Below are 72089 nucleotides of genomic sequence, written 5' to 3'. Positions count from 1 at the left end.
GGCAAGATGGGTTTTGGCCCGAACTTCCTAGCCTTCACTCAATTATTTTACTCCAACCCGGTGGCTTCAGTAGTAGTCAATGGTATGGCTTCACCTTCTTTTACACTTTTGCGAGGGACGAGACACGGGTGCCCCCTATCCCCATTCTTATTTGCGATTGCTATTGAACCTCTGGCAGCTATTATTAGAGCAGACCCTGAAATAATTGGTTGGAATGTAGGAACTCTTCAGGAGAAAATTCAGCTATACGCTAACAACTCCTTAATATACTTGTCAGATTATAAAAACTCATTGGATAAACTGGTAATTCATCTTCAAAAATTTGGAGACCATTCAGGTTTGAAGGTGAATATGTCTAAATCAACCCTTTGCCTGATAGACGGCCAGGAGGTGACCGCGATCCCCAACCGACACTCACTGGAGTTAGCCTCAGAGTTTAAATATTTAGGAATTAAAATATCTAGCCAATATCTGCTTTCTGGTCTTTCAATGTACTACCTCTACTAGACATGGTGGAAACTAAGTTTAGGCAATGGTCCGGGCTGCCTCTCAGTCCACAGGGACGTATTAGTTTAATCAAAATGACAATCCTCCCTAAAATCTTATATGTACTTACACAGGCACCAATAGTGCTCTCCAAGGCTTTTTTCCAAAAACTGGACAGGCTGTTGTGCCCTTTCATATGGGGGTCTGGTAGAACTAGGCTAAAACTTGACTCTCTTAAAAAAGCGACGGATAGTGGAGGAGCGGCTTTGCCAGACTTTGAGTTAAATTATTTAGCTGCCCAATTAGCCCATGTCAAACCTTGGGCTCGTTTAGATGTGCAGTGCCCCTCATCCCTATTGCTGATGGCTATCCACAATCTCGTGAATCCATTGCTACATGTGCTTTTGAGACCCTCACCAGATAGGATGATGCACTCATCGATTAAAACATCCAGATACTCCTATTTGGCATAACCCACAACTTCAGGAATTTGCTTTACTACCGATGGGTCGGGCATGGGAAAGTAAAGGCATAAAGTTATTGCACCATCTGTTTCACAATAATGCTATTAAACCGTTTGAGCACCTCCAAAGGGACTTTGATATCCCAGCCTCTCACTGGTTACATTATAGGCAGATTCAACATGCATATTCTAAGGACCCATTTAAAATTGGGAAACCCCCTTTTTGCAGAATACTGGAACTGCAGGACAACCAGCATCTTATTTCAAATATATATAAAGTTTTGCGATCCAGTAAATTTGATAAAACCAATGCTAGCTTATTCAGGACCTGGCAAATAGACATCCCTTCACTCACTGATGAGGAATGGTTAGATGCCCTGGAGGCACCTGGATTTGTGTCCCCCAACGCCAACCATAAAATGATCCAGAGGTACTTTCTGCATAGGGCCTATTTCACCCCGGTGAGATTGCATAGAATGAACTCCCAGAACCCCCCTACCTGTACTAGATGTACCTCAGAGATGGGAACGCTCAAACATATGTTTTGGGATTGTAGGAAAATACAGCAGTACTGGGAGGAAGTGTTTGCTACGTTAACAAATGTACTGGGAACCCCTCTAGTCCCAACCCCTGAATTAGCCATATTGGGTGCTTGTGATGAATCCCAATTCAATAAGGATCAATTAGTTAGTATACGTCAGAGCCTATTCCATGCACGCAAATGCCTAACTCAACAATGGAAAAATGTCGATCCCCCAACCCACCAGATGTGGATGGAACAAATGCTTTATTTCATTAACTGTATGTCTTACCTTTACACTAAAAGGGGATCATCTAACAAATTTGATTTGGGGATCGTGGCCAGCCCCTTAGGCACGGTAAATGGATTGATCTACTGTGTATAAGGTATATACTTGCAAATGGACAGTATCAATCACCACACTCGGCAATCCTCTCCACATATACTATTGCTAACAAATCATCGTATTGTTGTTTTCTAGACAATGTTGGCTATATGTGCTTTCTCTTGTTTTTTTTTCTTTTTATTTCCCTTGCTGTTTTCTTTTCTTTTAATTACCACATTGTATAACTTTGTATGACTGGTATGAAGATGTAATGAGATTTGTCATTTGCTGCAATGTCAATTTACCCACATGTGTTGCACTCTCAAATACATGTCATGCCTATTATCTTTTAATAAAGGTTATGATGTTAAAAAAAATGATGGAAAGACTCCTTATCCGGAAAACCCCAGGTCTCGAGCACAGGTCCCATACCTGTATGACTATAAATATATTTATATATATATTTATATAAAATGTTATATAAATGCACAGGGGCAATTGCTGAGTTTGAAAAAATCCTTTAGGAAACAACAGACATGTATGCATCACCAGAACATAATTTCCTGATGATTCTTACCTGAAACACACATTTTTACATATTCTGGGGCCAAGAGGGTCTCCTAAAATTTCTTATGCTAGCCTTTTGTTATATATGTGGTTTAGCATGGAACACACTGGTTGACATTTATAAAGAATGTGCACATTTGCAACACAAAGATCACCTCCAAAGACCTGCAAGAACATCTTGCTGGATATGGTGTATCTGTACATCGTTCTACAATTCAGCTCAATTTTCACAAAGAACATCTGTATGGCAGGGTCATGAGAAAGAAGCCCTTTCTGCACTCACCCCAGAAACAGAATCGCTTGTTTTATGCAAAAGCTCATTTAGACAAGCCACAGTCATTTTGGAGACAAAAATTTAGTTATTTGGTCATAACAAAAAGAGCATTGCATGGCATAACGAGAACACAGCATTCCAAGAAAAACACCTGCTACCTACTGTCAAATTTGGTGGAGGTTCCATCATGCTGTGGGGCTGTGTGGTTAGTTCAGGGACTGGGACCCTTGTTAAAGTCGAGGGTTGGATGAATTCAACCCAATATCAACAAATTCTTCAAGATAATGTTCAAGCATCAGTCACAAAGTTTAAGTTTAAGTACAATATTCTGAAATGGCCGCCTCAGTCACTCAACTTAAATATCATGGAAAATCTATGGGATGATTTGAAGCAGGCTGTCCATGCTCAGCAGCCATAACTTTTAATTGAACTGGAGAGATTTTGTATGGACGAATGGTCAAAAATACCGCCATCCAGAATCCAGACACTAGTCAAAGGCTATAGGAAGCGTCTAGAGGCTTTTTCATATGACTGTAAAAGAATAAATTGATCAAATGTATATTAAAACTTCAAGATAGAAATATTCCTTTTAAAAAAAACAAGTTTTTTCAGTGCATCTGTTACACCATAACATACAGTATAATAAATTGTTTAAAGCTACTTGTTATTTTACAACACAAATATTAGATGGCAAGTAATTAGTTTTTTTAGTAAAATAACAAGAAAACCTTTTCCTTTGAATGAACACATTACCCAAACACAAATATACATTAATCTAAAATATTCACATCTACGTGTGAGATGATCATTAAGTTGAACTGACGGTGTAGGGTCTTTTTTTTCCTTGTGGCACAAACAAAATATAGGACAGGTTTAATGAGTGGATAATTAGCCTAGCCAGAAAAGGAAAGAACAGCAACTGAAAGAAAATTCAAGGCCACAAGGGTACTATTAAAATCTTTAGAGAGCTTTTTGTCATGATCATGCTTGCAAGCAATAAAACTTTCCAATGACTTTCATGCAAAATGTAAGGCTATTTATGCAATGTGTTAGTTTAATAAATATAAATCACATTTATCATTGATTGTTTTCAATAATGTTACAATAAAATCATTGCATAGAATAAAGTCATAAAAATGTTCTTTTGTTCTTGAAAACAATGAGTAATATTTGAATCAACAGTGGTAGCACACAATAGCTGCTGAATAGACTAGGAGTTCTGACTGATGAGCAGTCCTAATATATGTGTGCAAAACAGACCATCTTCCCTAAGGATTATGTTTTATGTTAGAAATACAGTAATATTGTATGTAAAGGGTAATTGTAAATTTTGTGTATAGTTTTTTTTGTAACTTATGTTTTATTTGCAATTTTTCAGTAAATAAAGCACTTTGTTGTACATACAAACGTAAAAGTAATGCATATGTCACAGGTTAGTGCAAAACAACATAAAAAGAAAACAAAAAGTTACAAAATAGGAGCAAAAGACATTGTAGTGCAACAGGCATGTGCATCGGTTGTATGGAAGGCAGACATAATCTTGGAAATTTTGTGTATAGTTTTGACCCATTATTTTCTAAACATGGTTGTGCTTGCAAAGGGTGGTGTATAACCTGATACTCATATACATACACACACATGCATAGCTTCACGCTTATACGTTTGCTTACACATACCTATATGCATATGCTAAACTAACTATAGTCCTTGAGATTACTGTAGTCCTGCATAATATGGTTGGCTAAGGCATCATCGAAGACCCTCTAATGGAATCAATTACAATATTATGTGTCTCTTTCCAACTCATTATAATATCCTCCTTAAGGACTATGTCATAAAATGACTCATCAATGCCCTTTTCCTTGGAAGGGAGTACTTTAACTGCTTTAGTAACCACTGACACTGCTTAAAGTAATGATATTTATTTTCCACAAAACCTGCCTGCCTGCCCTATGTTCCCTGTGTGTGCCATACCCTGCCTGCCCTATACTCCTTGTGTGTGCCATACTCTGCCTGTCCTATGCTCCTTGGGTGTGTCATACTCTGCTCGCCCTATGCTTCCAGTGTGTGCCATACTCTGCCCGCTCTATTCTCATTGGGTGTACCATATTCTGCCTGCCCTTTTCTACTTGGGTGTGCCATATTTTCCCTGTGTGTGCCATACTCTGCCTTTCCTATGCTCCCTGTGTGTACCATACTCTGCCTGTGGAACAGAAGCCTGGTATTTGTTCTAGGGGTTTGTTAGCATTTGAAAATTATTGTTAGGGGCCCCTAAGGTGTTTAATCATGTGCTGCGTGTTATCCACAGGGGAGAAGGTGTCTTTATATGACTTATCTTTTTTCACATATGAGTGATGAGTGATGAGTGATAACCCTGCAGTGAGCACCAACCATTTGGTTGTTTTGGTGTGCTATCAACACTGGCTTCCATTATTGAACCATGTAGGCAAGATGGTACCACAGACATTGGACAGCACTGTTTTAGTGTATAACTGGGATTCATGTTATTTTTGTCAAAGTGCATAACCTTGCATTTGTTGGCATTGTACATCATTTGCCAGTTTGTTGCAGAGTTCTCTAATTTATTGAAATTTTTCTGCAAAATGGCAACATTCTGCATGGATAGTATATCTTTGAACAATTTGATTAGCAAAGCAAAAAAACAATTATAATTACTATGCCCACCCTTTAAGTGCCACAGAACGCAGAATCTACATTCTGTGGATAAAAGGACCGAAGTGCCACAGAACGTAGATGCTATGCTCTGCAGAACTTCTATGTTTCAGATCGGAGGAGTGGCTTCTAGAGCCGATCGCTCCTTTCCACCTCGATCCCCCTCCAGTAGACAACGAGCACTGTGCAATACCTTTTGTACGTTATTTCGTGATTATATTGCAATTTCAGTGATTTTTGTATGTTATTTCGGTGATTATATTGCAATTTCAGTGATTTGGTGCATTTTTAGACATTTAATTGCTTGTTTAGCCATTTTATTGCATTTTCAGCTTTGTGTAGGTGTTGTTCACTTATTTCTGTCTGTAAAACCTATTTGGCCATGCTAAAATATTCAAACTTTGATTCTGACTGCTGATTACACTAGGTAAAAAAAAAAGCATTGAGTTTTGTGGTTTTGTTGGATTTTAGTGATTTTATACTATATCACTCTGTTCTTTGTTACTTCATTTTTCATTTTGGTGATTTTGTCTGCTCTATATCCATTTGGGGGTCTCTGTGTGCTATATAGTTTGGTAAATCTATGCATATTGGGCATCAACTTCTTTAGTAGACCACCGGCATTCATATTTAGAATGGCTTTTTCTGGTACATTACAAAATGTGGGGTATATACCGGGGTAAAATGCAAGCTTTGTGACTATTTTCAGAAATTTCATAAAAAGGTTTGCCGTTTGGTAGTTTGAAGTAAAAAGACATAGTTACCAGTTTTAGATTTGTCAGAATGTGTACCTTCATAAAATATATGGTTTTCTAGGGTTTCCATACTGTAAGAGGTCTCATGGCACATACTAAACATACCGGGTGCTTATATTGTAGTAAATTATTGTCCATTCATGTAGGGAGTCCATGTCTCTTATTCCTGTAAATTCAAGCTGAACCAGAGGGACTTGCCCCAGTTTCAAAGGCACCCACAATATGCTATATATATATATGTATCCAAGATATATGTCCCAAGGCTCAATAATAGTTAAAATTTGAAATTTTATTACAGTTCACATAAGAAAGGCACATTATGTACATTTTTAATGTGAACTGTTATAAAATTGAAATTTGTAACTATTATTGAGCCTTGGGACATATATCTTGGATATATATATATATATATAGCTTATATTGTAGTAGCTAGAGTGTCATACGTGAAAATTCACATGCACTATTTGGACTATTTGGGGGTCTCTGTATACCTCATTGTGGTGTTAATACAAATGGCCTGTAGATGTCACTGTGCTCAAGACTTATACTGTGCATACTTTCTATACAGCTTGTGATGTTAGAGTTGCTTACTGTTGTGTAATGGCTGCATGGACCTGCTAATAAAGCACTGTTATACTCTACTCATCCTCGGCTACCAAAACATAACACATAGTTTGGTAAATCTATGCATATTGGTCATCAAACTGTTTAGGAGATCCCTGGCATTCATATTTAGGATGCTTTATGCTGGTAGGCTTTGCAGTTTGGTAGTTTACCGTAGAAAGACATATTTACCCTTTTTAGATTAGTCGGAATGTGTATTTTCAGAAAATATAAGGTTTTCTTGGGTCTCCATACTGTTAGGGGGTCTCATGGCACATAATACACATACTGGGTGCTTATATTGTAGTAGCCAGAGTTTCATACATGAGAATTCATATGCACTATTTGGATTTGGGGGTCTCCGTTTGCCACATTTGGTAAATCTATGCATATTGGGTATCAAACTGTTTAGTAGACCCCGGCATTCATACTTAGGATGTTTTATGCTGGTAATGATACATGGACATACAATGCTGGAAAGTTGAAGCTTTGAGGCAATTTTCAGGAATTTCACCAAAACCACTAATTTTGGGAAAGCCTTGCGACTCAGTAGTTTGTAGCCAAAAGGCTTGGGTACCAATTTCAGATTTGGTACAATGTATACTTTCCAATAATATTTGGTTTGGGGGGGTAAACATATATTCCTGTGTTTTTACTGCACAAAAAATGCAGTCAATGTGTTGATTTTTCATTAGCTGAAGTTACCCACGGGACTATTTGTATGTGCTAACATCATATAACTTCTCTAAATGCCAGATACTTTGGTAAACTTATGCACAATGGGCATCAAACTGTTCAGTGGAGCCCTGGCAATCATATTCAGGGTGCTTTTTCTTGGTACTTAATACAGTGTGGGATATGCAAAGTTTAAAATTTAGGGGCATATTTATGGTTCAATGGGCAAAGCAATAGCAGACAAAGCAAGTGAGTTCCTTGCTTTGGGGGGGGGGCTGTATTTTTTTAGGATATAATAAATATCTTGCCAGATTTTAGATTGCAGTCTTTTTAAAACAGGATCATAAAAAAAGCAAACAATTGCATAAAATGTGTCTTCAAGAACTCACATGTGTTTTCTGCACTTGTTTTATCTGAACAAGATTGTTGAGGTATTATAAATATGCCCCTTAGTGTTCTAGTCACACCATTATATATTTGTCTCTGCAACATAAATCTCAAAGAATACCATGTTATTATTAGAGATGAGCAAAACGGGTCTGTTTCACTGACAAATGTGCAAAACTTTGGTAAAATATTCTCATAAATTTCACTGAATGCATTGCAGACAATGGACTTTTTTTCTTGTGCCAAATGCACTGGATTCAATTGGTGTATTTTTCAATTTTTTTCTTAAACTCAATGCGTTGGAGTTGTTAGTTTTGCAGAGGGCTATTTGTTAATAAAGTTATTTGTTTGTTTTCTGTTCAACACACAATGAGCATTTCCTGATATGTTTTATGATTCCAAGCCAACTATATGTATTGCCCCAGAATAGACCTAGGAGTAGCATAACTGAAAATGCATGTACTGTATAATAACAGGACAGCTTGATAAAGGGGGTTACCCCGAAACGTTGCACGCTGCAAACCATTTAATAAATTAGCAAGGGTTTACCCTGCTAGCTGTACCTGTGTGCCAGTGAATTTTCTTTGGATCCGTAATAACAGGACAGCGCCACTTAAAACTTAACTGTTTCTTGGTGAAAATCAAAATCAATCCATAGCTGAGGGTAATGTGCTATAGGTGGCGTGAGAGTGGCAAACAAAGTAAATACGAAGAAATTATTTTCCTTAATATGTAGGGGGGAAGTAAAACTAAGTAATTAATGTTGGATCCACACAGTTCCATCAGATGATACTAGATTTTATATTTAGACCAAAAATGGGAAGTAAACTCAAATTTGAACATTTTTTCTTTTAATAATTGATTTCCATAGCTAATACTTCAAGGTTTGAAGGTAGGCACTCAACACCAGAAACAGTAACACCAATAAAGTGTTTTAAACTAATTCAATTATAATGTACTGTTGCCTTGCACTGGTAAACAATTTTTTGTTTGCTTCAGAAACTCTACTATAGTTTATATAAAAAAGCTGCTGTGTAGTTGTGGGGGTAGTCATTTAATGTTGAAAAAAGGAGAAACGCCACAAGTTTACATAGCAGATAACAGATGAACTCTGTAGTATACAATGGGATTCTTCAGAATATTTTGTGATCTAGAATGTATCCTATAATTGTCCTTTTTTCAAGCTGAATGGCTGCTCCCATGGCTACACAGCAGCTTTTTTTTTTATAAACCTTTAGCAGTTTTTCTTGAAGCAATGAAACACTTGAACAGATTATAAGAGGTTAATTAGTAATGTTTAAGCATTAAAACCTCAACATTTAACAGCATCTTTGGCATGAACTTTATTTTTTTTTTTTTTTTAACTTTTAAGCACATATCAGCTAAAGTTGCAAAAACCGCTTTTTATAGCTGTGTTAAATGTCACTCTCAATTGGCAGAAACCATCAAGGCTACAACAAAAGGCAGACTTCTAAAATGGTGTTGCAGTTTTATCTGATGGCCTATCTGCACATTCTCCATTCCTATCAATACTGGGGATGGCAGGTGGAAAGATAAATTTAGATAACTATCCTCCAGTGGTTGATAACAAGTCCCTCAAATGTCAGTAAGCACAAAGAGCAGCATTGATTCTTCACACATTTCAGTATGTGCCTTTCTTCTCTGCTTATGTTTTTAGCCTTTATTTTATAGCAAAGCCTATGAGGAGGATAATCTGACTACAAAAAGCCATTGTGTACCTTGCCATTTTACTAAGCAGAATTTCTCAGACCATTACAAATCTCCTTGCTCATTAATCTTAGCTCTAAATACTTTCAGTATCACTTTGTACATTTCAAGAACATGTCAGTTCAACAATTTAGGCTTTAAACGAGATATAAGAACACTCGTTGCATGCATTTTATCAAATATGCAAAAACTCATCTAATTAAAGGGAATGCTTGAAACAAAGAATCATTTAAATAAACGGTTCTGTTTGACCCTAGGTATTCAAGGTAAAGGTTATTAGTAATTATGGCAGGCAGAAAATGTTTAAAATGCATATAACATATGACAGTTAGGGACCAATATAAGAATGCTCCAGCCTTCAGCTACTAAAATCTTGTGCAAGTTCCTGAACTCTCGCGTCGTTCCTGCATTTGAATACCTCAACTTCCTGTAATTTTTTTTTCCCCAAGCAGGTCTTTCAAAATAAATAATTAGGTCAGCAGGTTTGAGGTGCAGAACTTTTTATTTTTTTGCTGGAAAAAAAAATACTGACAGGAAGCCATGGTATTCGAATGCAGAAACCACCCAAAACTTTAGGAACTCGAGCATGGTTTTAGTAGGTTTTAGTAGCCAAATGCTTACAGGAACAGTAACATCAAAAAATGAAATGTTTTTTAGTAATGAATAAATAAGACAAACAGTAGAAAGCAGATGAGCTGTGTAGAATCACATTGTATACTACAGGGCTTATCTGTTATCACCTGTGTAACCTATGCCTTTTCTCCGTTTTCAGGTTTGAGTGGCTGCCCTGACAGTTACCCAGCAGCTTGTTTATATATACTATAGTAGTTGCTAAAGAAAACAAACCACTTTTACCAGTGCACGCCAACAGTGCATTATATTTTCATTCATTTAATAAACTTTCATTTGTTGGTGTAACTGTTCCTTTAAGTTCCTAAAATCTAAAATAGAATAAGGCTAGAAATGCTGTATTTTGTATACTAAATATAAACATGAACTTACTGCACCACAAGCCTAATCAAACAAATAATTTATGCTTTCAAAGTTGTCTACAGGGGGTCACCATCTTGTAACTTTGTTAAACATCTTTGCAAGACTAAAACTGTGCATATGCTCAGTGTGGTCTGGGCTGCTTAGGGATCGTCATAAACAAAGCTGCTTGAGTTCTGCATGGCTGGGAAGTAAGGCGGGGGCTCCCCCTGCTGTTCATAAGTATGATTGTTTCCCTAGGGACTATCTGTCAACTCCTATCCACAGCAGTAAATGAAGGGAGAATTTCACTGTATACAGTCAAGTTTCTTATAAAAACAGTACACATTTTTTCATTAAAGTATATTGAAGATAGGTTTCTTTTTCATTAAAGAAAGTAAAAATTTAATTTTTTTTTGCCTTTACATGCCCTTTAAGGCTTGAGCATTCATAAATATCAACAATGGTGTATCTCAGTGTAAATGTAAGCAGACACTTCAAAATGCTTGAAAATATGGCATTCATCCATTTCATTTCTTTTTCTATTTTTTCCACATTTTTTTACAGGTGTGACTTCTGCCAAAATGTAATTGCGTCTTGAATTTTTGCCATTGACTGTGATGGATTAATGGGGCAAAGTAAAACAGAACACATACCTTGATAAATTCACTTACAGCAAAGTTTCACCACATGACGTTTGGAGCTCACCAATAAATTATAATAAGATGTGGCACCTCTCCATCCACCCCATGAAAAGATTAGCATATGAGGGCCCAGACAGCTCCCCCATCACATAGAAACGTCTTTCAAACATAAAATAATTGTACAGATTCCAAAATAAATTAATTTTGCTCCCTAAAATGGTAAAAATGTAAAGCTTGAAGTCCTAAATGATGTTTAATAGATGAAAATAATGCAGTGACATCCATTGTCACCTACAATAATTCAATGTATAACATAAAATATGAAGGCAATTTCACAGTTATAGACTGAAGCAGTTTGACCACACCACATATAACATAACATATGAAGGCAATTTCACAGCTATAGACTGAAACAGTTTGACCACATACTCACCAAGCATATGAACATGCATTAGGTAGTGATCAGAGAGAACTATTGGAACAGATGATAGAGGGGAGGGGAGATAAAGGAAAGTATAGGAGAACAGAAAAATAAGAAAAAAGGAAAAAGAATAGGAGACACTACTATGATCATGGGCGTCCACAGAGGGGGGCAAGAGGGGGCAGTGCCCCCCCCCGGGACTGTGCGCGGTTTTTCCAAGTCCAAACCCACCAATGGCTAGTTTTGGGCTAGTTTTAATAGGTGCCGCAGGTTTGGACTTGGAAAAACCGACCAATGCCCAAATAGTAGCACGCAATGCTGGCTGCACCTGCCTGCACGCCGCCAGCCAGCCGGCAGCCGCAGGATAATTACGAACGATACGTTCTTAAAAGGGGCGGAGCCGGAGACTTGGGATTATCAGACTCAGACTAGAGAGGGCTCAGGGGCAGGCTGTAAGAACACGCAGCGAGCGTCCCTCAGGAGGAGGGCGGCCGCGTGACGTCATGATGCAGGGCGCGCAAAGCGCGGTGCCACCACGCCCGGCACGCCGACGCCTGGGCCTGTCTCTCTGGGTCCTCCTGGCGGGAATTGGTTGGAGACTGGAGTTGGACACGACGACGACGACGACACAGACAGTGCCGCTCTGCGGGACTTGTGAGTAGCTGTCTGCGACTGTGCATTGTGTTTGTGTCTCTCTTATTTGTATGTAGGGCTGTTGGGCAGTATTGGGATCCTGTCATTGCCGGTCCCCAATAAAACAATATTCGGTTGGGTGTGTCACAAGAGGACTCAAATGCTCCTTTATGTTGTACAGGGAACAGTAGATTTCTGATTGTAAGCCCACATTCAGTAAGATGTTCTGAAGCTCTTCTGTTGCTCTTCTGGATATATTATGTCTTGACTGGCACAGTTTTTATGAACACACATTTATAAGCGCTCAATGTATTCGCAGTACTGTCAGTACAGTTATGGGACCTGTTATCCAGACTGCTTGGGAGTTTTCCAGATATGGGATCTTTCTCTAATTTGGATCTCCATTCCTTAAGTCTACTAAAAAAATCATTTATTATTTAAACCCATTAGGATTGTTTTGCCTCCAATAAGGATTAATGATATTTAAGTGGAGATTGAGTACGGTTTTATTATTTCACGGAAAAAGAAAATGAAATTTAAAAATATGGATTATTTGGAAAAAAAATGGAATCTATAGGAGACAGCCTTTCTGTAATTCAGAGGTTTCTGGATAACGGATCCCATAGCTGTATCCTTTGATAACATAAACTTTTTGACGTGTACAGGTTACCTGCCCATTGTTCTGTTGCACATGCGAGTCATCTGTGGTTGTGCGCACGTAATTCATTTGGCTACGACCTCCTACTTAGGGGGTTACAGTATTAAAGGGGAATCCAACCCCCTGGCGCTAACACCTCACCTCCCTCCTCCCCCCCACCTACCTCTCACCCCAGGCTATTGCCCCTAAGTTGCTACTTACCCCTCTGTCCCCTCCAGCGACGTTCACAGGGGCCATCTTCTCTTCCAACCGCTTCTTCCTGTATGCTGCTCTGTCGGCGGCGAATGCGCAGTAGGATGCCGGTACTACTGCGCATGCGCACAAAGTTTCCGAAGTTCAATCGCCGAACTTCGTGAACTTTGTACGCATGTGCAGTAGTACCGGCATCCTACTGCGCATGCGCCACCTAGCGCCGCCGGATCCCGAAAGAAGAGGTTTGAAGAGAAGATGGCCCTGTGATCGTCGCTGGAGGGGACTTACACAGAGGGGTAAAACAGGTGAACAGTAAATGTTATCTAATTGGTTGTGTTATTGTTTCTTAGCAAACTTAATGCCTTGTGTTACCCCTTTTATTTACAGTGCCAACCAGGCAGTACCCAAAAGAACCCAATATTATTTGCAGTACCAGTCAGCCATCAGTCTGGGAAAAGTACAGACACTTAATTGATCTGATAACCATATTATTTTACTTTATTTTATTACGATTTTTCAATTTATGAATTGGGCTACTTTTGGGCTACTTTTAAAATGGCTTTTGGCTACTTTTTGGCTAGTTTTTTTATGGTCTTTGGCTGGTTTTGAAATGAAAACCTGGCAACCCTGATTGCAGTCTGCAGCCTTGTACTTGTGAGTTCTGGGGGTATTTATACATGTACTTGCCCCTGTGCCATCTGTTTGTGAGTTCTGGGGGTATTTATACATGTGCTTGCCCCTGTGCCATCTGTTTGTGAGTTCTGGGGGTATTTATACATGTACTTGCCCCTGTGCCATCTGTTTGTGAGTTCTGGGGGTATTTATACATGTACTTGCCCCTGTGCCATCTGTTTGTGAGTTCTGGGGGTATTTATACATGTACGTGCCCCTGTGCCATCTGTTTGTGAGTTCTGGGGGTATTTATGCATGTACTTGCCACTCTGCCATCTTTGCGTGAACTAGGGTTGCCACTTGTCAGACAACCGGTATTTTGAAGGGTTGCCCGGGTCAAAACTTCCTGGATGGTTTTTCAAATTAGGGAAACTGTGCAGGATTCCCTTGATTGACCCGGCGATCGGCTGATCACCGTGGCATAGCTCCACCCCCTGATGGCAGTGACACACCCACCTATCTCACAGGCCCGCCCACAGATGCCTCCTTGCCCCACCCTGGAAAATTTTCTGCGGACACCCATGACTATGATGATACTAAAGGAGAATTAAGTAAAGTATATTTTGTGACAGATTATAGTAGTGAGGCCTCTGATATTAAGAAAATAATTTGGAAACATTGGGGCTTGATACAATCAGACCCACTGATGGAAGTGGACAGGCCATGGTTTACATTTATGAAAAATAGAACAATTGCAAACTATATTTTTCCTAATATGCTCAGAGAGAAGCAAGTACCAGGGAACTGGTTGAGGGGTTTTGGAACATATAAATGGGGAGCAAGGATATGTAAAGCATGTACATATATTAAAGTATCCAAAGAGTTTAGGAGTACGGTTATGGGTAAAGAATATGAATGTAGATCATATGTGAATTGTCGCATTAAGAATGTGATCTATTTAGCCACTTGTAAATGTGGATGTCCGTATGTTGGGAGAACCAAACAGATGATAAATGATAGGATTCTAGAACATATAGCCCGTATAGGGAGAAAAGATACTTTGTCTGCTATAGCGGTACACATTTTAAATGAACCTAAAGGCCATTATGGCTATGTCTCCTTTCAAGGTGTAGAACAATTGCGATTATGAAAAAGGAAAGGAGATATAGAGAAGCTTTTGATTAGAAGGAAAGTGTGGTGAATGTTCACACTGGAAACAGAGAAACCAGCAGGTCTAAATAAGGAGTGGGAAATCAAGTATTATAGTATAGGGGAGGTATAGAGTATAAGAGGATAAAGTGGAGTGAAAATATACAAAATTGAAAACTAATTTATGAATAAGACGTTATATAAGTAAATATATATTTTAGTGCTCCTCACAATGATGAAATACACATGTTTCTAGTGTCTTTATAGATACGATGTGATATTGGTTTTAATTTATGTAAATATATGTTCTTAACTATAGAAGGAGAGTGGAGAAAATAAAGTAGTGATGCATGTTTAAGAAATCCCTTTAAGTAAACCCTTTACTTTTTAGTTTGAGGGTAGGGGTATCTATAAAGTTGGTAATGTTGAATGTGATGTCATACTCTGAGGAAGTGCCAGTAAATGGGGCACGAAACATGTCAGTAGTTTATATACTGTATCAGTCTAGATGGCATTGAATGTAATTAATTACTAAATAAAGGAATGAAGATTTTTATGATCTTGAGGATAACATGTTTCAATTAGAGTCTCTACATATATGACTTGATAAATGTATCATTTATTTTACACAGCTTTTTACGCAGTTTTTCTGGCATTAATAATTTTACACAGTATGATAAATTGGTCCCATAATGTCACCCGAAAACTAGAAAGTTTATAAATTATAATTAGTTTCAAGGTTAAGTGTTATCATAAAAATGCCAATATATAGTACATGATTCAATCCACTGTCGTAATAATAATAATCACAGTTCAGGAAAAAAATGCCGAATTTTTTTTTCCAGCTGCAGTTAACCAGAGGAATAAAAGTTAAAAAAGTTTCAGTAAAGGAGCAGCACTTTCATGCTATGCTGAGAGACTAAAGCTGGGCATAAACATAACAAATGGAATCATAATACAGGCCTATGCAGACCCACCAAGAGAGGACCACATATTGATTGATACAAGGGCCAAAAAGATGCAAACTTTATGTCTGCAGGGACGAAATCTGTAGCATATATTCACCTCTGTATGTGCTGGGAGAAGGCAAGAGAAGAAATGTGGATATTAAAAGGAAAACCAAAAATTACAAAAAGAGAGAAATTTTGGAAAAGCTGTTGCAGGGAGATGTGATGAAGTAAAAATGGGGAACATCAGGAGAAAAAAGGGAGGGAGGGAGGAAGAAGGGATAATGGGAGGGGGGAAAATATGGTCTAAAATCCAATAATAAGATTGCCCCTGGAAAGTGGGAACAGGACGTTTGATTCAAAATATACCTTAATGATCTTAAATTGTAACTTAGCTTGTGCTTTAAAAATGTACCACTCTTACTGCTCATGATATTAGTTTTTCTGGTACAGCTTTTAGAAACAATTGATAAACATGTATTATGTCATATAACTTTGTGGTTCACTGCAAAAATATTAATATTTGACCACTGCAAAAACAATTACATTTCCTGCAGATACTTCTGAAGTTGGAAACAAACACAGGCCTCCAGAGTTGCAAGGCAGTAGTGTTATAACCAGAGCTATTCTGTGCATGGCAAACCAAAGAGTTAATTTTAATAAACTGCCTGCATTACTCAGTAAAACTAAAGCTGAATGTATGTTCTTATTCTTAGAATCACCATTTTAAACTGTACCACTGCACTAAACCATTGGATCATATTTGTTGTACTACACTGAATACAACTAAATTAGGGGCAAAGTTTATTCTTTGTTGCAACTTTCTCAGTACATTGCATTGCCTTTACCTGGTAGCACTTTATACTTAAGGGATGGCCCATAGGCATCACCTACAATACCCTTACCATGAGTTCCTGCTCCAGGGCCGGCTGACCTCCAGCACATTTTTCTGGTAGGTCCTCTGGTGGCTTGGTCCTTTGCCAGCATTCCCACAGCTTGGGCCCCTACCTGCTCTCAAGCAGCCCAATTCTGAACATGTACCTTCCCAGTCAGTACTTGCTCCCGTTCCGGCTCCCCTAAAGGAGCTTGTTCCCGTGCCAGCTTTTCAAAAGCTGCCTGTCCCAAAAGTGTCCTTCTGAAATCTAATATAACACGATATCCGGAAAGCTACAAATTAAGAGAAGGCAGAGTCCACTTTTAGCAAATTATTTTAAAAACGTTTTCTCTGTAATATTAAAACAGTGCCTTGTACTCACTCCTAAGTTGCATACATCGATATTTGTGACACAACAATCCTATTGGGTTTATTCAATGTTAACATGTTTTAACAATGCAAAAAAAATGAATTATTTAGTTATGCAGTTTGCTAGATTATATTAAAATCTGTTTCTCACGTATAAAAATATTTTATTTTGCATAAATGGCTTTATCTCTATGAAATGGCAACACTGAGAATACAGTCTAGCAGGAAAACATTCCTATTAATTTGAATAAACTGTTACAATATCTGGAGGCTAACAAATTGGTTCTTGCAGAAGTGTAATGAGTGAATAAATTGTCTCAAATATGTTTTTTGATCCTTAAAATAATTAGGCAAAATTAAAGAAAATTATGTGATGCCATATTTTACACACCCACTTTAAATTATATCATTATATTTAAATTATATCAAAATAACCACATTTATTTTTCAGTATTAAGACATAAGAGCATATTTACGGGCTGATTTAAAAACATTAGGGCATGACTTGGACTGCACTTTATGTGGTCGTAGATTCTCTTTGTTTGGTTAGACCAGGGTGTGAACTCTAGAGGAGGAAACTAAAATGGCTGATATGGAGGATAGACCCTGCAGGAACATGTTCATATCAGGGGAATTTCTGAGGACATATCAGCAGAGCCATTGGCCCTTTATCTTCAAACATTGATCATAACATTTTCTCTGAATATTCCAGATCACAAACCTGTAATAGACAGGATCTACCACATTTTCAAACAAATGGGGTTAATAGCCACCTTCCACTGGAACGCTTTTGCTAACTAGAACACTTTTGCTAATATCTATTTTTTCCATGTTAAGGAGTTATTACTGACATTTTTCAGAAATCAATACCATATCCTGGAAAAATATATAAAAAAAAATCTTTTCTATGTTGACCTGGCAGTCTCTGCGCTAGCCAAGTGCAAGTTTAATGCCCCAGCCACTAAGATTCTGAAAGATGCATCTATACTTTATCAGCTTAATTGGAAATGCCCACTTATTGATTAATAAAAATGAATCACAAAATATTACACTATAATGTTGATGAAGCTTGTTGTCTATTTTACTCGTGGTACTTATCTAGCAGTCTATCTAGTAGTCAAGCATCTAGTTTAAAGGGATACTGTCATAGGTAGTGATGGGCGAATTTATTCGCCAGGCACAAATTCGCGGTGAATTTGCGCGATTCGCCGCGGTTGAATAAATTCGCGAATAGCCCGTGAAAATTCGCTGACGAAAGTTCACCAGCCTCAAAAAAAATTGACGCCGGCGTCCAAAAAAACGGACACCGGAGCAGTTTCGCGAATTTTTCGCCTTTACGGGAAATTTTTCTGTGAAGCGAAACTGTGCAAAGGGATACTGTCATAGGTAGTGATGGGCGAATTTATTCGCCAGGCACAAATTCGCGGTGAATTTGCGCGATTCGCTGCGGTTGAATAAATTCGCGAATAGCCCGTGAAAATTCGCTGACGAAAGTTCACCAGCCTCAAAAAAAAATTGACGCCGGCGTCCAAAAAAACGGACACAGGAGCAGTTTCGCGAATTTTTCGCCTTTACGGGAAATTTTTCAGTGAAGCGAAACTGTGCAAATTCGCCCATCACTAGTCATGGTAAAAAATTTTTTTTTCAAAATGAATCAGTTAATAGTGCTGCTCCAGCAGAATTCTGCACTGAAATCCATTTCTCAAAAGAGCAAACAGATTTTTTTATATTCAATTTTGAAATCTGACATGGGGCTAGACATTTTGTCAATTTCCCAGCTGCCCCTGGTCATGTGACTTGTGCCTGTTTTTCCTTCTCAATGTAACTGAATGTGTCTCAGTGGGACATGTGTTTTTACTATTGAGTGTTGTTCTTAGATCTACCAGGCAGCTGTTATCTTGTGTTAGGGAGCTACCTGGTTACCTTCCCATTGTTCTTTTGTTTGGCTGATGGGGGGGAAAAGTGAGGGGGGTGGTATCACTCCAACTTGCAGTACAGCAGTAAAGAGTGATTGAAGTTTATCAGAGCACAAGTCACATGACTTGGGGCAGCTGGGAAATTGACAATATGTCTAGCCCCATGTCAGATTTCAAAATTGAATATAAAAAAATCTGTTTGTTCTTTTGAGAAATGGATTTCAGTGAAGAATTCTGCTGGAGCAGCACTATCAACTGATTCATTTTGAAAAAAAAATTTTTCCCATGACAATATCCCTTTAAGATGACTGGATTAATACTCTTGTAAATAATGTGGTTCTGATGATTGCCCCTGTAAGAATTGTGCCTTGCAGAGAACTACGAACTTTACCCTGGGTTATACTATATTTTTTTTCTTATTAAAGTGATTCTGTTATGGAAAACCAAATTTTTTTAACTTCTGCACTGAAATCCATTTTTCAGACAAATTAAATTATATATTTTAATTATATATTAATATATTTAATTTTGAAATCTGACATGGGGCTAGTATGTTATAAGTTTCCCAGGTACCCTCAGTCATGTGACTTGTAATAAACTTCAGTCACACTTTACTTCTGCACTGTTGGAGTGATCTCAACCCCCTCCCTCCCCCCCAGCAGCCTAACAACAGGTAAGGTAACTAGATAACAGCTCCCGCTGCAGCTCAGTTACATTGTTACATTGAGTAAGGCCCAGGACACACATGCGGATATTTACAGCATTTTCGGTGAAAAAACAGCCACTGCATAAATACGCTAGCGGTTTCAACCTTCGGCAATGGCACGATATGCTGGCATAGTTATGTGGTGGTTAGCTTGCAGTGCAGAGCATGCCAAAAACGCTGCAAATATCCGCATGTGTGTCTGGGGCCTAAAAGACACAAAAGTCTGTCTGAAAACAGGTCCATCATGAAGTGCTTTCTGAAAGCACATGACCAGATGGCTGCCTACACATAAATATTACAACTAATAAAATACACTTGTTGGTTCAGGAATTCAATTCTGTATGGTAGATTGATTTTAGAAATTTGTAAATAGTGTAATTTAGAAATAAAAACGACACCGTAAAAATCATGACAGAATACCTTTAACTTTTTATCTCATACTTTTGTTTTAGTTGTTAAGTCAATATATAATAAGTTTATTATAAAATTAAGAATTGGTTACATTGGTATTTCATGCACATTATATTGCTTGCAGCTACTGAACAACCAAAAATAAGAGAAATGAAAAGTTGGATGTATTACCTATTTGTTAATTTTCAGATCACTTGGGATGAGGTAGTATTAGTCTGTTTAGCGCTTAAAAAAACAAATGATTTTACTATGCATCTGGTCTATGACCTTCACATGCTATTTGGGTTATTATCACTAAATGCAAAATGACTGAATAGTTCATTCAAGAATTTCTTGTTACGGAAAGAAGCACTGAACTCTTGTGCTGATAAAAGGAGATTTACTTACCTGGTAAAGCTCTTTTGCAGAGGCCCGTACTGTCAGTGCAGGACGACTGGGGTTAAGTTCTCCTCTCTGGAGGCAGGACAAACAAATAATGAATCTTAAACTCCTCCTCTTCCTGTGTCTCCTTCTATCCTCAGTTTGTTGTAAAGCCTGTGAATGGAGACACACAGAACACGGAACTAACTCCCTAGCTAGCTAAGGATCGGCAGCAACCGGCACCCACACCAAAAAAGGGCGGGATGCTGCACTGACAGTACGGGCCTATGCAAAAGAGCTTTACCAGGTAAGTAAATCTCCTTTTATGCATACGGCCCTACCTGTCAGTGCAGGACGACTGGGGATGTCCCAAAGAACTGGAAAAAATGTTTTGAACTAAAGGTAACTACGTGCTACTGCTGCTCGTAGCACCTTCCTTCCAAAGTCCAACTGTTCGGAACTATACAAATCAAACTTGTAAAACATAGAAAAAGTGTTAGGAGAAGACCAGGTGGCGGCCTGACAAATTGATTCCAATGAAGCGTTATTGTGGAAAGCCAGGGAAGTGCTGATCTTTCCAGTATAATGGGCCCTCAACTGAATAGGAGGGGGCAATGCTGACTGCGAATAAGCAGTGGAAATGGTGTCCACTATCCACCTAGCAATAGTTCTTTTAGAAGCTGGTGAACCAGATTTGTGACCCCAGAAAAGGATGAATAATGCATCGGTCTGTCTAAGATCCTGAGTTCTCTGAACATAAATCTTTAAAGCTCGAACAGGGTCTAAAGAAATAGTACTCTCAGAATCTTGGTCCCCTTCCGGAGACCGAAATGCTGGAATGACAATGTCCTGTTTCACGTGAAATGCAGATACCATCTTCGGTAAAAAGAGAGGATTAGTACGGAGTACTGCTTTGTCTTGATGAAATTTGAGCCATGGTGGTTTGCAAGATAAGGCAGCCAATTCTGAAACTCTTCGTGCTGAAGCTATGGCCAAAAGAAAAATCATCTTGAGAGAGCTAGCATTGCTATCACTTCTGCAAACCAGCTGCGAGCTGGCCATTGTGGTGCCACTAAAATGATTGGTACCTTTTCCTGGCGGATTTTCAAGAGCGTTCTGTGAAGTATTGGTAATGGTGGGAATGCATAACCCAACTGGAAGCTCCAAGGAGTAGCTAACGCGTCTACAGCCTCTGCCATTGGGTCCCTGATCCTTGAGAAGAATCTGGGTACCTGACAGTTGTGTCTGGAGGCCATGACGTCGACACAGGGAGTTCCCCACCTTGTGGTGATGAGTTGGAACACTGACTGCTTGAGTTGTCATTCGCCCGGATCTAGGGTGTTGCGACTGAGGTAATCCGCCTGCCAATTTTGTAGCCCTGGTATGTAAATGGCAGTGAGTGTCGTCGCATGTGACTCTGACCAATTGATGATTTTGGATATTTCCAGCATTGCTGTTGCACTCCGGGTACCTCCCTGTTTGTTGAGGTACGCAACTGCAGTGCTGTTGTCGGATTGAATTCGAACATGAGAAGATTTGAGAAGTGGCGACCAATGCATGAGGGCATTGAATATAGCTCTGATTTCTAGGATATTTATGTGGAGTTTCCTTTCCTGTAGACTCCAAAGACCCTGACACAATCTGTGTTGCCATGCTGCTCCCCAGCCTGAGAGACTGGCATCCGTAGAAATCACTGCTGGAGTCGGGAGATGCCAAGGCTTGCCTCTGGTAAGGTTGTCCTCTCTGGACCACCAACGGAGACTGGCTTGAACTGTCGAGGAGAGATCTATCCTCTGTGAGAGGTTCTGGTGATCTTTGTTCCACTGCTTGAGGAATTCTCTTTGCAGAGGTCTCATGTGGAATTTTGCAAATGGTACTGCATCTATGGTTGAGGCCATGAGACCTAAAAGTTGGAGAACAGAGTAAGCTGTTGCTGTCTTGGATTGCAAGGATCGGATGATTGATTGGATATGTAGGACCTTTTCCGTTGGTAGGAAAAGTGTTTGTAGGGTAGAGTTTACTACCATGCCTAGAAATGGAAGAATCTGGGTCGGAGTTAGCAAACTCTTCTGATGGTTTATTATCCAGCCGTGTCGGGTAAGGTGATGAATGCATAATTGCGTTGCTAGATGAGCCTCTGGGTTTGATTCCGCAAAAATGAGAATGTCGTCCAAGTATGGGTAGATATGTATTCCCAATGAGCGAATCATTGCCACCAGTGCCCCCAGAATCTTCGTAAACACCCTCGGAGCTGAGGTCAAACCGAAAGGCATTGCCTGGAATTGGAAGTGTTGTTGGTTTATAAAAAATCTGAGGTATTTTTGGTGATCCGGGTGTATTGGGATGTGAAGATACGCATCCTTCAGGTCCACCTTTGTCATGAATGCGCCTGGTGGTATGGCTGTTGTTATGGAGCGAATTGTCTCCATTTTGAACCTCTGGTATTTCACCGCCTTGTTGAGCGGATGCAGGTTTAAAACTGGGCGGAAGCCTCCATCTTTTTTTGGTACCAAAAATAGATTGGAGTAAAAACCATGGAAATGCTCCTCGGCTGGAACTAAAGAAATTACTCCTTTGTCTTGGAGGTCTCTGAGGATTGATTTGGTGACTTCTGCCTTGACAGGGTCTGAAGGTTGTTTTGAAGGAACAAACCTGAATGTTGGTGGGAATCTTGTGAAATATATTTTGAGGCCAGATGTAACAATATTGAGTACCCAGGGGTCCGAAATGGAGGTTTGCCAGATGTTTGCGAAATGTTGTAGTCTGCCTCCCACCTTTAAATCTACGTTTCCTACTGAGTCAGGAATCCTGACTCTTGGAAGGTCCCCCTTTCCTAGTATTCTTGAGTTGGGATTGCCATGGCTTGAACTTCTTGTTCGTGTTGGTAGAGGTGGGATGACTTCTATTGGATTGTCGTGAGTAGGAGCCCCAAGATCGATGATGGTAGTTAAGTTTATGAACCACCTTGTGAGGTCTCTTACCCTGAGGTAGGAATGCCCCTTTCCCACCTGTAACCTCGGCAATGATTTGTTTGAGCTCTGAGCCAAACAATTGTGTCCCTTCAGATTTTAGTGACACTAATCTCTGCTTGGAAGCCGTATCTCCAGACCATTGTCTTAGCCAAAGTGCATGCCTTGCTGTAATGGCAGCTGCAGACACTCTGGTGGCTAATTTGGTAACATCCAATGAGGCTTCACTGAGGAAGGATAGAGCTAGAGATAATTTGTCTAGCTTAGCAGCAGTGTCTGACTGTTTGACAAGAGGTGATTTCTTTAGTTCTTGGCACCAAAATTTAGCTGTGCGTGCCACGCTGATAGAAGCGGACGCTGAGCGTAAAACTGCCGCTGAGTGAATAAAATCCCTTTTGAGAGCTGATTCCATCTTTTTGTCCATGGGATCGCGGAAAGAGCCTGCATCTTCCGCTGGTAGAGTGGTGTTCCTAGAGAAACGAACTATAGCCGAATCAACTTTAGGTGATTTGTCTACAAATTGTTTGATTTCATTTGTAACTGGATATTTCGGATAAAACTTTTGAGGAACAGTGTTAAGTCTGTCTGGTTCAGACCATTCATTGGATATAATTTGAGTAACAGATTTGCTAGTGGGAAATGCTCTAGATTTCTTGTGGGTGTTCCCCAAAACCTTGTCTATTTTGGAGACAGGCAATGGAGCCTCTTTAATTTCTAGGGTATCACACAGGTACTTAAGTAGTAATTTGATATCATCAGGTTGTTTTGAAGAGATAGCTTCATCAGAAACTGAAGAATCTGAATCAGAGGAACCACTGTCATTAGATTCAGAGTCTGAACCCGAATTAGAATTTGATAGTGAAGAATCAGAATGGGTATGCCGTGGAAGCTTAGTTTTAGGTCTAGACCTAGTAGGAATTTGTACGTGGTTAGCAACAGCCTGCTGGACTGATGAATTGATATGTGTTTGTAACCAGCCAAAGAATTGAGAAAATTGCTGATTTGCAGAATTAGAAGATGGAGAAAAATCCTGTGGTACAGACTGTGATTGAGAAGTATGAGCAGGGCTGGCTGGGCCTGGTGAATTTTGTGGTGTAGGAGGGTCCTGAATAGCATGGACAGTGGCAATTGTAGATATAGGCACTGGTAGATCTAAACCATCATCAGAATCTGCTGAATGGGTAGGCTTTGCCATCTTATGTAGGATAGGAGGAGAGGGAGAGGCATTGTTCTTTCCCCTCTTTTTAGACGGTCTGGTAGGCTTTTTTTGGGTTTCAGAGAAATCCTCAATTAAATCAAAAAGTTCTTTAGAATGTGCCATGATGTATCAGGCTAATTCAGATCGCCTCCTTGTGTGTATAAAAGAATAGATAAATTCAGCATGAAAAACGATAGCACTTACAGTATCTGTGCTGCGCGCATGCAGCCTGTCTCACTCCCTGATGACGTCACCACCCTGCGCGGCAATCACTTGGCGCGCTTAGAGCAGTCAGCGGTAGGCGGAAGTGACGTAGGGCGGGGGATGTGGCCGAGGACTGGCGCCCACGGACAACATGCGCCTTTAGCAACTGCCGTTACTGGGACGCAGAGATTAAAACAGGCGGCAGGATGGTAGATGCGGTATGGGAGAAACCGCCGGTCATCCTGAATGTGCCAAAAATGCAATGTGTCAGAGTGGAGCTTCACAAATCTCAGCCAGACTGGGTGAGAGAGGGCTCACAATAATTAGACAAACGCTGCTCAAAAGGAGCGGAGCACACAATTGGGGCTCATTCATGAAATTCAGTGAAAACAGGAGCACACTACATAGATAAGGAAAGAGGGCTCACCTGATTAGAAGTGCAGAGTAAGGGCTCATTACACTGAAAAGCACACAACCATATAAGGGGGCTCCATTACAGTGAAGAGCACACAAATAAAATAAAAAATAAAATAAGAAATAAAAAAAATAAATAAATAAACGTGGAGAGGAAGAATGATGTGTCCACCTCCGAGCAGGACAAACAAAAAAACTGGGGATAGAAGGAGACACAGAAAGAGGAGGAGTTTAAGATTCATTATTTGTTTGTCCTGCCTCCAGAGAGGAGAACTTAACCCCAGTCGTCCTGCACTGACAGGTAGGGCCGTATGCATAAAGCATGTATACAAAAAATGTCACTTTTATAAACAAACTCCCAAATGTAGCCATTCTAAGTTGTTTAAACATGCTGCAACAGATGCAAAAAAAGCAGGGGTTTAGGGGCCAGGTACTGTAGGGATGTCCTCTTATCTATGGCAGGCTTTAACTACAGGACTGCCTTCAAGGCATCAGTAAGGTGCTCTACACCTTGGGCAAACATATTAACCAAGCTTAGGACAAAACAAATGCCCCAAATGCAAAGGTTATGTGCATGATCATTATCGGACACACTTTTGCACCCCTTACTGCTTTTGTGTCAGGGGGAATAATAAACAAGCCCCACAAACAATATATTATGATTATTTTTACATGCTAGGGAATAATGTTATTTTCAGATTAATCTGAAAATGTACAATAAGAGTTTTTGTTCCGAGGATGCAGCTATTTCTAGCATCTGAACTAGTTAAATTTATATCATTGATGGGGTTGATCACGTATGCTTTATGCTCATGTTACATATAAGATTAATGCAGTAGCCCAAGAAACAGCTGGTGCCTCTTTTTGCATCAGTGACTTGCTATTTCTCAGCAGTAGATGCGGTAGTATAACACAGGAAATAAAAAAGTAAAGCTTACATCTATCTGACTGTATTTTGCGAAATGAATCTATCAGATTTACTTTTTTTTTCCTGTGTTAAGCTCCCCATAGACGCGACAATTCTTCTTGCCGAACGACCGATTTTAGGGAAGCCCGACCAATCCTTCGAAATTATCGTGCGGTTAGTGGGATTCGAACGATCGTACATCTTACGATTTTTCGGCCATCTGTCAGGAAATTGATCAGCCAGGTCAAAAAATCTTTGTCGGTCCCAGTGCAATCTATTTATGTTTGCAGGGCCAAGCAGGCAGCTCCCCTTTGTTTTCCTGGCAAATTGGTCTTTTTAGTTGATGGTAAATTCGTATGATCGCTCTGAGAAGATCGTGGTCTCACAATCAGGATCTGATCTTTTAAAAATCTCAACATCTATGGCCAGCTTTATACTACTGATTGGTGCATGTCTAGATGCTGCTTCCGTGATTGTTTTTCATTGGTAGAAATTCCCATACTTACAATTTATGTTGTTGTTCATGGCGTGGCAATAATCCAGTCCAGATTAGGGGTAATTCTGTTAAGCAACAACTTTTTTTTAAATGCATCAGTTAATGTCTTTAAGCAGAATCCTGCAACTGTTTTTCAAATAAGCATAGATTTTTTATATATATTGATTTTATATATTCTTGAAATTTAATGTGGGGTTAGACATGTTGTTAGTTTCCCAGGTGCACCCAGCCACATGACTTGCACTTTGTTAAAACTTAGTCACCCTTTACTGCTGCACTGCAAATTGGAGTGATATCACCCCCCTTCCTTCCCTCCCCCCAAGCAGCCTATCAACAGAATAATGAGATGGTAACAAGATAACAGCTCTCTGACATCTGCAGTGCTAAAATGCTCACACAGTGGCAGATATGAGAATAGCACTTAATAGTAAAACACAAATCTTACTGCATATCCTTCTGTTACATTGAGTAAGAGTAGCAATAGCTTATCTGAAAGCAGTTCCATTGTGAAGTGATGGCTGTTTCTGAAAGGATCAGGCACAATAGCCTGGAATGGCTGCCTACACCTCAATATTACAACTAAAAAAACCCTTGTTAGTTCAAGAATAACTTTTTAAACAGTAGAATGAATTACGTGTAATTTAGTGATAAACACTACACCATAAAAATGATGGCAGCATCCCTTTAAAGAAAACTAATTTAATAAATAAAGCATCTGCACACATTCAAGCTTGTTGAAGTTGAAATGCTAATTATTTGGAGACACAAACTCATCTTGCCAAACTATACAGTGACAAAGCAACAAGGTGGTGTGTATGCTACCTCCTGAATGCAGCCATTCAGTGTGTAGCATTTCTGCCTTGCATCAGCAACACTGCGTTCAAAGTTTGATTGCAGCTTAGGCACTTTCTGCAAAATGTTTTTAAATTCTCCCTATATTTTTGTGAGTTTCTTCTGGATACACTAGTTTCTCCAACACTCCAAAAAAAGAGAGGCAGTTTAACTGGCTCCTAATAAAATTGATTTTAATGTGTTTGTTTTTTTTACAATTCTTTATTTTATTAATTTTAACAATTAAAATGGAGTACAGAAAGAAAAAATGATCAAAAAATTGTAGGGAGGTAGTGCAGGGAGGTAGACACAGAGCCAGATTGGCACAGGGAAGCCAGATACTGTGCCTGGAGAGACAGAGAGTGTGACAGGAGTCCAGACTTTCTTTTAGTCATACAATTTGCGCCTACCTAGTTAGTTAGTGAGGCCCCTATTGCCACCTTGTTAGGAGTGCTGCTTGTATTACTTGGCCATTTCCTTTTTGATAAAAAGTTATTTAGTTTACCAAATACAGTGTGTGAATTATTACTGTTTTCCTAGTGGGGCCATCTGTAGGTGCATTCCCGGGATCCCACTAGGCGGAGGCACTGCAATAGTAAGTACAGGTACCCAGTCTCTCCCAATACCACTGCGGAGTGGCTCAGGTTTGTCCAGTACCATCAAGTAAGCACCACATGTGGAGTGTAAGTGACAGAAAGGTTGTCGAAAGATTTACAAAATGTTTATGTGTGTAAGCTCCACTGGAGCAGGGACTGAATTATGTAAAATATCTATAAAGCACTGTGTAAATAAAGGCTCACATTCAGCCCTTGACAAGATGGGAAGATGGCTGTCGGATTTCAGTGGTGATAAAATAGGTTATAAATAAGGGAACAGACTGAGATCAGGTAATTCACTTAGTGCTGGAGGTCGCTATGGGCAACATCATCGGTGATGATTTTCTCCAATGTTTTACACAGCAGTATGAATAGGCCTCTTTGTGTATACAGCTAACAAAACATTCTCTCCCCTGTAAACAAAACATTGTGCAAACTAAGAACACTTGTATTCTTACAAGCTTTGGGTACTATGCAAACTGTTTGTTGTTAACCTTACTCAAAACTTCTCCTTTGTCCCTTTAACTTTTATTTTGTTTATATGAATATATAGAAAAATCTGTATGTTGCTTGAGTAGAAAAGTTTGAGTCCACCTTATTCTCTGGTTTGGAAAGGTTTCACTTCAGCAGACTGAAATTATTTTCTTTCTTTTGTGCTTCTAGTTTCCAGGTGTAAACCTGTGCAGTTTGATTGGTCATTGGTGAAATTCCAGAGTAATTGGTCAACTTCCAATACAGTTTTCTGAAGGCAACAAAACAAATGGACTCACTCCACACAGGAAAGATGCAAATAGGGCCGGATTTCCGTTTTTGCCACCCCTAGGCTGCCTTGGTCCTAGCGCCCGCTTGTGCACACCCTTCAGTCGCATTCTTGCGTACATCCTCCCTCCACGAGCGTTATTCTGTGGTGCTGTCATTTGTCATTTAATTCAGTGAGAAACTAAAGCCTTTTTTTAACACAATTTTTTCGTTCAACCCACTAACTTAAAGGAACAGTAACATCAAAAATTTTTACAAAAAAATTTGTTAGAATACAACGAAATAAAAATACCAAGACAAATAAAAATTTAAAATAGCAAAGTCTTTATTAAGAAATAACTTACAGAAACTCCACTTCCTGCCCTCTTCAGAAAAGGTGACATAGCGACCATCCATCCTGCAGCCCTCGATTTCTCCTTCCTGGCTATTCACTGACAGCGTGTGGATCTCCTTCTCCAGCTCTTCTTCATCCTCCTCCCAGGATCAGCAGTAGGAAGGCGATGTTCGGCGGCTCCCCCTCCCTCAGTGCGGGGAAGAAGCTCTCAGCAACTTCTGTGTTGTATTCATTTTCCTCTCTGTGTAAAATGTCGCTGCAACTGCATCAGACGGCTCCCGGCTGCTTTGTAGCACACACAGTGACATCAGGGAGGGAGCCTGCAAATAAATTTGTGAAATTGCATTGAAAATTCACTGGCGTCAAAATATTTTCGACGTCAGTGACAATTCTGACGCTGGCGACAATTCCGACGCCGGCTTCAATTCTAGGCACCCTTTGACTTTAATGGCGTCAGAATTGTCGCCAGCGTCGAATTGTAGAAATTCACGGTTCGTTTATTTTTCACTGTTTCGCAAATTTTGTGGGAAATTCGCAAATTTTTCAGCGAAGTGAAACAGGAGAAATTCGCCCATCACTATTTATTAGAATGGTGCAGGAAGTTGCGATTGATTCCCATGAACGATATAGTAAAGGCAATGTTACCTTAAAGGCCACTTACTACAGCCCCTGTCACATTGGACTTGCAGCAGGGTCAGTATTACATAATGCGGCTTGTGAGATTCGCTGCCCCTCATGAATACAGTGCTGCTGAACACAGACACTTTAAAGGGTGAACAGAGGGCTCAGTTGCTCCATTTTAAAATGAAGAGTTTTTCAGAAATTTAGAAAAATGCAGGACAGTGTGCAAATTACAAAAACATAGTGGATTGTGCCTGATTTTTTACATTCTGCACCCTGCTTTGCACTTAGTAAACAACTCTGTTTTGGGAAATGTAATATTTAATTAGCGCAAAAAATGTCCACAAAGACCATTGCGAATGTTAGTGACCCTGTTTGTGTCCTTTTTGACCAATTACAGACCTCAAAGGTTTACTTGCAAAGATTGCGACCAAATGGCTTTTGCAAACATTCGCAGTGTATGTAATTATAAGTAACTCCCATGCACAATACATAAAATCATATTGTTATGTTGTTTCCTTGTTCTCTGCATATTTTGATTTTATGGCATTGAGAATCAATACTTTTTATATGCACTTTACACAGCCACTGCTGCTTCCATTTTTTTTGTCTGAAAAAAAAAAAGACATATAATATAACAGTATACTCTAAATAAGAATGTTATTTGAAGCATACATAATGTTAAATGAATTCTTAATTAAGTATAAATAATTATAATTATTTAAGTTTTGGCTCAAGTTATTTTCAGGCTACGTTGAATAATTTCTTAAATGTTAGTGAGTATAGATTTGGATGATTTAGTAACATTGTCTTTAAAATATCTGGCTTTGCTGGAAGTCAGATGTAAAAAGAACCTGTTCAGAATACAATTTGTTTGAAATAATACTACTAAAGAGGACTGTTATTATTTCAACACTGTCATTAGTATTAATATAGGCTAAAAGTCATCACCAATATGTAAATCCACACCAGCATCAGTTTCACCTACATTTTTATTTTCTCTCCCACTGTAGTTTCAAGATGTAAAAACACTGATTTATTTCCTTTATCAGCATATTCTAGCACTAATATATTATCAGAGATTTCTTTTTTCTTTCATTCCATTACATCACTGCTACACATCCATCTTCAGTTGTACCTTGTTCCTTAATAACAGGACTAACTGGAATGACAGATATGTGATTGTATATTGAGTTATTAATACATTATATAATATCCATGACAATTCTAAACTACTTTTAATGGAAAACAAAAATATGGAAGTATTATTTCTAGCAGCTGTCACTGTGTAATCATATTTTTCATAGTCCAATTTGACTTTGCCACCTCAGACCAGGCAAAGTGCTTAAAAGAAGCTACATCTTCCTTACTCTTCTGTCACTTACATCATATCCTGTGTATTGAAAATGCATTAAAATTCAAAAAATGCTGGCGACTTTTCCTTTTTTTAAGCGGGATTGCCTGCAAATCCTAACAAACTTTTTTTTGGGAAACTGGTTTTCTCCAGACATTTCAAAACACATGGAACATTCATTTTACAGTGGGCTCATGTGTAAGGCATTATATAAATTGTCTTGTCTTTATTAAAGTTCCCTGGACATTGTTAATAAAAAGTGGTAACTTCAAGCATTTGCACCAACATTTATAATAAAGACCTCCATACAACTTTAAATTTATGTAAATTGACCTAAGCAGGGCCGGAACTAGTGGTAGGCAGAGTAGACAAGTGCCTAGGGCGCAAAGCTTGGGGGGCGTCAGGCACGTACCTACTCTGTCGCCTACCCCATGTCTGGTCCCGTTTCTCCCCGACTGGCACTGGTACTTTTCGTGTAAATGTGCTCCTGTACATGCGTGGACGCTGTTTCGCGCATGCACGCTGGAGCACAGTTTCGCACATGCGTGCTGGAGCGTAGTTTTGCGCATGCGCAATCAAGCGCACAATCAGCCGGTGCCGTGGCTGGCCAGGTTGTCTAGGGCACCTGCCCGGGTTGACCTGGCTTTGAACCTAAGTGCAAGATCACTAGCGAATTTTCGCTAGGCACAGAGAATGCTAGCGCATCTTCGCTAAGAAATGCTCACACTGCCGAAGCAATGATAACTCTTCCTGGGGGTGCCAAATAAGGGCTGTGATTGGCTTTTTTGGTAGCCCCTATGTGCACTGGCAGTCTAATGGAGGCTCTGTTTGGCAGTACATCTGGTTTTATGCATCTAAAAGTTGCCTCCAAGCAAAGAATTAAAAAATGAGCACCTGCTTTGAGGCCACTGGGAGCAACATCCAAGGGGTTGGTGGCCAACATGTTGGGGACCAGTGACTGACAGTTTTGCCCTGCATTTGCTTTACTTTCCTTGTCATTCTGCATGTTTTTTCTTTAACACTCTCTTATCAACTCTTGTTCATTTTAGCCTACTTTTCTCCATGGTTCCATTCCCCTTGCCAATGTCTCTCTCGACTTGTAGCAACAATGGAAAAACAGCAAACCATGTTTTATACAACCATTTATGGTCCAGAAACGATCTCAATTTGTAGTAATGATGGAAACCAAATAAACCATATTTTGTATAACCATTTATGGTCCAAAAACTCCTATAAGAAATCTATATTACAGAATTAGACTATAATTTGCACAGGCATGTATCTATCAAAATTGACACCTGGTGGCAAATACTTTGGATACAAATGAAAAAAACCCCTTAAAGAAATATTTACACCTAAAGATCTTGTAATCAAATACCTGTCTGTCACCTATGAAAACAACTAAACAACTGAAATAAAGCTACTATCATCTGTTATTTATATAGTGCCAACCTCTTTATGGGCTCTATGGGGTGCAATTTCCCACCTCTAAGTACTTTAGCATTTGCACACCTGTCCATATTAAATGAGCCCTATAATGCCTGCATACTGTAGAGAGGCATCATATAAGGCAGGGATCCCCAACCATTTTAACCTGTGAGCAACATTCAAGTACAAGGAGTTGGGAAGCAACAGTAGCATGAAAACTGTTCTTGGGGTGTCAAATAAGTGCTGTGATTGGCCATTTTGCAGTTCCTATGTGGATTGTCAACCTACATTGAGACTCTGTTTGGCAGTACACCTGGATTTTATGCAACCAGAACTTGTCTCCAAGCCTGGAATTTTAAAATGAGCACCTGCTTTGAGGCCACTGGAAGCAACATAAAAAGGGGTTGGAGAGCAACATGTTGCTCACGAGCTACTGGTTCAGGATCACTGATATAAGGTATATATATGTGTAAGTGTGAATACAGTACCCAATGTGTTTGTGTCTTTGCATGTGATGTATAGAGCTCACTTAAGTATAAACATATTACTTTTTCTGGACTACTTCCTTCACAAATGTAAGAAAAACGTATATTCAGTGAGGCAAACTTACCTTTTGCCTTCCCTTTAGATCCCTTTTAATGTAAACCAATGTTAATTAACACAACACAATGGGTCTGTTCTATACTCAATCCAGACTGCTCATTTGACTCTAGATCTGACCTCATTTTAGTCCTGCCAGGTCTTGGAGATACCTACTGTATATTCCCTCAAGGGAAGGCATGGGTGCCAATAATCTGTTGAATGTGATAATGATTTTTGTGGCTTGCAAATACACTTTTGCTAAAGGTGCCCTAGTGAACATAATTTATTCTTTTGCCAGCAAAAATGAGACAAAGGGAACCTCAACTGTGACACTGAACCAAATCAATTTGTGGTGCATTATTTAACATATAACGTTTTGTGATAACATGCAGATTGTTTGCCTTGACTGGCACCTTTCCACACATCAGTCTGATCTATACTATTTAAAAAGGATAATTTAAATAATTTGAAAATACAGTTTCTCATTCACAGTGACTTACAGTAACATGTGTGTCTTCAAAATAAACTTTATGGAAGAAATGTAACAAAGATTTGCAGGACATTCAAAAATAATCAATCTCTTTACAACAGCATTTTTTTCAAATACTTTTCTGCAATATTCATTTTCTCCAGATGCATTCCACAAATGTTCACAAATCAGCACTCAGCAAAAATCAACAACCTGATTACTCTCAAACAGTTAAATCATATTAAAGTTTCCTTATTATTTATATAGGATGTAAACTTCATCAAATTATTAGCAAGATTGGTATCAATATAAACTAAAATGTTATTGGATATTGTGTTTTTAGAGCAAACATATTTTTTCTTGGATTACAATTTTAGTTTCCTTGTACTTCAATTGGTCCTATTATTAGTGTTTCACTTGACCCATGGGAAGCCTCTGCAGCCCTCCTCCTTCTGGTGATGCAGCCACGAGTGCAACGAGAGTAATAATCATATCTCCTGCATACAGTCAATTTACACTGTAGATAAACTGAAGAATAACGGCTGGCAAACCCAAAGGTGCTGAATCCAAAGCGGACAATGTTGTAAGAGGGCCTTGGATAGACTGCATATGTAGAATCTTTAATACATCTATAAAAGGAATAAAAAAAATTAAAAACACTTTACTGTAATAATAACAATAAACTATTTCTATAACATTACAGTATCTTACAGTATGTTTAGGATTGCATTTGTTAAAGGAGTGGGTTCATCTTTAAGTTGACTTTTAGTATGTTATAAATTGGCCAGTTCTAAGCAACTTATTAACTGGTCTTCATTAGTCATGGGCGAATTTGCGTCTCGTTTTTGACGCCGGCGCCCGTTTTTCCGATGCCGGTGCCCGTTTTTGACTCCGGCGCCCGTTTTTTCGGAAATTTTTTTTTTGACGCCGGCGATTTTTTTCCGCAAATTTTCGCGGGCGTTTCACGAATTTATTCGCTGGCAGCGAATCGCGCAAATTCGCCGCAAATTCGCCCATCACTAGTCTTCATAATTTTTTTGAATAGTTTTTGAATTTTTGTTGCCTTCTTCTAAATAGGTCAGCATATCATTCTCTGCATTATACTAAAAGTTATCTCAAACTTGAAAAACCCCTTTAAAAAAGGTTTTGTTTAATATAAACCATATAAACAAACTTGAATTAAAAATGTGTTTTTATTACAATGCACTTATGGATCACCCTAGGATATACTGTAGAATACTGTATAACAAGCCCCTCCCTCTCTGGCTTATATAAAAATAATTCTTTACGTATGTAGTTAACTTGGAATAGAAAGCTTATTAAATTAGTGCTTACACAATAGTTCTGAAGAATAAGAAATTGGCTGTGTGTGAAAGTAATATATATACTGTACTTTCCTGCAATATTTTCAATTAACAGAACCTTAATGAAGAATTACATATATCTTTCAAAATTAGATATATAAACCTTTTTTCAGTTTCCCATTTTGGTGAGGTGCATCTACATCAGGGGTCCCCAACCTTTTTTACTCGTGAGCCACATTTAAATGTAAAAAAGAGTTGGAGAGCAACACAAGCATGAAAAAGTCCATGGGGATGTCAAATAAGGGCTGTTATTGGCTGTTTGGTAGCCCCTATCTGGACTGGTAGCCCTCAGGAGTCTCTGTTTGGTAGTACACCTGGTTTTTATGCAACCAAAACTTGCCTCCAAGCCAGGAATTTAAAAATAAGCACCTGCTTTGAGGCCACTGAGAGCAACAGCCAAAGGGTTGGAGAGCAACATGTTGCTCGCGAGCTACTGGTTGGGGACCACTGATCTACAGCCTCCATCCCACCCCCTTCCCATGTAGGTGGCTTTGGCATGTGCTTTGGCACCTCCTTCTATCTGCAGCATCCAATACAATTGGTTGTCTCTGTATACACAAAATTTGATATAGGAGGTGCATCACATGGCTGGAACTTGGTTGTCCCTTCGAATGCCCTATCCATGCGTGTCAAAATAAGCATTAAATATGGGCTCTCTTGCACTCTGTGCTTGCTCTGCAAAACTAAAGAGAAGGATACTGAGACGAGACACAGTAGAAACATTAAAAGGCCCACAAGCACAAAAGTTGAAATTAGGAAATAATAAAGGAAATAGTAATTGCATACATGTGAAATTATGAGGAAGACACAGCAGAACCACAGATAAGTGAAGGGAAAAATTATTTTGTACAATGAATTTATATTGGAGTGATGCATTTCTGTGGCATCTGGCCATTGTAAGTAAAATACTGCAAACTGCACGTACAAACAGAAAAGTCTGTTAATGGTAAACTATTCAATATCTTTTTTCCATGAAACATTGATCATGAAACCTGATAAGCAACCATAATATACTGTTTACTTTACTTATAAAACTGCAAGCTACTAGCATTTCTTCACCCTTCTCCTCTGTCACATCATTAAGTGAACTGTGTGTTGTTGCCGATACAGCAAACCAAACCATTAAATAAATCACCTGACTGTTTAGCTCTTAAACTGGTTGATTGCAGACATTTCTAGTGTTTTCCACCATAGTCACAACAGTCAAACTTTTCCTCTTTGCACGCAATACAGTCATTGCAAAAATGGTTTGCTTTCCAAACTGCTTACTGCATGTACAGGTATAGGACCTTTTATCCAGAATGCTCGGGACCTGGGGTTTTCTATATAAGGGATCTTTCCCTTTATCTCCCTCTTTATGGGAATTGTGTTGATATATAATGGCTAACAATAGTTAAACTTAAAAACTTAATGTAGTATTTAAGCTATAAGCATATAATTACCCATTGCGAATAAGGTCATAGGTCTGGCTTACAAAATCCATTTGGTTAGGTGATGCCACGCAAGTATCAACAAATAAAGTGAGATCAGGGTCAGAGCTGTGCAAAGTTGCCTGGAAATACAAGTTCTGATTAAGCCTTGCATAGTATGGCCACTGGTATACTGGGTAGTAGTAATTTGGTGATGAGTATAAGGACAGACTAGCAGAGTAGAGGCCATATTGGTTCACATTCCTCTGTAGGGTATCATCAACTTCATACATAATTTCCACCATGGTGTTCTGATACAGCAAGCATTGCAGGTTCAACTTAAGCTTTTTGCTTCTTTGAATTACTTGACCAGAATGGAATCCATACACAGTGTTTATATAGTTGATTGTATCTCCTCCACCCTAATGGGAAAAAAATATATTACCTTACTTTAATTTAAGCCCACATTTTTTTTTGCACAAAATAAAATTACAAGTTGGTTCTGAATTAAGATTTGACATAACTATCATAGAAGTGTTATATGTTAGAAGTGAGCAACTCAACATTTAAAGGGGTTATTTACTAAACTCCGAATGCAAAAATCACCATAAATTTGTGATTTTTTTTATCAAATCGGACTTTAAAAAAAATCACTTATTTTTCAGAATTTATTAAACCCTGACATTTCAGACCTGTCGAGGTTGCATATAAGTCAATGGGAGAAGTCCCAATAATTTTTTGATGTGTGCTGGGTTTTGTGCAATACCCTGAAGTATTTGGGCAAAAATTTTTTCAGGTGAAAAATCCGAAAAAAACTTGAAAATCTGATTTTATTCCTCAAAGTAATTTTTGGGAAAATGTAATAATAAATGCAAAAAACCGAGTGGATTTAATCGGAGTTTGTAGCAGAAAATATTGAGATAAATTCGGACTTTGATAAATAACCCCTACAATAGTATTACCATTCTTACCCAATGAATCATAATGTTAATAATGCAAGATTTTCTTTCAGTTGCATTTAAGGGTTGTAGGATAATGTAGGAGTTGAAAATTTAAAAAAAAAATTCAAATAAAAAATAGTGAGCTATGCTGCTGTTGTGCACTTTTTCATTCATTTTTAAATACCCTTGAAGAATTATACTAAATAATCATGAGAGATTTATTAAAGCATCACATTTGCTCAGTTGACACTTTCTTAGCTTTAGACAGGACTGTTTTAGTAACAACTAGAAATGGCTGCACCTCCACAGTATCTGTACTGCAGCAGTAGCATCATTTTTAAAGACTACTACAACTATCTGTGAACAGAATGAGTGTCAAGAGTATTAACAAGATGCTTATACCTGTAGTGTTTGTCTGTTAACTGTATTGTTAAAGACTAAAATACCTGTGTCATAGTGCCACACTGGTTGTAGAAAATCTCGAAAACAAGCCAATCTCCATAGTTTGTAGGACGACATTGAGGGTCATTCAAAGATAGCTCATAAGGTGAATAACCAATCGATTGAAGGTACGAAACTGAGATGCGAGCTGTCATGTAGTCTGTTGAACATGAGAGCGTCACTGAAATGAAAGAAATGAAAAAGATGATACCAAGAACACTGTAGTCTTCATTTCTGAATCCTGTCACTTGCACTTGCATATTTACTTGAATTACTTAGACAGGGCTTTAGATATTTTGAAATTGGCCTCTGGTGTGCACCCACAATCCCCCTTTTTTGTAAAAAAATTAAAGTAACACTGGAATTGGGTCCCTTTGACTGAAGCATAACTAAAAGTGGTGATATTGACCTACTCATTACCCTGCATTGGTTAGGGTAGTGGGTAAACTATAGTGTGGGGATCTTCTGGACATTTTATACCGCCCTCTAGAGAGATAGTAGGTGAAACTCAACTGATGGTTCTATTTAACCACAGCTTCCTTTTAGGCTATGGTTGAGACTAGGCCCCTGTCCAATAAACCCTATCATGTAGGAGAGGAGTAAGTGGTCACAGAGATTATGCATTGGTGCCACAAAATCCCCAAATCCTAACTAACTGGAATGGATATATAGGTAAATAAAACTTATGCCTAAGCCTTTTCTATATTACTAAATATAAAAAATAATACCCATGTTCCTAGTAAAAGGTCCTAGTTTATGTATAAATGGCATCTATTTATAATGTAGTTGTCATCAAATACATACTTCCCAGTGAAGGGTTGTATGTAAGACCCTTAATTCCCAAGCTCTGGTCAGTCAGTCAGTAGCTTCCCTGCACCCTTGCCATAACAGATAAAATGCTTGAAGTTACAGGACTGCACCTGCTCATTTTAGCATTTCACACCCATCACTATGTCAGACTGTATACACTGAAAAAAATACCGTATTGTTATGTTGCTGCCTCCCCTCCCCCCAAGTCGGTCCTCTATGATTGCTGACAGTTAAGAACCGATACATATTTCTTTGTTATTTACATCCTGCTTCTACAAGCTGGTTTCATATTTCCTTCAGTTATGAAGGACAAAGGCACAGGGACCATCCCAGTTGCATACTACTGCCAGGCTTTTCTTAAACAAGTCCATACACTTGGGGACACTGCAATATTTCACTTTTATGTCACTGCTTGAAATAAATAAAATGTTAATTCTACATACGAATACACTAACCACACCATGTCATCGCCTAACATAGCAGATTTACCGTTTTTTTTTTTTTGTAACGTTTGATGACCATGAACTGAATACATACCATTTTGGCTGCTCTGATATTGAGCATAATAATACGCGTGGAATCCTCTTACAAAACTATTATTACTACCATTGCTGGTGTAGATTACACTCAGACTGTTGGATGAAGAAAGGAAAGACTGTGTGGTTGAGCCACAAAAACTCCCAAGTAATGGAGAATTATATGGTGTTCCATCATACACAGATACATATCCCATCCCACAGTTTCCAAGTCTAGGGAAACAGAATTGAGGAAGGTTATTATTGTTGTTTAAAGAATATAAAATCCTATTTACATCTACTAACATGCCTTATAATAAGGGTAATTTAGGTCCCATCCGTGGTCTGCCGAAATCACACTCCGCTACATTTAAACACTAAACCCAGTCATATATATATATATATACTGTATATATTTATACTGTATATGATTATTATTATTTAGCAAAATGTATTTTACTTACGCTGAATCAGTAAAGTAGAGCTGGATTACATGATCACTGCTAACTTGTATATGCCAAGAACAATGTGCACGTCTGTGCGAATATGGGTAGAATGGGCTTTCAATGGTGCCCCAATAATTTGTCAGAATCCCTCCACAGTTAACTGAAAATAAACAGTGATAATAAATAAAACATCATCATTTTTGTAAGCTCATATATAAACAAGTAAAAATAAAGGTGTCTACAAAAATTTGCCTAGCTTGAAATTAGTCCTAAATGTCACTATACTGTAGGTGCTCCATACAGTAAATTAATGAAGGAAATATGAAAAAGAATATCAGCCTTAACATAAAATATAGTGGTAAAGTAGTACCAATGTTGCTCATAAATTGAGTATACAGATATGATTGTTGTGCTCACTTCAGAAAAACCATGCAGGCAGAGCAATAGGTGACTAAGCTAGTACTTCTTTATTATTGGGGACACAATACATGTGTTTGCACTGGCCCCCAACTTAGTCCAGGGCTATTTGGCAAATTCAGTCCGACGGATATCTAATTAGAGCTGAATCCAAAAGAAATCGAACTGTGACTAGGTCCAACCTGTCTGATACCAATATTTAGACAGTACAGTGCTATTGCTGTTTGCAGCTCTGGGATCTTTGACTTAAAAAAGGCCAAAGACCATTTGCATAGAGTTGGTATGTTCTGCCTTGAGTGAATTCAAAAATGTGAAATCTGACCAAAATTTTTCTAAATGGAGTAACGTTAATTCATGCTGGAATGACACCACCCTACTCCACATGCTTAACTTAGCTTTTGCATATTGGTAGTATCTATACAAACATGTTCTGTATATTTGAACTAATTACTTTTTAGCTGTGTGGAATTCTGATTTTATGTGAATTGTATTTTTAGAAGGGATCGTTTTAAACCAAATATATACAATCCATTGAATTTTTTGCTAGGTTGCAGTTACAATAAAGAGCTGAATCATTATAAAATAAGGGTTGTCAAATCACTCCTTTAAGGGCTTTTACGCTTGGTTGTTTACTCTTGTGGGAGGCATAAAAGGGGGGAGGATGCAGGAGAACCCAAGAATAAAAGCTTGTGTGTAAGGGTCAATGCGCTGGCAACCTTGACATTGAACAAAATCATTTTGGATTAAAGTGGTAAATACAAAAGTGAAGTAAAGTGACATTGGAGAAAGAACCATTATTTGAGTTAAACTAAAGTTAAAGGAAGATTAAATTCATAAAGCATTAATCCATTTCATGAATATGGAGGTTTTTTGCATTTTGGAGTTAAATTGTTGTGTCAGAAAGACACTTTAGTAAGTACCTACTTTCTCCATACAAATCTGGAGTGTAATTTGCCTAAATTAAAGTTGTTAAAAAAGTTGCACTAAAATCAAGCCCCATATTCTCCCAAATGTAATATTTACTGTATATAAGGCTGCAAATCAAGTAAGTCGTTTAATTTTTATATTCATTTTATTTTACTGTGGAGATGAAAATCCTCCTTCACATAAAAGGAGCACAAGATCTGTATAAATATATAAATAGTTACCTTCTTGACTGTTCCTGTCGACAGTTGTATATGCAATTTGGAAGCCAGAACGCTGTACACTGTAATCACTTGTGAATACAATTCCCATGACGTTTGTAGAAGAGGTAAAAGTTTCATTGACTGGTGTACAGACTTTCCTCATTGTCTGGGAGCTCAGTGGGATCCCATCATATATCGTTACAGAGTCATATACACAATTTGTTGCAATCTCCAAGCTGTTTATAAGAAATATATAAAGTTCGTATATATACAGTATATATATATATATATATTGTTTATAAAGTATTTTTCACAAGGATTTTATTGAGGTGATATGTGTTGTATATAAATGTAGGTTTAACTGCACTTTTTTTTTTTTAATTTAAAAGTATGAGAATATGGGACTCATGTAGCCAAAATAGACTGAGGTACAATTGACCCATTGAAATTCCCTGGTCGGGTAAGAGACAAAAGTCCTTGTACTCCTACAGTGGTGCACAAATTTCTGACCTCTATTATTCTGAATGTGCTTCTTTTCTGTTATCATTGTCCTTATTTGAGCTCTTTGCTCCCCCATGTCTGACTATTCTTTGGTCTCCAAACTCCCTATTACTTATATCTTGTCTATTATATTAGACAGCCTGTCACTCCAGCCTTTATAGATTACATTTTTGCCTAATTAACTATATTAGAAACATTTTTTTTATTTTGCACAGCCTATCTATTTATCCAGTTTTCATGTTTTCACTGAACTGTTCCTATAAGGAACTATATACTATATATGTATATATGTATTGTACAGCATGTGGGAATAAAATAAAATATTCACAGCAAATGTAGTATTTAAAAATGGAGCAATGCAGATGTATGTTTTATACAGCAAAGTAGACTTACTCTATATGTAGAAATGTTAGCTCCACTTGTTTGTTGGGAGGAACCCGGATTTCCCAGCTGCAAAATGCATTATTTGGATAGAGTTGTGGAAAATTCGGACTGGAAATAACTCCTGTTCTGCCTGTTAAGAACCCCCCACAACCATATGACGGTGCTGTAAAGACATCATTTATTGAGCAGGTGTTCTTAAAAAAAATATGGATAAATTCAATTTACTCAAAGATCATTAAAGAGCATTACTTACTCCCAGTTACCCATGGATATGTGGAGTTAGGATAACCTTGGGGAATGTAAAAACAACAAATTAAGTTGGTTTTATTTATTGATGACCATTGTGATTTTGCACTGATTACAAACATACTTTGTCTTACCCAAAATGCAAATAACAAACCCCTTTTGTGCATAAAGAAATGCATAAGGTTCTGTATAATGATTATCAATGATTCTGGAGGAAATTATTTTTGTTATTAGCAGGCAAATTTTACAAATTCTCTTTCATAAAGAAAGTTAATAGCGGTTTACTTCTTCAAAATAAAATAAAAGGACACTGTTGCGAGGCTAACACACTTGCTGTTTAGGGAACAATTTAATCTACTGTTTTTATTTTCAAAGATGTCCATAGTGTTTTCCCCTTATTACATTTGTTAACTGAGTGTTTTTTAAGGAAGCTTTTAATGAAAAAGGTATCAAACAATACTGTTTTGGGTCCTCCAATGTACATTGATGGTTTACTTAGATGCTCACTATATGAGAGAAGTGAAATTTACAACAGAATGCAGAACTTTCTATTGTAAATCGGTAGATACAATTTATTCTACTAAAAAGTATGGTTCTGAATGGTTTGCAAATGCCCCCCACCCATTTGCAACCCCTAAAACTGTTATTGAAATTGTAAAGTCACCTATTGTTCATGTAATCTTCCATGGGAGACCAAGCCGGCAGCTTATTGGCCTGTGTCCGCTGGGCTTCCCTGATTGATATCTGTCCGAAAATCCCGTCGGATCGTGGCCACATCTGTTTGTTGATGCGGTCCCGTGATCCGACTGCTCGTTTCGCCTTCATTCTGATCTGATTGTTGGGCCCTAGGGCCCACAATCGGATCAGGCCAATATTACCATGTCGCAAAGTCTTCCTGAGGATGGCTCAAGTTTAGGAGATGAAACGTTGAAATAAAGTTTTTAATATTTTTTGTTTATAAAAGACCTGTGAGTGCGGTTCATTTGCTGCTTTGGATATGTATTTCTATGACCAGCACCAGGCATTCATTATAGTGGATTTTGAGTGCACCAGCCTGGACTTTATTGTATGTATGGCAATGCATTTTGACAAAGGCTCTAGACCATGAGCCAAAAACGTTAATGCTTTGATATGAGTTAAATTAATTAAGTGAAGTAAAAACTGGAGTGCGTGAGTCTACCTCATTTTTCTATGATTCAACCTCTACACAGCACCCAGAAGTGGGGTATACTGGTACAGAGTGGGCAGACGGAATGGGCAAGGATATAGATATATATATATATATATATATATATACACGTAAAAGCCATGAATATCCTGTAAATGATATCCTTATAAATGGCTCTTAGTGATATCATCAGTTGTAAAAGGAGCTTAGTGATGTCATTTTTGTCATATGACTCACTAAAATTTGTGTGTTATAATGAATACAGTGAGCATATTAGAAGTAACGTCGGAGATCCATGACCTGTATATGTTCATGGAACTCAATGGTGACTTATAATATCCTTATATTTTACAATAGGGGGTACTTTATTCACTACATTATGCCATTATATAGAGATGACTATGGGGAAGGTGTTTTAATTTGATAATTGTTATTACTGAAATTACCTGGGTCAGCTGTTGTATTTGTCCCATCTGAAAAAGCAACGATTAAATATTTTTATTATAGTATACATGTTATATTTGAATATAAAATACACTTGCATGTTTAAATAGTAATTCAAAACCATGACAAGCTACATTATTGTAGTTCTGTATTTTGTAGTATAATGACCAGTGCAAGTGACCATTGGTATATCTGCGTGTTATACATGCCTGTGGGGGAATGTGGTGGTTTTGCATAAAGGAAAACCACACCCTTTTATAGGTTGAATAAATTGGTGTGCCTATATTATCTTGACCAGATTCATCCCTTTCTTCTTGGGTTTCAATATCCATAGTGTTGCCCCTCGATACATCCAGTAACTGTGATCTAGGTTTTCTTCTAATTACAGATTCAACAAGCACTCCCAGTATGCCCAGACTCTCTAGCTTCCAAGTAAGCTTGTATGGCATGTTTCACTAACTGGGAATGGTTTACTAGTCTTTCAGATGGCACCAGTGTACTACCTACTTTATTGCCAATGTACACATTTGTAATTTTTTTATAGTTTCCTGGGGGAATACTGTTCCTGGCCTGTTCAAAATAGAATAGGGTTTTTATACTTTGCTTGTATAGGGGACAAGAGGAATCATTCCCCTGTTTTTCTGCCTGTGACATCATCCAGCCCAGTTACAGGCTGGAGAGCGATCCGATTGGCTGGGCACCCCAGTGCATCCTTGGGAGAGAGGGTATGCCTGACTTTGGAGCCAAATGTACTGGGTCTCCCAGAGAGCTGAACAGAGCCAGCACGAGTAGCTGTAAGTACAGACAAGCAGTAAAATCTGTGTATCTGTGGAGGTACAGATTGAGCCCAGCCTGTCCCCTGCCAAGCTGCTAGAAACTCAGAAGGAGAAAGGTGCCACTGTTTTGATCCTGTTGCAGAGCTGCCTATAATCTCCAGTGTGATTGCCTCTGAGAGCACCACGGTGAGTGAGCCACCCAAGGGAGGATACTGGCACGGATACAAGGGTGGGGCCCCAAAATGAAGACAAGTCTTGTGTATTTACCTGCAATGTGGCAGCTGCTGCTAAATTCCAAAGGAAGAGGTACTTTTCGGAAATGGTAGCTCTACCTGGGGAATAAGAGCTCTGGGGAAGGGACATTTTATTTGAACTGTGTGGTTATTAACCCCTTCCGGAGGATTGGGACCTTGATATTAAAAATGACTGTGTTGGAGCAACAGTTAAGTATCTTATAGTGATTTAGGTAGTGTCCCACGTGTCGCCAATGTAGGAGTGCATGGTTTATTAGTTTGCCCAAGTTTTACTGCAGTTTATATAAAGTTTATATTTGTAAAAACCTTTGCAAAAGGTGTGTGTTTTATTATTCCTAGTGGAATCCCCCTGAGGTGTGTTCCTCAGTGTTCTCTAGGTGGAGACACTGCACTGTAATTCCCAGTTCCCGGTACTTTTCACACGCAAAAGGGACTCAGGGCCCCTGAATTGCCAAGGGTACGTTGCTATTTAAAGAGACAGTAACCAAATTAGGGTTATACTTGTAAATAAATTATTGCCATTGGGTCCCACTTCTTGTGTAGTTGAGTCCACACAACAGAAACTTGCACAACTCAAGCAATCTTAGAGGCCTCTAAAACTGATACTCAGTGTGTGAGTTCTGCTTAATGTTCTTTTTCCACAGAGGGCACTATAGCTATATCTCAGAGACCAAGCAAATACTGTTGTCAATTATGCTTTCAGTGAAAATATACCGGGACAAAACCTGATACAGTAGTAATATGCTCACCGGGCCGAAGGCCGCGGGTTGGGCAGGTTCGAGCCGACTTCCACAGTATGTCCTCGGACTGCGAGGGGTTCGGGCTGAACTTTAGCCTCCATTCTCCCTGCCCGCAGCCTTCTTCTGACCCACTTCCGCCTCTCTGCATGCCTTTTTATATACTTGTGCAGGCCCTGCCCCTTTCTTGATATCACAGATGGGAGAGTGTGGGTATATAAAGAGGGGAGCATGCCAGGTAAGGTTCGGGTTGCGGACTGGGTCGCAGCCGGTTAGGGTCGGGTGCAGGTCCAGTTTTTCTCAACCTGCACATCACTATTATATAGGTATAGGATTTATTATCCATAATGCTTGAGAACATGTTTTTTTTTTTTTGAGAAGGGGTCTTTCTATAATTTGAATAACCATACATTGTCTGCTTAAAAAAAACATTTCAACATTAAAGAAAGCCTCTAAAATAATTTTGCTACCAATATAGAGTTACTGTATGCTAGCTAAGTTAGGATCAAGTACAAGGTACTTTAATTTCAGAGACAAAAGGAGTAAAAAAAGAAAGTAATAATTTGCTTGCAATGGACTCTATGGGAGATGTCCTTCCCATAATTTGGAGATTTCTGGATAACAGGTTTCCAGATAAAGGATCCTATACCTTACTGATTTCCACTGATATCATCATGCTAAGCTATGGCAAAAGATAACAAGATTGTACAATATTAGCAAACTATTCACTGATTTTCAATATATACACATAACCATACAGTAGGCAACAGTGGCTATTACTGTAATTACCTGGTTCATCCGTTGGGTTTGTTAAGCCTGAAGAATGAATTATAAGAGAATGTTATTATAGAATACAATTTTTTTCAACATAAACTGCACTCTTATTTTTTGTAATTCAATAGTTGGTATAATGCTGCCATATTGCTGTTCTATATATATATATATATATATATATTGTAAGATATGTGTATAAAAAGGGCACAATATTGTGTCTATTTCACCAATGTTAGGCTGGTGAATATAAATCTTCAGGGAAAGTGTGTGTTTCTGTAGCAAGTAACGCTGTGTGTTTTGCCAGCTCAGGAAAAGCTGGATGAATGGGTTCCTGGAGTCAATGGAGGAGAGCTGGGTAGGCATTCCATTCCATGCTCCATTAAAGAGATGCTGGCACCAGAAAATAACCGTTTTTACATCTATTATACCATTATCTTTGAATGCTAGTCAGGTTGGCAGTCAGGTTGGAAAAACAGTCAGTTTATGAACTTTAAGTAATAATTGCTTACAAAAGCAGAACTATCACCAAAAAACGATCAACATGACCTATATGTAACTTTTAACTTAGATGACTATTTTGAAAAGAAAATTTTTAGTGTCAGTATCACTAAGGGTTTTGCAGCTGCCTAGTTAGAGGTAGTTAGCTAATTAAGTTGTATTTAAAAAGAGGTGTGAGATTACACCTCAGTGCTTTCCCCTTGAGACCTCCTTGAATGGAGGAGGGTGCGTGGCCAGTGGAAACCTCTACGTGCAGGAAGGAGGTGTGAGTGTGTGAAAGTAGCTGGGAAAGAGTGTGATTCTCCATGGAGTTAAGTGTTGGAGAGACTAGGACTTAGGACTGCTATTTGGTGCCTTGGTTTTAATTTTTTTGTGTATTACTGTTGATGAATTGTTGATAAATGGAGTTTTTATGTGTAATAGATAACCTACAATGATATATACAGTAATATGGTGGTCAATGTATTATGACAATGCTAATATATGCATGCTGCTGTTTTCCCACCAAAATGCAGATTTAAGGCATGTTCACTGTTGTTTTAGTACTTTGAGAAAGGCCTTGGGTTAGGCCGAAACATCAGTTTGAAGTTCTAAGAATAAAAATTATTTTTCTTTTTAAGTCCTGTGAGTGTGGATCCTTCTGGAGTATTGAGAATATTTGATGTTTCTGCACCCAGGCAGCAGAATATTTGATGTTTCTGCACCCGGTAGCAGAAAGGTGTATATATATATATTGAGAAATGTAATGGATGGTAGCCGCACCTTCTAACCAAATGTTTTTTCTTTAGGGTTGCCCCTCAAACCGAGAGTTATAAGCAACTCGGCATGGATATGCTGACCACTCCCATATAAATATTTGGTTTGGTGCTCAAAGGAGAGACAGAAAGCGGAGTGTATGACGTCGCACAATCCCAAATTACCCTTGTGTTAAACGTTGTGTCTACCTGCTTAAGGCAATCAACTTTTGCATGAATATAAATAAATAAATTATTGTGTTCGTGTTGTGATTATTCCAATCAATCTGTGATTATCAAAACAGGATTAAATAAAGTGCATTGTTAAACAATTCATAGTGACTCAGATATTTAAAGTGCATAGTGCTTGATTGTGAACATGGAAAATTGTTTGAGCCTGCGGCTTGGACTGATTAAGGAGACATCATAAAAAGTAACTTTTATTTCATCTACTAAAAATTCATTGGTTGAAAGGGAATTAATTAATAAAACCACTAAAAACAATTAAAAGACAAAGGTGGAAATCGGATCTGGATTTTGTATGAAAAGGGGTGACAGTGTAAGTGCTTCCTTAGACTGTTCCCATATCGATCTCACGACACCCGTTTCCCTATAATGGCTGGATAGTAGTCAGGGAGTGCGTTAAGGAAAAATTAGCACTGTTGCAGTGATCTCCAAAGTGACTGAGCGAAAGTAAGCGAGGATTGGGGGTTATGGGGAGGTGCCCCTTGATGTCGAGCGTGATATGTCAGCCACTGTACAGTATGGTGTGCGCAAAGTTTAACTAACACTGTGTCCTCTCAGAGGCACCTAAAGCGTTGTGGCCTATTCCCTAGACACTACGAAAGCGACACATCACACTGACAGATCCGCTGCACAGGACGGTATGAGGATGGGTTCCCCCACCAAGAAAATATCATCCGTTCTTTCCCCCCTAGTCCTCTAACCCACTGCGTGCTTAAATAAGGTTCCTTATAGTTCCCAGTTTTTAAACCGCTAAATTAGCAGCTAAGCTACGGTGCCTGACGCACGTTTCGCCGGTTAGGCTTTTTCCGAAAAAGCCTAACCGGCGAAACGTGCGTCAGGCACCGTAGCACCGTAGCTCAGTCACTTTGGAGATCACTGCAACAGTGCTAATTTTTCCTTAACGCACTCCCTGACTACTATCCAGCCATTATAGGGAAACGGGTGTCGTGAGATCGATATGGGAACAGTCTAAGGAAGCACTTACACTGTCACCCCTTTTCATACAAAATCCAGATCCGATTTCCACCTTTGTCTTTTAATTGTTTTTAGTGGTTTTATTAATTAATTCCCTTTCAACCAATGAATTTTTAGTAGATGAAATAAAAGTTACTTTTTATGATGTCTCCTTAATCAGTCCAAGCCGCAGGCTCAAACAATTTTCCATGTTCACAATCAAGCACTATGCACTTTAAATATCTGAGTCACTATGAATTGTTTAACAATGCACTTTATTTAATCCTGTTTTGATAATCACAGATTGATTGGAATAATCACAACACGAACACAATAATTTATTTATTTATATTCATGCAAAAGTTGATTGCCTTAAGCAGGTAGACACAACGTTTAACACAAGGGTAATTTGGGATTGTGCGACGTCATACACTCCGCTTTCTGTCTCTCCTTTGAGCACCAAACCAAGTATATATATATATATATATATATATATATATATATATATATATTGAGAGTGAGAGCTACAGAGCAGAAAGGGATAAATAATGGTTGAATCAATGTACAATAGAAAGTTTCATCCCTAGGCCCATCCTGAGCAGTTGCACGATCCTACCAATGTGAATTCTTGTGCTACAGTATATTGAGTACCAAGTATCCCATTCTCATCCCAAACACCAGAGATGATTTCCAGGTTTCCAGCAAAGAAATAAGAGCCACAGACTGCATTATATTGAGCATCAATAAACAGTTAATATCAAATGAACTAGGGTTATATTTTGCATTTTGCAGTACCTGGCCAGCTGTGTTGATAAAATGAGGTGAACTCTGCAAGGAAGCCACTATGGTGAATGACTGAATCACTACTAAATACAACTCCAATGATGTTAGAGGATGAAGTGAAAGTATAATTTCCAGGGTTGCAGATCTTTCCTAACTGAGGAGAATATCCAGGAATCCCGTCATATATTATCACCCAGTCATAAGTACAGTTGGGTGAAGGTTCAAGACTGTATAATAACAATATAAGAGAAAATGTAATATTTCCCTATAAGTATATATTTATAATATCAGTACATTTTATAAGCAGTAGTGTTATGATACATAAATAAATTAACATATTTCATTCTCCATATACTTACTTAAAATCCAGGAATCGCAATTCAATATAAAAACCGAAATAGGTCCGAATGTCCCACACACAGTAGGAATGAGGAGGATAAGAGTTGGGATACATTGGTGTCTTAATAAATCCATAATATTCTTGCAGGAGTCCTCCACATGACGATGGGGTAGGGTCTGACATTAAAAAAAATTAAATAAATACGCTGTTTCGTAAATAGATCTAAATCAGTATAGATATAGTCATAGACAACTTACCAATGGTTGAGTTAGAGGTTGTATAATTATATGTAACTGAAATTAGAAAGGAAACATTTGTTTTTTAAAAATAAAAGGGTTCATTGCTGATCATATAGTACCTAACTATCACAGCTGCCCCCTTGTTAGATTCTCATACACTTCTTCCATTACCATCGAACTGCTTCATTTGTAATGGATAAAAATGTGTGTTTATGTTTGTAACATAGCAAAAACAAAGAATGTAACAACATTCAAAAGGCACACCCCTAAAATGTGTAAATTAAACCTAAATTCACAAAATTAAGAATACTTTACAAGCTTGCATTGTTTTGGCACTATTATTACACTGCAGATTTTCATTGCATTTAAGAGATTGTCACTGTATGGTCTCTCCTTGAAAAGGTATATTCAACTAACTTATTAGATATAAAATTGATCAATCGCTTAAAGGGGTCATTCGCCTCCCAACACTTTTTCAGTTCAGTTGGTTTCAGTTTGTGTTTCATTAGGAGAACTAAACCCCCGTTAATCGAAAAACCCCATCCCCCCAGTACTTGAAAATGTGTCCCTAGCATTAACATTGGCATATTCATGCAAAGTAGTGCAGCGGAGCTCTTGGGCGCCATCTTCAGTATCTTCGGATTCCTTGTGGAAGTGATTGGCGACATAGAGTTTTTTCTCACTTGCGCAGTTGGTGCCAATCTGGTATTCATGGCTACTGCTCATGTGCTGGATTATCAAAGGAAAAGAAGATACTGAAGATGGAGCCAAAGAGCTCTGCTATTTTGCATGAATATGCCAACATTAATGCCAGGGACACTTTTTCAAGTAAGGTACTATGGAGAGTGAAAGCAGGGGAGGGGGTATTGGAGGGAAGGTGATGGGGATTTTTGATTACCGGGGGTTTATTTCTCCTTGAAAGGCAAATGTTAGGATTGATACAATAGTTGCTAATATTCCACAGATGCTGCTGAAAAATATATCAACTATGTAGCAAATTGAAACCATTCAGAATCTTCACCTGGATTACTGCCAGAATGAATCACCAGAGACTGTGAATATTAACTTTACACTTCTGTTTTTTGTGCTGAATGCAAATCAACTGGGAAAAAAAGTGTTTGGAAGGTAAACGACCCCTTTATTCACAAATGAATTAGGTAGAAAAAATAACAGTTAGGGTCAGGTTTATCAAAAGGTCTATCAAAGTGCTATCAAAGAGCTCATCCCGGAAAAAACTCATCAATTTTCTATTCATAGTAATCACTGGGTGACAGTAAAGCTGGTCATAGACACAAAGATCCGTTCGTTTGGCGACATCGCCAAACGAGCGGAGCTTTCCCTGATATGCCACTAACGGCATGGCTATATCGGGGGTAATTCGAACGTTCGGCCATATGGCCGAACGATCGAATTACGATGCGCCAAGGGGCTCCGACGGGTCGGGCGGTTAAAAATCAAACCTTCCCGATCGATATCGTGGCCAGATATCGATTCGGGAAGACCCGTCGGAAGCCCCCATACACGGGCAGATAAGCTGTCAAATCGGTCCAAACGACCGATATTGGCAGCTTTATCTGCCCGTGTATGGCCACCGTAAGCAGTAACCCATAGCAACCAATCAGTGACTGGCTTTTCAGCCAGCTGCACAATGTAACAATTTTATTGGTTGTCATTGATTACTGCCCACAGGCAAATTTGCCCAGTGGTGATAATTGACCCCTAAGTGAGTTATTTTATAAGTAAAGGGTTATTCATATACATCAAGATCTCAAACTCTATCCACTGGGATCACTACTTTTGGTGGTCATATCTGGAAAACTCCTTCATATGCATTCCTTGCGGTGGACAAGCTTTCCTTTTCTACTACCATACTCAAAGAGCAGCTCACACATTCACTGATCTTATCACAGCTGCACAGGTGCAGTTCTCAAAAAGACTGAACAGAATATTATACATTCGGGTATACTATCATGGGAATCACCTTGTATGTCACCACGCCCACACACAAAACCCCCACTACGATTCCTGCTAACCTAGGGAAACATAGGATCCAGGCAGTAGGCTATAGCCTTTATTTCCATTTTAACACTTCATCTTTACACATGTAACTACACAGAGATGAATTAGTAGATGCTGTATTACCTATTGGTCTTTCAGTGGAACCTATTGAGGAATCTGAAAAAAAAATTCGGGAGAGATTTAGATCCTGGGACCAAGGGAAATATTTAATGCTTTAAGTAAAAATTAGATATTATTGTTATATAGGATACATCAAAAAAACAGACCCATAAAGCCCTATACATATTGTACCCAATCCATGTTTTATTAATCATAATAGTCCAACTGGACCTTATACTTTATGTGATTACACACATATACCACCCATAAAAAAGCACTAATTCATATTGTAAACACAGCACTATACCCACATTTGATGGGCAGCATTTTGGGGCAAACAGCAAATAGAAATATTGTGGTTTTTGATAGCATTATATATATATTTTAGGCTCCCCAATTGTATTTTTAATATCCATAATAAGGGCTTCAGTTTGAGTCTGTGTAATTAATTTTTTTTTTTAGCAAACTGTGTTTGTGGTGCACCCTAGCTACAACACATTGCCTATTTACAGTAAGCTGTACTTGACAAACAAGGCACAGAGTTGTATATGCTGAGCTGCCTGTAACAGGGCAGAGCACCTCAATACATAAGGCCAGGTGGATTAAGTGTAATTTACTTCATATATCATATTCCTTACACTAAAGCAACTTCACCATCTTCTTGCATGTATAGCCCCTTTGTCCACTTGCACTCACCAATGTCACCACATTTGTAGCACTCAGCTCCACATGCCCAGTCTTAATCTTTGCTCCTTACCAGCCTCAATATATCCAACACAGCTTGTGTTTTAATGTGTGTTAATACATTTGAATACATTCAATTTGCTGAATGATTAGTCAATTATAGTAGTAAATGCAGTCTGTGAAGTCTAACCACCTGCTCTGGTCACAGGTGACTGTGAGACTAAACTAACTGAACGGTCAGTGTTATTCCTTTTTTTCAAAAGAAGTATTATTGCAGCAGGACCAAGATAGCAGGCACAGTCAGTTAGATTTGAGTAGCTGTGGGTGCAACACCATCCTAAAAGCCTTAGGAATTCCTGTAGTCTCCAGTAAGACAGGTGCGAATTCCCTATAGTACAGTGGAGTGAAATAGCCTTGAGATTAAATCATGGAGCAAGTATAGTGTTATTTCATTCTCTGAACAGAAGTTGCATTGCAGGAAGCCCTAAATAGTGAGCAGGGTCAGTTAGGTTTTAGTGGGTGTAGATGATTACCTTTGGGTGCCAAGGAACCCTTAATTTCCCTTACATGGTTCCAATAAATCTGATACAGCTTCTACACATTATCTGAAAATTGCCTATAGCACTCATCTTCTGTTGAATTCTGGCAGCTGAGGTTTACCTACAGCTCAATGGCCACTTATTGCAAACATGGATAAGGTACCTTAATACAGCTATGGACAAATCGGTGTATTATAAACGATAAATTACCCCTTCTATAACTTTATACAAAAGTTGTAATTAATACTGATAAATATGCTTATCTCCCTATACCATTAGCAGTCATCATTATTGCATTACTAGGGCATAAAAACATTTGCTCCATATTTCATAAAAGGCAGTAAGTTTGCACAGGTTCTGTAACCCATAGCGACCAAGATGTAAGATGTTTGCATTTCCCAGGGAAATGCCCCTAACTTTTTACGTACCCCTCGGTGCAGATTCAGGCATCGGAGTTCAACACAGCCATCTTCTGGGTTTTCGGCAAGCTGAGAAAGAGATGCGCAGTGGGAGCAAGATGGCTGCGGTGAACTCCGATGCCTGGATCTGCGCTGAGGGGTAAGTATAAAATTAGGGGCAGTTAGGCTGGGGGGAGGAGAGAGGGGGGTCTATGTGGGGTGGGGGTAGGGTTTTTTTTGCTAAAGGGTTCAATTCTCCTTAAGCAGGTGACCAATAAATGTTTCCTGCTGATCAGTTACTATGTGTTAGTGCACCTGGGCAAATGTTTTTTACAACATTGTATACATATGAAGTGTTTACATACCTGAGCAGATAACACCAGCATCTTCTACTGGTGAACAATTATGATTACCCCAACCATTATGAGGGCACTGCCATAAATATTGTTCTGTTCCATGACAAATGACATCATCCAATACGATATTCCCAGAGCCTTGTCCAAAATATGCATTACCGACAGCTGCTACAGCAGATCCACAGGCCAGCTGCCTGCATACCACAGATGCATCATTAATGTCCCATGAATCATCACAAACTGTTCCCCAGGAATTCTGGTAATAAATCTCCACACGTCCAGCACACCTATCGATGCCACCCACAAGACGAAAACTGAAATATTCTGAATTTAATTTAAAAAAAAATCAGATCAATGTGAGTGACTGATAATAGCTTTATATCCAGAAGACACAGTATGAAACAGGAAGTATATTTTTTTCTTTGTGATCCCACCAACATAAAATGCATAATGGATTTCCCTGATTTTATATTTCGCCAGATTTTACAACTTTTTTTCTGGTCCCCTAAAAAATTTAAAATGGGGGGTTTTATTGTAGTTTTATGCAAAATTACTGTTGTCTGCTGGTGGTGGATACTCTTTTCATGTAGTTTTAAGGCATAATCTATTTTAACCTCAGTTTATATGAACCTTGTTTTATGAATAAGTTTACCTTATGCTACTGTATTTAGATATTTGCCTCTAAGAAAAACAGGACAAGTAGAGACCACTAAAAGATGGGGAAAACATATTAATGAAGACTAAGGGAGTTAAACTGAATAATAAAAAAACTATACAATTAAAAACAGCACATACTGTAAATCACAAATACAAAAAGTGGAAACAATAAGAGGGCAATTCATTAATGTTAGTATTTTTTATTATTTCTGCAAATGGTTTAATGCTAAAAATTGGATTTTAACTTCAACATGATCTTGCCAGCTTATCATTGCTACTTTTTATTGCTTATTGGGCCCTCTCCTATTTATATATTCAAATTCTTGTTCGAACGATTATAGGAAAAATCGTTCAAATCGAACGATTTGAAGGATTTTAATTCATCGATTGAACGATTTTCCTTCGCTAAAAAAAGTACTTAGAAAGCCTATGAGGACCTTCCCCATAGCATCAAAAATACAAAGTTGAACGGACTACTGCTGATGAATTAAAGCTTTATTTTACCAAAAATTAAAGTGCGTAAATTTTTTTTTTTAGAGAATAAACAAAATGTATACTGTATCTTCATATCTATAGCTCTCTATTGATTTTAAATGTTTTTAATTGATGGTAATCAATATGGTGGTTAAGATTTGAGGGTATGTCCCTTTAAGCACTAATAGTGAATGTTTTGTCAATAATGTGTGTAGCTATAAAGTTTCATGTTTGAAAAAGAAAAGTTATACTCGTCAGTAGTAATGGACATTACGAACTTTAATTTTTGGTGAAATAAAGCTTTAATTCATCAGCAGTAGTCCGTTCAACTTTGTATTTTTGATGCCGTGAGGAAGTTCCCCTGCCAGGGAACATAAACTACGGACATGTGATTGTCCTGGATCAATCAGCACAGTACTGGTGAGAAAGCTGTACTGTATATGTTGGACCTTCCCCATAGGCTAACATTGGTGCTCGGTAGGTTTTAGGTGGCGAAGTAGGTAGTAAAAGTTTTTTTTAAAGAGACAGTACTTCGACTATCGAATGGTCGAATAGTCTAACGATTTTTAGTTCGAATCGTTCGATTCGAAGTCGTAGTCGAAGGTCGAAGGTCGAAGTAGCCAAAAAAAACCTTTGAAATTCGAAGTTTTTTTCCTTCTAATCCTTCACTCGAGCTAAGTAAATATGCCCCTTTGACTTTGATTCGAAGTAAAAATCGTTTGACTATTCGACCATTCGATAATCGTAGTACTGTCTCTTTAAAAAAACACTTCAACATCATACTTCACCAAATTAAATCTACTGAAGTGCAATGTTAGCCTATGGGGACCTTCCATAGCACTTTTCTAAGTTTTTTTTTGATCGAATAGAAATCCTTCGATCGATCACTAAAAATCATTCGAATCATTTGATTCAAACTATTTAATTGTTCGATCATACAATTTCTATTTGATCGTTCGAATACGCTAAAAATCGTAGTTTTTTTAACTTCGAAATTCGACCCTTAGTAAATCTGCCCCTAAAAGTTTAAAGGACTGGCAGATGCACTCATATTAGAATTTAATGAAAAAAGCTCCAGCAAGTCTATTTCAAACAAACTAGGCAAAGCGGAATTTCGAGCAAGGATATGTTACACCAAAAAAGTTGGATAGTGTTACACTGCACACATTTTGTAGCTTTGGGTGCAGACTGGTATTCGCACTGCCAGAGCTACACATATACTGAAAACAAAACACATAGCAATGTGCATACAGTGCACAAAACAGCCAACATTTTGGGCTTACTTTAGTCCTTTATCAAAATGCTTGAACAAAGGGCTGAAGGCAGAGGAGGACCAAGCTGGAGGACATCTCTTCTGCCTACCGCTAAATTCTGGCACTGGCTGAAGGAAAGGCAGAAGCATCACTTATTTTCTGTCACTAATAATCACTGTTTGCACTTTTGGAGCGCTGCTGCATTTTTTTCTCAATATGTAGATATCTTCCATACCGAAGTTGGGGATAAAGCTAGAGAGACTTGTGAATGTGGGCCAAAAGTGCTTAGTGCTTCGTCAATGAACTTCTGGGATCAAATTTTTGACAAATTTTATTTGTTTATTGACGTGGCATCAGTATCTTTAAACATATTCAGAAGCTATTAACAAACTTCTTACATTCATGCATACATTACCACCATTACTGAATATCACTATATATAAGAACATATTGTTGTCACTGTGATAAATTTCTTAATATATTTATCTTAAAAGGTGGACACAATAGGTATGTGGTGTGGCTGTAGATTTAACATGTAAAGGGTTTTCTGGATGTAAACCTTCATCAAGACTGGTGTTAATTTTAGGATTCTCTTGTGTCTGAGAGCCCTTTACTTTGCAGATTGAACGTAATTGCAACTGAGCCAGCTGATACACACTGTAATAATGCGGTGACTTGGCTTCTCCCCACCATGTGCAGTTCCCCATAATTGTTTTCTATGTGTTTTCTATGCACTACCACACTTCTTTGAACACTATAAACTGAGACTATACTCATCTGTATCAACAGTTTCAAATGTCATCTTTTTTAGCCTTCTGTTGCCCCTGATTTTGTACATTGCCTATGAGTTTCAGTGGATGATGTAATTTACAAAACCAGCCTAACAAACTATAAATACCTGGATTAATTGTGCTGGGAGTTGTGGTAGAATTCCAACCTAGGGGGGAAAATGTATACAAACTTTTTGGATTTCTGGACATCATTAAACATTTGTTATATCATATAATCACAGTTATATATAATTAACTATATATATTATAGTGTCTCTCATAAAACTTTTATGGTCAAAGAGGTTCAAGGAGAAAAAAGCCCTATCCACAAGTTAACAGTCATCTTATCCTAATATTTAACCCCACCCCAAAGCCAACCACTATATTCATGACTACTTAAATATCCACATGTGCATCCACTAGAAGCACAGAGTATAGATGTTCCTGAGCACCATCTTACAATACAGGACTGCCACTTCTAAGGATTTCCCTTGCCTCTCTGCTGTTTTAATCCCTATTGAGCATGCACTCGAATACAATGTGCTCATCCTACATGGCACAGTAGTGCACTGCCAATTTATGGAAAGCAATGCTCAAGTGCATGGCAAAATGCGGTTTGTTTTGCACATGTCTCAGTCTCTGACAACAGCATAAGAGGGGAGGCAGGTTGAGCTTATTTGAAAAAAAAATACTACAAAAGGTTCTTTTGGGCACAAACAGTAACAATCTGGAGTTAATTGGATCAGAGTGGTTGTCAACCAACTCTTAAATTACAGGAACCCTTCACATTTAATGATATTCATAATATAATACAGGATCAGGAAGGTTTGTCAAACATTTTTTTGTAATCGTCTTAAAAATACTTAAAGGTCAGCGTGACTGAAAATGTTGCAAGTTGCCCCTAGCAGAACAGCTAAGCTCAGTACATATCTATCACTCCATCAGCCCATTTATAATTTTATATTATAACAACAAGATTACAAAGTCTAATACTGGTTTAATCCTATACTTTTTGCTAATTTATTCATGGGTGAAGAACCGTCCTTGATTTACAGATGGACAGGTCTTTACCTGTATTTCCCCACCAGATCTAAAGAGACATTGCGTTACATTTTCCCTTCCTGTAACAGAACTTGGGTTTCCTATGGAAAAACTTTGTGAGCTCCTCATCTGTAGTTTATTATCTACCAATTCAAACACTGTATTCCATCTTTTTTTGTACCTGAATTTCATCCTTAAGTGAACTACATTATTAAATAAAACTTATTTAAATTGCCTTAAATTAAAGAGAAAATGTCACTGTTGCAAAATATATGCTTAATAAAACTTATAAACTCTAAAACTAGGATTGGCATTGAATTTGTTAAAAGATCTAAATATAAAAAAGTAGAAATGGAAAAAAGTGGCGAACGATGTGCTAAAAACACTAATACCTTTAAAACCTCTAAAAATTCTAGTTTTTCAGCCAATTCCTAGAGAAATAGAAAATCCAAAAACCTTTAAGTCCAAAATGATTTAAAGCAGCCCAATCAGTTCAGTGTGGCTTTCACTGACTTCTATAGAACCTCATACAACTCATGGAGATTTGTGGAGAAGAAACGAAATGTGATTGTTAGTAATTGAGCCCCATAGAGACAATTCTAGTAATGTTATTTGCATTTTCCTATGATTTTTTTTCTGGCACAATAATTTTTTTTCCAATGATGCAACCCTGTCTAAAATTGTCTCCAGTGTACATTCCAATAATGAGTCAACCAAAAATTATGTATAATATAATATATATAACACATCACATACATTTTTTAGTAGTACAGTATAATCCATTATTTCTCTGCTTCTGGCAGCAAGCAACCGAAGTTGGACTAAAAGTCATGCTGCATGCATATTCAGTAGGATATGGTTATGCAGAAGGGTCTTTGTATTGCTTCATAGAAGTAAATAAACTGGCATGATTTAGAATTGAAAAAAAGTTAGGGTGAATTGGCAGGTAAAAACTATAGATGAGAACCGTATAAAGTATTTCTCAGAAACCCAAGTTTGAATACACAAAAGGGAAAAATCTAAAGCAACCTGTTATATCTATGCACAGGATTATACAAATATACAAGATTATATATATCTGGTGTAGAAGTAACTCTCTCCTATTGGTGGAACCAAAACTATGACATATATATTTATATAGTACCAAAAAACTGGAAGCACTGGACGCACTCGCTCACAGGCATAGCAAAAGAATGCTAGACCATGTGAAAGCTCAATAAATTCTTCTTTTGCGATGCCCGTGACTGCTCCTACAGTTTTTTGGTACTGTCTGACTTTATTTGGGAAAGTAAGCGGGAAGTGGTCATGATATGGTAAGTGCCCTTATCTACAGTAAATATATCACACTCATCAGTGTTACATCAAGGTTACATGCAAAAACATTTATTTAAAAAAAAAAACAATGTTTTGTTCACTCTATGGTGATCTTAGGGAAAACAAACCTGAGGAAGATCCCCATGGAGTGTTAGTAACGTTGGATTTTGTGAACAACAGTTCATTGTAGGATTTGTTATCCAATACAATAAATGAGTTTGTCTTTTTACTAGGCACAGTACATATGCATAATCTTTTTTTTAATTACCTCTTGGTGGTTCAGTATGGTTCTGGGCGGACTCTGTAAAAAAAGGTTTCCTAGTTTAAATTCTTCATGGAAATATAATGATTTAAGCTTAGTTTATTGTATTAAAAAAAGGGAATTTTATACAGGGTTGGGGAAACCAATGAAATAAATTCAATACGCAAGTTAGTGAAAGAACGTCAGTGGGATGCTAAGGGATTTGAGGAAATGTAATGCAACAGGGTCAGCAGCTAGCAGGGTTTATCTTTATTAAACTACACTCACTGTTTAAAGAAGTAGTAATTATACATGTAACAAGTGTATGGAGTGGTACCCCAAATGTTCCCTTAGTTACTGTCAGTGAGTATAGAAGACCTGGGCAAGGGGTCTAACTCCCAACTTCCGGTAGGCACCAATATTTCTAGACTATTTTCAGATGGGCCCTCGTTTATAGAGTGGAAAAAGGGATACCACACTGGTAAAGACACAACATTCACTCTCAATAACTTTGGGCACCAGTGGTTCAATATCTAAAGGTGGCCATACACGGATAGATCCGCTCGTTTGGCGATGTCGCCAAACGAGCGGATCTCCCTCCGATATGCCCACCTTGAGGTGAGCAATATCGGGCTGATCCGATCGTGGGCCCTAGGGCCCAACGATCGGATCCTAGCGTTCGCCAAACGGGCGGTCGGATCGCGGGACCGCATCAACGAACAGATGCGGCCGCGATCCGACGGGATTTTTAATCCCATCCGATCGAGATCTGGCCGACTTTCGGCCAGATCTCGATCGGGGAAGCCCGTCGGGGGCCCCCATACACGGGCCAATAAGCTGCCGACTCGGTCTGTCGGCAGCTTTTATCGGCCCGTGTATGGCCACCTTTAGAGTGTGTGTTCAGAGATGTAACACATTGCATAGGTCAGTACATGCAGAACACTCACAAATCAACCTTTGTCCCATCACCAACTTTCTTTGGGTAGTTAAGCCTGCCTGTTTGTCACCAATTCTCCATCACCAGGTGAAGCCTGCAGAGGTATATTACTCCACGATCTACCTAATCCTGACCCTAAACACTCGGGTCCCTTAGCTGCTCACTCATTGTCCTGATCCTAGCTGTCACTCCTAGAGCGACCTATAACAATATTCTGACACTTTCTTCTCCTATACTGAGGTCTACCTCCACCTCAGGCTCCACTTCCTCCAGTCAGTGGGTGCAACAGAAAGAGGCAGAACACATGCGGAATTTTTTTTAAAAAAATTATTAATAAATAAAGGAGATTCAGGCTTGGGTGTTTGAGTTTTTATAATATTATGAGAAAAATTTGGGTTTTAGTAAACAAATCCCTCTGTGTTAGTTTTTCAGCCTAGATGGCATGTTCTATATAAAAAGCACGTACCTGAGCAGATGACACCAGCATCTTCAGTGTGCTGACAGTTATGAGACCCCCATCCACTAAAAGGACATTGCCAAATGTATTGTTCATTTCCAGCACAATAAACATCATCCATTAATATTCGGCCAGATCCTTGACCAAAATATGCATAACTTGGAGCAGATACTGCCGATCCACAGTTAATCTGTCTGCATACTACAGATGCATCATTGAGATCCCAATAATCATCACATACGGTGCCCCATGCATATTGGTAGTAGATCTCCACACGACCAGAGCATCTGTCCCATCCTCCCGAAAGGCGGATCGGATATATATCTTTAATTGAAAATAATTAAATAGAAAGCAATATTAAAATTAAAGCACAATTTCTGCCTTTCATTAGTGTTCATGAACCCTCACTTTGCAATGCTCCATGCTCCATACTGAATGTCAAGGTTATGAACTTTTACAGAACATGATAAATTTTTTAATTTTTTTCAAATTTGAATTGAATTTGGACTATTCCCTAGTCAAAGTACACAAAAATTAGCTCAAAATTCTAATTTTTTAAATTTGAATTTTCACTTCGACCTTTGATAAATCTTCCCCTAACAGTGAAAGTTGCCTTGAGATTGGAATACAGGCTTTAGCTTTGCTGCTAAACCCTTGCTGGGCCTCTAGGAAAATCTAAGGGGAGTTATTTATCAAAGGTCAAATATCAAAGTTATGTGAATTTTTTTTACATACTCACAACTGAAATAAGAGGTTATTTATGAAAAACGTGAATGTCTAACATTCTATAGAATAGGAACGGGTCCAAAAATTTGAATCTAATTCAGATCGAGCTTTCCTTCGAAAAAAAACTTGAATGTCCGGAAGGCTTTTAACATCTTCAAATAGCTCAACAGACCTCTACATGCAGGTTTTAGGTTGCGAAGTATCGAATTAGAACTGTTTCCATGGTCAAGGTGTTATATATCTCACATTCAAAATCGAGTTGGTGATTATAAATTCAAAATTGTGAGTTTTGATCAAAAAAACTATTCAAAATTCTAATTTACCATTTGAACCTTTTTGTAGAAGGGACTGTAACTTTTTTCACCATGATGTGTAGGCAAAATAAACAACACTGTGATCTATATAGAAAATCTAGAGCACATATATGTCATATATGTGCAAGATTTATAAATGCAAGATTTATATCTGCTTATGCCTCATGTTAATAAATTCATTATCCAGCGTCGTATTGATATTTTTACATTTTTTAAAAAAGAGAAAAAGAACCCCAATTGCCTCCCACTCGTACAGCAGTTCCTCAAATGTTAAACTACCTATTAAGTATTTTGTGATTGCTGAGGGCAATCACTAACCAATAAAATTAATGATGTGCTTGGTTTTAACAAAATAAGATTACATTAAAGTGCAAGTGCTATAAAAATTTATTCTATTGATTATACTTAAACTTAAAGGTTAATAAATACTTGATACAATTAATACTTCGCACAAATTAATAGCCTTATGATACAGTGTATTATCAGGTACCTTATGTTTTCACCCACAATCAATCCGACCAAGGAATTAATTAAAATAAGGATACTAAAGTGCTTTAAGTGCTGATTAGATTGTTATAAGATGGCAATTACCATAAATTCATAATTGCTTCCAAATTAATTGATTATAAAGTGCTAGACAGTGCCAAGTAATTAATAATAAATAGATAATAAATAGTGTAGTTGATATAAAGAGGACCACAATTGATGGGATAAATAATTGTTAAAAACACACAGAATGCTCAGGTTAAAAGGTTTTAAGCAAGAAATGGAAAATTGCAGGGGGTGGAGTTGTCCCAAAAGCTGCTACCTGAATTATTTTCTATCCCTGGGACACCACAAAGATAAGGAGGCAGAGTATCCGGGACTGTGGTCTTGTTTGTTAATCTAAATCCTATTCTGAGGAGAGACTAAGGCTAAGGCCACACTAGGCGATAGCGCCGCGATTTGACTCGCGGCGACTTTTCGCCGCGACTTTTAAGCCGCAATCGCTGGGGAAACTTTTGCGCTGGCGTCTATGGGGAATCGCGAAAAATCGCCAGCGTAAAAACACACGCGGCGATCTTTTTTCTATTGTCGCTTGAAATCGCCTAGCGAGGCAATTTCGAGCGACAGTAGAGAAAAGATCGCCGCGTGTGTTTTTACGCTGGCGATTTTTCGCGATTCCCCATAGATGCCAGTGCAAAAGTTTCCCCAGCGATTGCGGCTTAAAAGTCGCGGCGAAAAGTCGCTGCGAGTCAAATCGCGGCGCTATCGCCTAGTGTGGCCTTAGCCTAAGTAACCCTAAAAAACCACAAATCCACGGGCTCTTGTGAGCTTTAGTAGCAGAGAAGAGAGAGATACCCGAGCACTAGGTAGAAGTAGATTTCCTTCCCACCCCTTCTATTCCGTTTCCCAAAGACCGAAATTATTCTAAAATTTTAAGTTAAAAGGATTCCAAACGCCGACGCGCGTTTCGCAGTGATAGCTTTATCAAGGCGTAAGCTATCACTGCGAAACGCGCGTCGGCGTTTGGAATCCTTTTAACTTAAAATTTTAGAATAATTTCGGTCTTTGGGAAACGGAATAGAAGGGGTGGGAAGGAAATCTACTTCTACCTAGTGCTCGGGTATCTCTCTCTTCTCTGCTACTAAAGCTCACAAGAGCCCGTGGATTTGTGGTTTTTTAGGGTTACTTAGTCTCTCCTCAGAATAGGATTTAGATTAACAAACAAGACCACAGTCCCGGATACTCTGCCTCCTTATCTTTGTGGTGTCCCAGGGATAGAAAATAATTCAGGTAGCAGCTTTTGGGACAACTCCACCCCCTGCAATTTTCCATTTCTTGCTTAAAACCTTTTAACCTGAGCATTCTGTGTGTTTTTAACAATTATTTATCCCATCAATTGTGGTCCTCTTTATATCAACTACACTATTTATTATCTATTTATTATTAATTACTTGGCACTGTCTAGCACTTTATAATCAATTAATTTGGAAGCAATTATGAATTTATGGTAATTGCCATCTTATAACAATCTAATCAGCACTTAAAGCACTTTAGTATCCTTATTTTAATTAATTCCTTGGTCGGATTGATTGTGGGTGAAAACATAAGGTACCTGATAATACACTGTATCATAAGGCTATTAATTTGTGCGAAGTATTAATTGTATCAAGTATTTATTAACCTTTAAGTTTAAGTATAATCAATAGAATAAATTTTTATAGCACTTGCACTTTAATGTAATCTTATTTTGTTAAAACCAAGCACATCATTAATTTTATTGGTTAGTGATTGCCCTCAGCAATCACAAAATACTTAATAGGTAGTTTAACATTTGAGGAACTGCTGTACGAGTGGGAGGCAATTGGGGTTCTTTTTCTCTTTTTTATAGAATTAATTGAAATCACTGACTTAGGTCAGACCTCTGCCTCCGCCGTGGGTTTAAATTAAGTTTGAAAGGATCACCTTGTTTTTGTATTTTTACATTTTTGTCAAGCCACTCATTTATTTTGACTTACATAAGGGGGTGCTTACAATTAGTAAAATTTTCCACCCAATAAGAAAAAATACCTCTGGTTACTGTAGTGGTTTCCGTGTTGAAAGGTGGCTCTGAAAGAGAAGAGTGTAGCTTCATATTAGTAAGGCATCTGTAGAATTGGATTACAATCACAGGACCAATTTCTGAGCAAAGTATGATATTTCTTCAAATGAAGGGTATTTCTTAATACTTATTATTATTCATCACATAATACATTTGAATAAATTCAGAAGTCATTTACAATACTTTTTCGCACAGCTTTCTTTAATTTCTATGTTGAGTTTTTTGTACCTCTGGTTACTGCTGCAGTTCCTGTGTTATAAGGTGAATCTGAAAGAGAAGAATGAAAAAAATAAGGGGTGCTTAGAGGTACTAATCAGGTAGTAAGGGTAGCATAACATTTTGCCACCCAATAATAAATACCTCTGGTTACTGCTGCAGTTCCTGTATTATAATGTGAATCTGAAAGAGAAGAATGAAAAAAAATAAGTGGTGCTTAGAGGTACTAATCAGGTAGGAAGGGTAGCGTAAATTTTGCCACCCAATAAAAAAATACCTCTGGTTACTGCTGCAGTTCCTGTGTTATAAGGTGAATCTGAAAGATAAGAATGAAACTACACACTAGTAGGTGGTATCAGTAGCACTGGCTTACTTTATGGGACCTCAAATTTCTGAGCAACAAATGATGTTTCTTTTTCAATGCTCATTATTCTTCATCACCTAATACATTTGAATAAATGCAGAAGTAATTTGCAATACTTTTTAGCACAGGTTAATATATTTCCACATTGACTTTTTTATAACTTGCATTTGAATACACAGTCTAATTTACAAACTATTAAGGATGCTCTTGCACCTGTAAGATCCGTGCTGCAAGCTGTGATCTGCACCTTCATTGGATTAAATATCCAGCCAGGTTGTGGATCAAGGCAGTTGTACAATTAATAGTGTAAGTAAGGGATCCAAGTACTTTGACTACCTGCTGCTCCCTAGCTTGCATATCTAAATGCCAAGAAAGCTAGGGGGAGTTCCAGGGGAACACTCATGTGCTTCTCCCCTCGGCCTCTTCTAGCAGATTTGCATTCAGAGACACATACAGCTCTTTGAGCACAAAGAGTGCAACTTAAGACACAAGATGCAAAGTCCATGTACAAATGAGAGAAATCATGGTGCTCTTATGTGATTGTTGAAAATCATTCATTGATTTGGCTTATTTAAGAGATTAAGTCATTTAACTTTGATGCTACATTTAAAAACCCATATACTTATACAGCTGTGAAATCTATTATATGCAACGCTTGAGACATGGGATTTTTCAGGATAAGAGTTCATTCCTGTAATTTGGATCACCATAGCTTAAGTCTACTAAACACCAATATAGATGTAAGCTTAGTAACTATAATGTTCATGGTACTGTACTATAATTACAGAAAAAATTAAATTTGTAGAATTATTTGCTTAAATTGACTCTACGAAGATGGCCTTCCTATAATTGGGCATTTTATATAACTGTATCTAGCTATATCATGGCTGCTTTATCCTTGAGGACTAATATTCATATTAAGAAGTAACTCTAAAAAACTGTTACGAAAGTGACAGGTATTCCTTTGAATTGAACAGGCTGCTTAATGGGCATCTATCAGTGTAGGCAGATTCTAATACATGCAACATGGAAGTTGGGGCAATGCATATGTCATGATAAATGCAAATAAAGTTAGTTACCTGTAGTAGCTGCAGTGCTTTCTGTGTTAAAATAAAAATGTTAAACAACACATTAATAGACAGTGATAATACAGGTGAATGACATATCCTTTTGGATTAGCATCAAGGTATTAGATGTTCTATTATGAGCCTTGATTTTTTTTATGGCCTTCAGGAGAAATTACATACTGGATCCTAACTGGAATACCCTGAAACAGATTTTTCAGCTTCAGGGCGCAAGTAGGGGACTGTGGTAAAATAAACAAAATTGTAAATGTTAAAAAGATTATCAACAGCATATTTAAAAAGAACCTAAATCAGATAGCTTTTAAGGAACCTTTACATTCTTACTACTATAATTTTTTAAAAAGTTTCACATTACCTGTGATATGGAAAAGTACTAAACGCAGGACAAGACTGAGCAGGTAAATTGTCTGTGTTAGTGAACCCATTCTGGCTGCAACTGGACCAAAAAAGGGTTGTACTGATTATATATATACCTTGCAATAGGTGCCTGAAAGGGAGAGGCCAACCTTGATTCATCTCATAAACTTCAGGAAGTTTTTTTTATAAGATTACACATTTCTTGTACAATAAACATAACCCCTTAGCAAATATTTTGATGAATGTTGATGATGGGCTGTATTATTTTACAAAACAGAAAAATAAGAGACAAAGACAGGTAAGAAAGACTAAATTACATTATAATAAAAAATATATTTGATACTTTATAAAGCTAAATAGAGAATATAAAATATTTATTTGAAGTGTTCCAACACACATTATAATAACATAATACTCTCTAAGCGCCTTAATTTTCTACATGCCATGTATATTACTTATTATAAGTGTCAAACTTAATTCTGATTTGTTGCTATGTTTTTATATCACATTAATATTTTTACATGACAAATGTTATACTTGACTTTTTTTTTAAATCTTTTTTTCCTTAATAAGTTCTCATATTTTTCACTATGGTAGCTTCAAGTAATTTAACTTTATCAATGAATCATATTGAGGAACAGTATATTATACAACACTTCTATGCAAGCAAACTAATAGGCACATTTTCAGGCCAAAGTCTGCCCCATGTCAGCAGTTGCATGCCATTCATATGTTGTTGGTTTCTATGTTGGAAACTGCTTATGGCAAAATGTAAAACAAATCCTCTATTGACCAGTTTCCTCATTCCAGTTGGGGGTGTGAGAAGAAGGTGAAATGTATACTCTAACAATAAGACAATGAAAATTGAAAAGATAATTAAATTAATCTCAAAATATTGCAACAGACATACAAGGTAAATGCCACTCCCTGACGAATATTTTCAGTTACAGGTACACACCATTTGAGAACAGAAATATACAATCATATCTATTTTTGGTCACATTTGAGAAACTGGAAACTCCCTGCCTGTTACCTTTTTTACAGTATACTGTCGCTGGTCAATCATTACCCCAGCTGGGGTTTTTATACAGTTAGATTTATTCGCCCAGCATATATTATTGAAGGCAGCAGACCATAATTACTTGCTGGTGCTTTTATGGCATGGAGTTTGCCTACATACAGAATATGTCTACCTGTCACTGCCTGTAATGTTTGTGAATCAAAAGCACTGTGCGTGCAGCACACGGACCAGTGATAGACAGCCCCCTAAAAAACTGCAGTTTTAATGGTGCCTAAAACAGCGTTGAAATACACCAAACAGTAGTGCAATGCATACATGGTGCATTATGTAAAATTATTTGGATTAATAGCAATGTAATGATTTTATGAGTATGTATAGTATGTGCCACCTATAATCCAGGACTGAGTGTTGCCGCTTTTTACACCACTTTTCTCACTTAAAATTTTTATTCACCTGCACTTTTGCACTTGAATTAAGGAAGAAGATAAAGGAACAACAAGCCTTAAGATGGCCATAGATGTTGAGATTTTTAAAAGATCCGATCATCATCGTGAGACCACGATTATCTCGGAACGATCGCATGAATTGTCCATCAACTAAAAAGACCAATTTGCCAGGAAAACAAAGGGGAGCTGCCTGCTTGGCCCTGCAAACATAGATAGATTGCACTGGGACTGACAAAGATTTTTTAACCTGGCCGATCAATTTCCTGACAGATGTCGGCCGAAAAATTGAAAGATGTTCGATCAATCCCAGTAACCGCATGTTAATTTCGAAGGATTGGTCAGACTTTGGTAAAATTGGTCGTTCAGCAAGAGAAATCTTTGCGTCTATGGGGACCTTTAGTTATGTGTGCCACTGTACATAGAATTTTCTTAGTGACAACACTGTTCTATGCTTTTCTGTTCACCTTCATTCAGCCAGCTTTTTCACATACAATCTATTACTTTTTTGATATCTTCTCATTTCCTCGTGTAAGCCTTACCTACCCACCTGCACTGGGCTTAAAGTCCAGAGTTTCATCATTTTTTTCCAAAAAGGAATGAATAATGCACTGATCACAACTAGCACTGCCTTGCAAATGCTTCTCGCAATTAGGAATCAAAGCTTGTAGTTTCCTACAATATTTTATAGTTTCCTGGTGATGAATTAAAGATACACATCAATACACTTACTAGCAATATTCTTGTATTGGAGCATGCTATGGGCATTGCCTAACATTATTTAAAAATTAGCATGTTTTGGCGCATCTTCTTTGCAGCTTGATCCTTCTTATACAGGCTATAATATTTACATATATTAAAGGAAGATGATGATATATTCAGGTTTAAATATCTTGACTATATTGAGACATATTTTGTATATGTAAATTTCCTTCTCATTTAAATAAGTTCTTTCAGGTATAAAGTTATGCAATATTGGCGTAATTGTTATTATTAGTGCAGAAAAAAACGCACAAATGTATAAATGAATCAATTTAATCTTGTAATTAATTTTTGGTTGAGTTCCTTAATTAACATTATCTAATGCAGAATGCGCTTAATTTATTTTATATAATTTGTTTATACTGGTCTTAAGTTTTAAAACTTTTGACACATTTAATATTTTCACAATGGGTAGGGAAATTCACAACACTAAGGGGCAGATTCACTAAGGGTCGAATTTCGAAGTTAAAAATACTTCGAAATTCGACCCTCGAATTGAAATCCTTCGACTTCGAATATCGAAGTCGAAGGATTTAGCGCTAATCCTGCGATCGATCGATTCGAACGATTTTAATCCAACGATCGATGGAAAATCCTTCGATCAAAAAAAGGTTAGCAAGCCTATGGGGACCTTCCCCATAGGCTAACATTGACTTTGGTAGGTTTTATCTGCCGAAGTAGGAGGTCGAAGTTTTTTTTAAAGGGAAAGTACTTCGACTATCGAATGGTCGAATAGTCGAACGATTTTTACTTCGAATCGTTCGATTTCGTTCGAATTCGAAAAATTTAACCAATTCGATGGTCGAAGTACCCAAAAAATACTTCGAAATTCGAATTTTTTTCATTCGAATCCTTCACTCGAAGTTAGTGAATCTGCCCCTAAATATGTTAGAACTGTAATGTCCATGCCCCAGAAAGATACCTTTAATTTTATCCATTCCTTAATCTGAGGCCCTGAGCATAAAGGCCCCCATACAGGGGCCAATAAAAGCTGCCGACAGACCAAGTCGACAGCTTATTGGCCCGTGTGTTGGGCCATCCGACGGGCCTCCCCGATCGATATCTGGTCGGGCAGGTTAAAAAATCCCGTTGGATCGCGGCCGCATCTTTGCGTGTATGTGGTCCCTCGATCCCACTGCAGATGCATTCAGATGCATTGTTGGGCACTAGGGCCCACGATCAAATCAGCCGGATATTGCCCACTTCAATGTGGGCATATCGGAGAGAGATCCGCTCGATCTCTCCCAAACGAGCGGATCTCTGCGTCTATGGCCACCTTAACAGTCTATCACAGTTAACATGTGTGCTTTAAATAACTTCCTGGCATAGGTCTGAGATTTAAAAGAAGGATGTAAGTGGATTATTTCCACGCACCATGAGACATTAGTTGAAACACATCTTGAGATTTACACGTCAGAAAACTATTGTGCTGGGTTGGTCTGTATAGGCAATGGAATTCCAGATTTCTTACACACCAGCTGATGTTTGTTGCTCGACAACTAACTCAAAGCAGTCAGCTCCTCTCCTTGAACAATGAGAAATCAGTGAAGCCAGTGTCTATGAGTAAATAAAATATATAGTGCTGTCCATAGTTATGTGTCATTAACATATTAACAGGTCATTTTACTCTGTTCTAGAGTAGGGTGCAAAACTCAGCTTTTGTCTGTTTTTTTCATTTTGCATCTTTCCCCCAACTGTAAATTACCTTTAACATTTTTCATAAATGTCTTTGTTTTAACATCTAAAATTTACAGTTATGTGATTGCATATGAAGAGTATTCTCTGGTACTCATATAATTGTATCTCATTCCTCGTTAAAAACATGGAATCAATAGTCCTGTCCTGAATTATGGGCTGGCACACATACTATATAGTCTTGAGTCACAGCAAGCATTTTAATATGCCACAGGAGAAAAAGACAATTGGCTGCTGCTGCCCTGAATTTATAGTGAATAGGAATTATTTTATTTATTTATCAATAAAAGAACTTAAAAAATTTGGTGCAGGAAAAGACTCAATAAAATTGTGAAAAAAATTGATTCATACAAATTTTTCATATTTGATATCGAAAACCACAATTTTTTTTGTATTATCATACGAAACCCAGCGCAGATCATGCTATCTTCCAATTGTAAAAGGAACATCTGCCATTAACTTCTACATGACCTCAGCAGGATGGAGTATTTTTTGATTAGCACTTTTAGCAGGCTCAGGGAATAATAAATCTCCAAACATGTTAGGGTTTTTTCCACGAAAAATGTGTTTCCCCCAAACAGAAACATTCGGATTTTAGTAAATAACCCCCTAAGTGAAGACAATTTTGTTTTTTTTTTATGTAAAGTGTCCCTTTCTTTCTAATGTCAAATATTGTTATCACCTTTGTTACCCATAGCGCTTAATCCTATCTCATAAAGTTTATGTTTATAATTACAAGTTTACAAGTATTGTTATGATTACAAATACAAAATGGTACTGTCTGGGCTGCTTGCCAAAAATTATGCTATTATTGTTTGGACTGGTTGTCTGGATTTCACTTATCTTATTGGAGGTACTTTTTTTGTGGAAGTAAAGATTTGTCTCATGAGTGATTGCCTTTTTGTATTATGGTTTGTGTTGTTTCTGATTTACACCCCACCTCCACACAATCTCTGTCACGGTTAAAGTGCTTCATATTTTATATAAGATTGAGATTTCACTCTCTGCTCTTCACTTCAATTTTTATGGCTAAGTTATTCATCTGTGTCTGTTTCACTAAGGGCAATATGCGACATACCCCTTTGTATGCCCTTTGCTTTCTATATATTGCTATTCAGGTCTCTTACATATGGAGCATTGGTTTTTCCATTTGTGTCTCATCCCTTCACAGGTCTTTGCTTAAAGTTGCCTCACAATCTGTGTAAAATGTAATACAGATCTTTCTCTGATCACATATTTTGATGTATGCTTTTAAC

General features: G+C 38.0%; 1 protein-coding gene across 4 annotated transcripts; it reads right to left on the bottom strand.

The window, feature by feature from the left end:
• Positions 1 to 33521: 33521 nt before the first annotated feature.
• On the bottom strand, positions 33522 to 67019 carry dmbt1.S (deleted in malignant brain tumors 1 S homeolog). 4 transcript variants are annotated; one of them, XM_041564491.1, is made up of 24 exons: positions 66911 to 67019; positions 66550 to 66570; positions 65384 to 65422; positions 65251 to 65289; positions 65119 to 65157; positions 64860 to 64898; positions 61276 to 61590; positions 59900 to 59932; positions 57405 to 57443; positions 54132 to 54446; positions 52170 to 52202; positions 50046 to 50081; positions 49808 to 49964; positions 49461 to 49675; positions 46249 to 46275; positions 43695 to 43721; positions 42088 to 42123; positions 41844 to 41997; positions 40971 to 41185; positions 39424 to 39565; positions 38982 to 39193; positions 37640 to 37815; positions 36286 to 36674; positions 33522 to 34108 (listed from the first exon to the last, which is right to left on the bottom strand). In XM_041564491.1, exons 1-24 carry the CDS (start codon positions 66978 to 66980, stop codon positions 33853 to 33855), a joined length of 3024 nt encoding a protein of 1007 aa, XP_041420425.1. In that variant the 5' UTR covers positions 66981 to 67019; the 3' UTR covers positions 33522 to 33852. The 4 variants fall into 4 exon arrangements, with proteins under 4 accessions (XP_041420425.1, XP_041420427.1, XP_041420426.1 ...); XM_041564493.1 differs by lacking the exon at positions 65251 to 65289; XM_041564492.1 differs by lacking the exon at positions 65384 to 65422.
• Between the last annotated feature and the right edge of the window lie 5070 nt (positions 67020 to 72089).

The sequence above is a fragment of the Xenopus laevis genome, chromosome 5S, assembly GCF_017654675.1.
Source record: "Xenopus laevis strain J_2021 chromosome 5S, Xenopus_laevis_v10.1, whole genome shotgun sequence".
Lineage (NCBI taxonomy): Eukaryota > Metazoa > Chordata > Amphibia > Anura > Pipidae > Xenopus > Xenopus laevis.
The sequence above is the reverse complement of the archived record's forward strand: the minus strand, read 5'-3'. Positions and strand labels throughout refer to the sequence as shown.

What these genes read in the sequence shown, in the direction of transcription:
- dmbt1.S (XM_041564491.1), bottom strand. Translation starts at nt 66,980, where the DNA reads ATGGGTTCACTAACACAGACAATTTACCTGCTCAGTCTTGTCCTGCGT. An exon ending in AACTGCAGCAGTAACCAGAG is followed by an intron (nt 65,290 to 65,383) that starts GTATTTTTTTAT and finishes CTTCTCTTTCAG; the next exon opens with ATTCACATTATAATACAGGA. An exon ending in TTATCAACACAGCTGGCCAG is followed by an intron (nt 46,276 to 49,460) that starts GTACTGCAAAAT and finishes TTCATTCTTCAG; the next exon opens with GCTTAACAAACCCAACGGAT.